The following is a 72,089-nucleotide window of genomic DNA, read 5'->3' as shown; positions in this document are numbered from 1 at the left end:
TTTGAAGAGGCTGCACAGACTCAAAAATCTACTAATAGTGTTGGTGAAAAGTTAGGTAGTGGGGCTTCTATTGGTGTTGGAGAGAAGGCTGGTGCTGCTTCTATAGTTGTTGAAGAGGAGGTGGGTGGGATTTCTGCTGGTGTTGGTAAAGAGTTGAGTGGTGGAGATTCTACTGATGTTGGAGAAGAGGTTGGTTCAGTATCTACAGGTGTTGGAGAAGAAGTGGGTGGGGCTTCTGCCGCAACTGCATCAGAATTTTTAATTATTGATTCTAATTGGGAAAGTTTAAGTGAAAATAGTGAAGATTTAGGTTATGGAGAGTTGTTTGATAAAATTGGTAATGAATATAGAAGTGATGTTCATGAGGAGGTTAGGCTTGGAGAAAAGGTGAGAGAGTTGCCAAACTAAAAAGAAAGAAAGGGGTCCTAGAGCTAAAAGGGTAAAATTAGGAAAAAATGAAGTTGATATTGGATAAATGAGTATTTATCCAAAAAAAAACTTTAAAGGATAAGATGGGTGGTGATGAGCCATATTTTGATTTAGATGAAGAGGCTAGCTTTGAAAAAGACACTGATGTAGATGCTGATATTGAAGATGAGGTGCAATAAGTTACAAAAAATAGGAAAAACAAGGAGAGCAAAAAGACCTAAAAAAGAACTGTGTTTGATCCTACATGTAGGTTAGTTATTTGGTAAACTAGTTTATGTTTTGAAAATGTTAAGATATTCAAAGAAACTATTACTAGGTATGCAGTTCAAGAACATGTAGAATTGGACAAATTTGTTATGAACCAACTAGGGTAAGGGTAAAATGCGTAGATGGTTGTCCTTGATTATTGTTTGGTAGTCATGATTTAAGGACAAGGTATTTTATTATGAAAAATTATTTTTTTAGTGCATATATGTACTGCCACAACCAAAAATAAATTGGTCATTTCAAAACATTTAGCAGAAAGGTACAAGGGCAGAATTATTTTTAAGCCAGGAATTAGAGTTTTTCAATTGCAAAATTTGGTGAAAAAAGATCTGGAGGTGTATGTTGGAAGAACTGATGCAAGAAAAACAAGAAATATTGTCTTGAGAGAAATTATGGGTGATCATATAAAGGAATTTAAAAGAATATTGAATTATAGGGATGAGATTTTAAAGACTAATCCAGGAAGCACATGTGTGGTGAGGCTTAGTGAAGAAACTTTTGAAGGTGGAAGAAAAATATTTCAGTTATTCTATATTTGTTTTGATGTTTTGAAGAAAGCATTCAAAGCTGGATGTAGAAGATGTATTGGGTTTGATGGTTGCTTTTTGAAAGGTATTTTCAAATGATAGTTGCTTGTAGCAGTTTGTAAAGATGGAAACAATCAGATGCTACCACTAGCCTGGACAGTGGTTAAAGTTGAAGATAACTTTGCTTAGAGATGGTTTATTAGGCTTGTAAAGGATGATGTTGAGATTGGAGATAGGACAGAATTAACAATCATTTTTGATATGCAGAAGGTTATTTTTTCTCTCTTATCTCTTCATTATCCGATTTACTTAATTTATTATTATGTCACCTAATTTTTTTATATTTTGTTGAAGGGTCTTGACACTGCTATTCATAAGTTGCTGCCAAATGCAAAACAAAGAATGTGTTCAAGACACATTCTTGCTAACTAGTCCAAAGACTGGAAAGGCATTAAAAAAAGGTATTATTTATGGAGATATGCCATGTCTACATATGATAAAGAGTTGAGAAAAAATCTAGATCATATGGAGTTGTTAGGTGACAATATAGTAGATGATCTACTGTGGCACAACATTAGAAGATGGCCTAAGGTCTACTTCAAAACTTTTAGTTTTTGTGATAGTGTTGACAGCAACATGACTGAAAGTTTTAATTCATGGATATTGGGTCCAAGTCACAAGACTATCATTATAATGCTTGAGGAAATAACGATCAAAATGATAAGAAAAATTGGATAATCAAGGGTGTTCTCTGATACTTGGATAACAGATATGTCACCAATGGCTTTAAAAGTATTGGAAGAGAATATATCAAAATTAATGAAGTGTACACTTGAATAGAATGGTGAATTTGATTTTGAGGTTAGGACAGTTGGGGTAATACCTTTATATTGAATTTGAGTAATAAAACTTGTACTTGTAGATCTTGGACATGCTATAGCTGCACTACATTTCAGAAGATTGGAGCCTATTCACTATGTTGCACATTGGTATAGCAAGCAAACTTACCTAAATACCTATAACTACTTCATTCAATTTGTCACTAGAATGAAAATATGGCCACAATCAACCAACTTTCCTGTTATACCACCTGAATCCAGTAAACTACAAGGCATACCTAATAAGAGTAGAAGGAAAGAGCAGTCTAAAAATAAGACAGGTAAACTATCTAAAAAGGATGTTGAGATGACTTGCAACACTTGTCATGCCAAGGGCCATAATAAGAGGGGTTGTATTTTTAGTGCAAGAGCTACTACTGGTAGAGAAAGAGGGACAAGTTCAACAATGTCAACTATTGGTTCTTCTACAGCAATAAGTGAATCTCAACCAAGATAAGTAGAGGAATAAGAAGACCTAAGGGTTCTACAAAATAGGTCATCGTTTGGCCTTTTTATTTACTATTAATTCTTATTAAAGAATTTATTATTTTTTTATAGGATGCTACTGCTCCTACTCTAAATGTGGTTGGTGTGATTGGAAAAGCAAGAGGGTCTGTTGGTGTTGCAGGAAGAGGTAGAGGGATTGTTGATATTGTTGGAAGGGGTGGAGGGACTATTGGTGTTGGTGTTGCTGGAAGGGGTAGAGGGATTGTTGGTGTTGCTGGAAGGGGTGGAGATACTGTTGGTGTTAGTATTTCTAGAAGGGGTAGAGGGACTGTTGGTGTTGCTGGAAGGGTTAGAGGGTCTGTTGGTATTGCTGGAATGGGTAGAGAAACTTTTGTTATTGCCATATCTAATGTTGGTGGTGTTTCTAGTAGGGGTAGAGGTATTTTTACTGCTGGTGCATCTAATACTGGTGGTGTTGCTGGTAGGCGTAGTGGGATAAATTTTAAAAGGACAAGATTGATTGTTATGGGAGTGCTACATACACAAAGTGGTTTTACAATTCATAATGTAAGTTGAATGATTTCACACTTTTCAATTTTCAAGCAAATGATCAAATGCCTTAGATAATTTATTCTTGTGTTATTACAACCTGAAATGCCTTTGAACTCCTCTATGGTAACTGAAAATCTTGGGTATCACAAACCAAGATCAGGTGTGAAATGGAAAGGAAAAAACATTGTGATCCAACAAGGAGTTCAAGAAATAAGAGCACAAAAATGAATGAAGCCAAGGTCCAAAGCTGTCGAAATGAATCATATGAGCCAAATAGGCTCATCATCAGCTGTCTAGCTGAAGATGTAGTAGTGACTAGTATGCAACTATGGCTGTATTAGTTTTTATGAATGTTTTGTTCAATTATGAATTGAAGTTTTTTTTTTGAAAAATAATTATACAGTTGTGACTGTAATGTAAAGATGTTCTCTATTAATTATGCAGTTGTGACTGCACTAGCTTAATCTGTTTTGTCAAACAATTATACATTTGTGACTGCAATGTATTCGGTATATATGCAATTGTGACTGAACTATTTTTATGTGTAATTTTGACTACTATTTTTATCATATTATTATGCAGTTGTGTTTGCACTTTGGTGAATATGACAATTTCATGCAACTAAATTTGCATTCTCTTAATGAGTCATGTTTGACAGTCCAATAAGAACAACAATATTCCATTGTATCCCAAAGAAAGCATTACGCTAAGATACCATCCCACAAGACCTAATAAAATTTACTCAATTTCAAATACAATGCAAAGCTAAAGAGCTACATTACACTAAAAATAAGTCAAGAATAATTATAAAAGACCAAATTCATTTTAATTAAAGGATGATACACACCATTATACCAACTAACAAAACCAAATTCTAAGGTAATTTTATTAAGTCTTTCTTTACGTAGGTTATTCTAAACCAATATGTAGTAGCTATAACAACACAAAACACAAAACAATGAAAAAAGTGCAATATCCTTAGTCCTTCCTTTAGTCATGTTACTTCTTCAATTCTTCTCTCTTTCTATCATTTTTAAAATCTCTTCTTCCAGCTTCTTCAAGTCATATTTACACATTTATCATCTTCTTTGGATACTCTAGGCTTATCAACTTCTTTAGAAGTTTTCGTAATTAATTTTTCAACTTCATTGAATGATGTGGACTTGTTATATTGAGATGATTCCACTAAATTCTCAAGCTCACCTAATTATTTAATTAATTTAGGAATTACAAATTTGAATCTTGAATCTGTATTTTTTTGTCCCTCCAACACCAAAAATCGCAAGATCTTGGACTCTTTCATGATTAAAAAGGAAGAAATCAGAATTCAATTGAATCAGTTGGGATAATAAAATAAGAAAATGAGAGCAAAAATATGATCTTTATCCCTATAGTAATTACACACTCAATATCTTCTCTTGGGATTCGTCAAAGTCCAAGATGTCTTCAAAGGCACCATAAATTCATAATTGCATCGAACCTCTTAGTTCAAAGCAAAATTGTTCTCCTCCATACAAACTTACTCAAGTTTATTGATCTCATGATGTGCTACAAAAATTACATAAAATAGAAAAAATTTGATAAGAAATCATAATTTTTTTTAAAGAAGAGATGAATTATATCTTATAATGAAGTAAAGGTCTTGATTTTTTAAGCAATTTCAAATCTTGGCTTGATTGAAGATGAGGGAGATAAGAAAAAAAAATTAGGGTTCTTAAAGGATTTGGAGCAAATGTTACCGTTGCCTCTGTTTTTATTCCTTTTCCTTTCATTTTGTGTTAAATTTCAACTTCAACGCGCTTTGATTTGATGGGGCAACACGCGCCCCGGTTGGATGCACAAGGGGGTGAAGTACACTTTGAACTTGTTAAGGGGGTATATAGATGTCAGGTTGGTTTAAGTGCTAAAGTAAGTTGGCATGACAAGTTTAGGGGGATTTTGATGCATTTTCTCATAAAAAATTTGATATTCGGTAAATACCGAATACCAAATGGTATTCATATCTTGTAGCAAACCCAATTCCGAATATCAAAATGTTGAAATTTTACCCCCAAATGCTATACCAAATACCGAATTACCAAATACCAATTACAAAAATTTTCAATTCGATTCGGTAATTCGATTTACAATATTTTATGCCCAGCCTTACTAATAAATATTCTTAATACAACCATCCTTAATTATATACCATATTGTTCCTAATTTTTAAACAACCAAATATAAATATTGGAAGAAAAGAAACATAAACTTTTTTCAAATCGTCATACATAAACTTTTTTCAAATCGTCTTTGTAATATACGCATTATTTTATAATTTATTTCTACACTTCATTTTACTCTTCCTCGATTAAACTTTTTTCACTTTTAATTTGTTGAAAATGTTTTTAATGTAGACTCATATTACCTGAATATTTTTAATAAATAAGTATAAAGAAGAAAATCAAAAGAGCAAAACAAAGCACGCACATACCAAAATCAAGAGAAAGTATAAGCCAAAAAAATTGAATGTTTATAAAGTCCATTTTTGAGTTGGAACCGAAAGGAAATCAACAGTCTTTTTTCTTATGTGATCTATCGTCGCATAAAAATAAGGTTAAGGCATCTTTCCGAAGTAACAAACTCATTGTTTTAAATTCATTTCATACAAACAATTAAATTATAAAACAATACATATATTAATTGCTTAATTATAGCTTGAATCTTATCAAAAAAATGCCAACAAACTATACATTAGCAAAAGTAAAACACCGATAATTTTGGGCTGAAAAATTTTCTCCTAATTATTAAACTGGTGTTCCCTCCTCCTCCTATTAATTAATAATTTTTGTTCTTATGTACATGTTAAAAATCATAAATGCATGTTATGAAATTATAAATAATAAGGTAATTTTATCAACAAAAAAATCAAAAATATCCCTGAACTATTCGAAATGGATTAAAAATATCCTCCGTTTGTTTTTTGGCTTAAAAATACCACTCTGTTTGTTTTTTTGTCTCAAAAATATTTCTCCGTTAATTTTTGACTTAAAAATACCTTTCTCTCTAATGAAATGCCACCAGGCACGCCACGTGGACAAAAAAGGCCGCTTGTTCATTCCACGTCAATATACTACGTGAAAAATCACTCCATTTAATTCATTTAGCCATCAACCCATTTTATTCTATTTAAAAGTTCAAATCGACCCATATTCAAAAAATCCGACTCAAGAGGAAAATTTCAATTCTTCAATTTTTTTCCTCAAATCATCCCTTTCACCGCCTTCTAGTCCATTATTAACATTTTCAAAGTTATAAGTCTCACTCGAGCAATTCTTGACCTAATCGACTTGTGGTTGTCCTACATTGACACTGAACTTCATTTTTCAAATTCAAATTTCGTCTCTGAATTACCATTGTACAGGTTTCTCATTAGACTAATTCAGATAGGACATTCAATAGTAATCTGAGCTCTTGAAAATCGAATCGACTATTTGAGGAATCAATTATTTATGGTCGACCCGATTAAAACCCAATTCTTTCAGATCAACAATTTGAGGACCTGCTTGCTTCCTCATCTTTCGCCTTGACTGATCCGAAATATCTGAACCCAACACATAAAAAAATAAGCAATCAAATTCTTTAAAAAATAAATTCTCTTGGATCGAATTTAATTTTCTTAATATGGGTGGAGTTGGATCTTTTAAATAGACAAAAATGGGTTGATGGTTGTTAGATGGATTAAATGGAGTAATTTTCACGTGTATGCTGATGTGGACTGGCCAAGTGACCTTTTTTATTCATGTGGCGTGCTATGTGGCATTCCATTAGAGAGGAGAATATTTTTGCGTCAAAAAATTAACGAGGGGTATTTTTGAGTTAAAAAACTAAGAAAGGGGTATTTTTTAGCAAAAAAATAAATGAAGTATATTTTTTTATCCATTTCAAATAGTTCAAGGATATTTTTGATCCTTTTTCATTTTATCAATTCACCTCTTTAAAAACTTCCTAGTAACTTTACAAACAAGTGTGAACACTTCAAAAAGAATTAATTTTAAGGGAGATATGAAAAAAATTAATTAATGTTTTATTGCTCTTGTAAGGTGGAAAACTAATATGGGATAATTATTTTTAATAAAATAACCAACTAATATGAGATGCAGGGAGTTGTATATATTTATACGTATGTTAATAAGGGATAAAATTGCCTAAAATTTATAGGATAGCATTATTTGTCCAACTTGCGTATTATTCGCTAGTGTATAAACTCGTACGTACTGGGTACATTATTCATTATATAATATATTATTGGAATTCAGAAACCAAAATAAGTCAAGATATGAACAAAGTGATCAAAATAGGTCACCTCTTTAATAAGCTATCAAAATAGACTAAATATAATAAATTATTACGTTTTATCCCCCCTTTTAAGGCAAAATGACCTTCTGGACCCCTGTACTATGTCGGTTTTGTAAGTTGGACACTTATACTTAGATGTTTGTCATCTGGACCCTTGAACCCATTAAAAAGAAACATTTTAAACACTTTTTTGGTGAGTGTAAAATACACTCTAGCCACGTCAGCTGCCATATCAGCTTCCATGTCATTTTTATTTATAAATATAAAAAATATTAAATATTAAAATAAATAAATAAATAAATAAATAATTAAATAAATAAATAAATAAACCCCTCCCCCTCCCCCTTTCTCTCTCTTCCCCATTTTTATGATTTGCTTTTCTTTTTCTTTTTTTCCTTATGGTTTTCCCTCCCCTTCTCCTTCTTTTTTTCCTTCATCATTTTAATCCTCTTATTCTTCTCACTTTGAAAAAATTGAAAAGAAACACTCAAAGCACTAAGAGGTAAAAAAAACACTATTTTTTATGTTTTGTTGCACAATTTCTAGAGGTTCTTTAGGCTTTTCGTTCACCTGTTTGTTTGTGTTTGAGCTTTGGTTGTTGTTGAAGATGATGATGATCTCAGAATTACTCAATTTGTAGTAGCTGGTGATTAGATTTTTGTTGTTCTTTTGGAAAAATTGAGAAGTGAGAATAGAAGAAGAAAGATTCTTGTTATTTGATTCTTGTTGTTTGTTTGGAAAAATGAGGAGAATCAAAGAAGAAAGAAAACCACATCATTTGTTTGTTTGTTTCTTGTTGATTCTTTATCTTCATCTTCTGATTCTTGTTGGTTGTATTGATTTGTTTGGAATTTTTTTTTTCAAATTTCTATTCGATTGTATTGATTTGTTTTTTTTATGTTGTGTGAATTATTGTGCTTTAGGCTTGACAAGTTGCACTTTGCAATTGCAATTGTGATTTTACAATGACCATGATAGTCGGTGGGGGTGGGGACTGTTGGACAGTGGTGGGGTGGGGTGGGGGGTTAGACGGGGCCGAGTGGGGGGCTGGGGTGGGGTAGGATAGTGGCTGGACGGGGGAGGGGGTTTTGGCGGGGGCTTTTTGTTAAAAAAAATTATTATTTTTTAATTTTTAAAATATTTTTAAATTTAAAAACTGAAAAAAAGTTTTAATCCTTCTTTTTATTTTTTAAAATTATTTTAATATAAAATTGGTCAAAATTGAGCCCCACTCGCACTCCAGGCGAGTAACTACACTCTCTAAGTCCCAGTCAGCACTTTAATACCACATAAGCAAAGTCAACGGTCAAAGGGTTTTAAATATTACTTTTTAGGTGGTTCATGGGTCCAGATGACAAACATATAAGTAGAAGTGTCCAACTTATAAAACCGACATAGTACAGTGGTTCAAAAGATCATTTTGACTTTTTTTAACGGTGAAGTAATGGAGATGCACAATAAAATTTTTTTTTGTAAAATCTAATTAATTATTACCTTTTACAAAAAGTTTTATAAAACATAATAAGTAATTATCTTTTACAAAAAAAATTGTAAAACGTAATAATTTATTATGTTTTACATGAAAATTCAAGAAAAAAAATAGTGTATTGTTTCATCACCAGCTTTATTTCAAATTTAATTGAATCATGTAAAACGTAATAAATTACATGTTGCTACCATAAAATAATTTAATGGAATTTCTTTTATAAGGTACAGTAATGTAACTTATTATAATATTTCTTGCATCTGATCGTCAACCAGTGTATATTGATATGAAAGTTTACCTTTAATAAGGAGCAATTTGATTGTCCTGCAATACAAAAAAGATAGAAAATAAAAGGACATACTAGTTTGAATCATTGGTAAGTTTGCTAGTAGACATTAAATTTATATGAAAAGTGTGAACATCATTTAAGATAATGTCTGAGCGAAATGAAATTATGTCAGTAGAATGAATTGATACTTATTATCCATTTTTCTAATTAATAATAGGTATCGATAAAGATTTTATTTGAATGAATAATGTGGAATTGAAAGTAATGTGATCAGGAGCTCAACTATCCAATATCCATGGCCTAGTATATGCAGAATTAATGGAAATATTATGAAAAAGAGATGAACTTGTTGCATTTGCATAGGTCTCACCATTACCAGTAGAATTATTATTTTGAGTCGACAAGCTTTCTGCATAAGAAATTTGTTGAAGTTGTTTTGCTTGAAATCCATGTGAATCATTGTCATCTTGTGAGAGAATCTTATTCTTAGATTGAGAATATTTTGCTATATTCGCAAGAAGAGAAATATTATCCTGAGATTCATGTTGTTCTCAATTATTTTGGCTTCTTGAGTTATTGATAATCCAAGTGTTATATTTAAACTTGTATCTATCCTCGGTATGACCTATTCTATTATAATGGTTGCAATGATATTTCATATTGCAATAGTTTTTAATTGTGTGGCCTTCCTGATTTGAATTCTTATAGTGTTGCTTATCCTCAAGTTAGTTGAAAAAATTATTAGTACAACTTTGAAATGCAACTACAAAAGAGAATCTTTATGTTAATTCTAGAATCATTTGTCTTTTCTTTCCTCTTGAATAATAAGAGATACACTTGTACATTAGATAGGGGAGAGATCATCAGAATATTTGATCAAACAATATTATAGACATTATTTAGACCCATAAGAAATTGTATTAGATAGTCTTCTTCAGTTTGATCGTTGTGTGCTTTGATTTGGTTGGATGTGGGAAGTACTTGAAATGCAACTAACTCATCCCAAAGATCTTTGATTCTTGTAAAATAGGATAAAGCATTTATATTACCTTTTAAGAGTGAAGTCAATGTGAATTTAATATATTGCAAGGGCATTCTTTTGTGAGAATTAATTTTTAAGATCTTACCACACTTAATGAGCAGTCTTGGCATGACTCCTTTAGCCAAATCAGATTCCACTGAATGAGCAAGACATGATACAATCATGCTATTGCATCAATTTCATAGTGCATACTCTATTGGCTTATATGTTTTTGACAATGGTTCAATTGATCCGTTAATAATGGATAGTTTATTTTTAACTATGAGAGCATAAATCATTGATATGCTCTAGGATGGACAACTGATCCCTTTCAACTTGATTGGAACAAACATGTGGCTAGGTGGAGCCTAAACTCCCTCTATAATTTTGGTAATCTGCTGGTCCAAGCTATCAAATTGGGTCTGCATACCCACATATCTCTCCTTATCTTCTTTTTCACCTATGCTTGTACCTTTTTCTCAATATTAGTTACTTGGAGATCTATGATAATCTCTCCATAACACTGGTCAAGAACTCATAGGACAACAATACATAGCCATCTGTAAGTGGACAAGAAGTAGGCAGTCTCAAAGTCCGAGGAGGAGGCGGGGCCTGTGAGGACCCTACTGCATCTCTGGAGGTTTGAGGCTCAGATTGAGCAGTATCTGGGGGGCATCACCAAGACTGATAAATCTCAGAGTATCAATATCCATTTGTCCACTGGATTGAAAGGCTGCCAGAACAAGTGAATCACCAACCTTGGCCTTGGAAATCGAGTTGCAATGGACTGAATCAACCCTAAGTTTGTAGTCCTATGGACTATCAAAAACTGATCAACCTCTAGGATCATCAATGCCCCCTCATCTAAAAAATCTGTATTAATAAGAAAAATAAGTCTATCTTGGTGTCTTTACTCACATCTCGATCGCAAATGTCCCTCGCAAGGATCTTGGCTACATCAATCTTATAGCCATCCATAATACCAGTGACTAATGCAACTCTGTTCCTATTTAATATCAAATGTCTCTTTCATGACATTCCCTACGGTTACATCCACCTCGTATCTATTTGATATAATGCATAAAACTTTCAAACTAGTGTCAGATTATATCTAACAGAGGCTCTAGTCATCCACTCAAAGTGGTACTTTTTTAATCTAGACTTAAATTTTGTCATCTCAGACATGCCCACTGTGAAATAATTGGGCTCAAAGTATAACCCCCTATTCATCTTCTGTGTACTGGGGATGATGGCAATGTCCTTATTATATAATTGCTATATCTCAAGGTACCCTCATTGGTAAACGATGAGAACTGGGCAGGCTCAATTTATAAAGTATGTTGAACTGTCGTGGTGAATGGACCTCCACTAGGGTACTCTCACTAGACTCTCCCTTCTCTCTACGATATCTATTCTCTGAACCAAACTCTGAACCTCTATTGTTGGATTCACTACTAGATGCAACATCTTCTTCCCCTTCCTCACCCTCGGGGCCTGATTTATACTCTTCTCTCTCTTTGGGATGGGGAGGTGAGTATGATGGCCGCTTAATTAAGTTCTTCATTTGAGACCTAGCCTATTGAGAAGACTGGACCTGATGCATAGTCTTTTTGCCTATGGAAAACTGCTCCTTGGTTCCACTAATTTTGTAATGGGATATTCCTCTACAAAACTATTGGACTCGTCATCAGTAGGCTCATACCTAAGTTGATGAGCAGTGGGACGATTCTTCTTCCTAGGTGTCTACTTGATAGAGCCATTCTTCAGCTTCATTGTACCTGAGGAAATGCATAAATTAGTTGATACTAGACAAAGGAAAGAAAAACAAACAGAACTGATAGTATTAACAGTGGATGGGCAATCTATCAGTCAGGCTATGACTCATTGCCGATCGCTATGAGTAGTCCTGAAAATAGTAGGGTAGATTGGTATGTAATGGCTTGACACTATACACCCTACGAGTCCACCCAATGAGTCGTTGTGTCACCCAATGACTCATCAGGGGAATCATAATCTGCCCAAAGCATGATTGCTTATCAATTATCTACATCCAGTCACTATGAGTCTACACTATGAATTGTAAGGTAAGACAACGACTCAAAATGGGAGTTGTATTATTACCAAAGAACTCTCACCCTTACCCACTCATGTTATCAATTGCTACGAGTCATTTAACAACTCGTTAAGTTACCCTATGAGTCGTTACGAGGCTCATAGTGACTGGAACATATGTGGTTAAGGAAGGTTCTTGGTCAAGCCAATTTCTGAGAGTACTCAGACTTCCCTTCATGTTTTTCATGCATAATTAACTTCGTAGATCATTCTCCACATTAATTTCTACTTTATTTACAAAAATATTTCTCAAGAACCCTAGCATGTAGTTTGTCCTTAGGCACTTAGTAAACTTAGAATCCCAAGCAAATTGTAGTAATAAATACATGTGAATATTGAATGCTCAACAAGATTTAGTACACTTACTTTGAATTGAGAAAAAAATGCTTGGATTCATTAGTTTCTCTTAAGCTTGTTCTTAAGAGGAGAATTTTTCCCCTTTTAGAGTGAGTAGAACTTGAATACAGAGTTTCAAGATGATTAAGAGTATTTCTAGGGAAGGGGAACCAGTTAAACAATGTGGAGAGAGTTTTGGTATTTAAAAAAAGTGAGAACATGGGAAATTAATTTCCCTCTTTTATTTAATGTGACTGCAGTTGGGAAACTTGCTTGTTTTGTAACACTGGCTCTAACAAAGACTACTGGCAACGACTCATAATGTGTGGTAACAAGTCTTTAGCTCCCTTCTTTTAAATTTAATTCTTACTTGGGTCTCCAGTCATGCTGACTCAACGTGATGAGTCATCGTCACTTACAACAACTCATTTTAAGAGTCGTCAAGACTGTAGAGACTACTTACCTAGAAAATTTCACTGGAGTTCCTCCTGATGAGTTTGGTGACAAGTCGTAGGGAGAGTCTATAACTTATAAGGTCCCTTGTGGGGACCTAGGCACCAGAATTTTTTTTGGTCTTTTCTAATATCTTTTAGACCTTCACACTCAACACACCAATTACACTACAATGTAGTAAGTATAAAAACATGGGTTGCCTCCCACGCAGTACTTGATTTAACATAACAACATGACATGGTTATGGTAGATACTTAGACTTCACTAATAAACCTATAGGTTGACTCCCTTGTAGTGCCTGATTTAATAGCAGGACATGACCCAGTTTTCTTGGCTACTCAGACTTCGCCAAGGCTTACATCAACACAAACCTAAACTTCCTCAATATTTTCTATTTAGTGCTTAAGACGTTGCCCGTTCACCTTGAGTGGAGTTTCCCTGCCTCACTTCAACTCAATTGCACTATGTGGGAATACTCTAACCACTGTGAATGGTCCAAACCACCTAGACTTTAACTTGTTAGGAAACAAGCGAGGTCTCAAATTGTAAGATCCCGTGAAATCCTAAGCTTAACCCAGTTTTTTAAGATTGCTAAGGGGTCCCATACTTAGAAAATTCTAGTAGTATTCAGACTTAGTATTATTTTGGCCTTCTTAAGTTAACAACTCTATTTTACGACTCTTAGGACCTTAAAGTATCAATCCTTAGGTTGAATCATGATTAGAAATGTCAGTAGGTGTTCCAATATAAGTTTTTAATTTTTCAAACCTCATTTAGACCATGTTTGAATGAATAAAATAGTGAGTCGATACGATCTCAATGTGTCATGTCGTCCCTCGTATCGATAGATAATTTTTCCTCAGCTCGGTGCAAATTTTAGTGAACTAATATGGACTCGATGAGGGACTTTGGCCATCGCATCAATGCCAATGACGCGATGCATCAGTCTGTGCATCGACAGTTTGGTTTTTAGTCATTAAAAGTCGCATCCTCAGGGGTATTAAGGTCTTTTTTCCACCCCTATTCAGCCTTAAAATATGAGATTCAACCCTTATTAAGCAAAAGACATTCACTATTCTCAAACTTCTTAAGAATAGAAACCCTAGCTGATCTAAATTCAAAAGCCAAGGCTCAAGATTTTGCCATTGTTCTTCAAGAATTTAGCAACCAAGGTATGTGAAGTGTTCATCCAAGGGTTCCTTCCACCCTTGGAGTCCAAGAAACTCTTTTAAACTTCAAGTAGCTTGATTTCATGTTTTCCATGATTTGAAATTAAAGTATATTCACAATTATTGTTATAATTAGGTTTCTATTTCATGGTTTATTACAAGATTATTGTAGAATTATTTGATATATGTGATTTATCATGTGAATTCATGTTGAAACCCATGGAATTATGAATTTGGAAATTGAATCACGATGCTCTCATGTTGTTTAGTATTATGTTCATGTAATATGCCATCCAGGTGTTTGATGAATTGCTTATGTGAATGTAATAATAAGATTATACCCTGCTAGTATGTATACTATTTCATACGATGCAAGTGTTTGATAAAATGCTTCAATGGATGCATTATGAACAAGTATGTGTTTTTATGCTATGCAAGATTATGTGAAGCTTTAATTTTAATTCTATCGAGTCCTGGGGTATTTATACCGAATAATTTAGCTATTTACCTAGAGCTAGTGTAAGTTATGGAATAATCTCAGTCATGTCACGATCAGTAGTACTCTCAGTCAGTTACAGAGCACAGGAAAACTCAGTAGACTCAGTATTAGTCCCGTCTAGTTCAATATTCAGTTCAGAGCTCAGTAAACTTAATCAGCTAATAGAATCCAGTAGTATTCCGTCAGTTAATAGAACTCAGTAAAATCAGTAACAGTTCAGTCAAGCCTAGTATCAACTAGGAAATCAGTTCAGTGTCTATTCAGATAGAAGTAGGATTCAGCACTGAGCGAGCCCCGGGATGGGGGTATTCCTGCCATCAGAGGGATTGGCTCTTAGCAGCTCTCTGCATTATAAAACTACGTAGCCAGCGTAGGTTGAGATATTTTCCCGCTAGATTAGGGTTGATACATCTCACATAAGTTTTTCTGCCAATGAGGGTTGATGAAAGAGCTTCCTATCAGAGAAAGTTCTCTTAGCTTGTCTTTTCCAGTGGCATGGTACAGATACTCTTAGAATTAGGGTTGTAGGTTAGACCCTAATCTATTTAGAAAGGGGCATGTAGATTAGATGATTACCTCTTACAGTTTCTATTTCATCCTCAGTCTCAGTATAGAACTAGTTCAGTTTTGCAGATTTAGTACTGTTAGATATTGTCACTCAGTTCAGTATGGGACTCAGTATAGTTCCACAGAATTAAGAATGTTAGATATAGTCACTCAGTTATTAACTACACAGTATTAGTAAACTCGGATATCAGTAAATTAGTAATTTAGAACTCAGTATCCAGTATTACCATAATCTAAGTTACAATATACGAATTTATGCATGTACTCTCATTCAGTTATATTCATGTCATTAAGTTAGTATTGTTCATGCATATTAACCCATGCATTTCAGCCTACCTCACTTAGCATACCAGTACATTCAAACTACTAATGTATACCTTTCTCTTGTGCTATGATGTCTTATGTCATAGGTTTAGATGCACGGGCTCCCGAGCACCCTTAGATGATCAAATATCCAGCAGTCAGAGTTAGTGGTGAGTCCTCATAGTTTGAGGACATGATTATTTTCTTTAGTATTTTGATTATCAGTACAGTTTTTAAAAGGTGGAGTTAGTTGGGGGCTTGTCCCATCAACTCATGATTCAGACAATAGAGGCTTTTCAGACTAGAGTATTTTTAGACAGATATTTTAGTTTTGTATTGTTATACTATATTCTATTTTATTTCAGTATTGAACCTTATGGCAAGTTTCTGCCTAATTTCCACATATTTGTAGTATTACTATTCAGATATTATAGTAGGTACCAGTCATGGGTTAGCTTGTGGTCCTTTAGGATTATGAGCACCGTGTAGCATCTGGGGTATAGAATCGGTGCACTACAAACTTAGTATCAGAGCCTAAGGTTTAACAGAGTCCTTGGAAGTATGAAAGCTGCATCTCATAGAGTCTTTAGGAAAATTTTCCCTTCTTTCAGAACTCATATCATGTAAGTGAACATGAGCTCCAGTTAAACTCTCTGTCTAATCTAAGTTTCTCTTCTGTTTACAAAATATGCCTCTAAAGAGGACTATAGTAAGAGAAACGGGAGACTATCCAGAACCCCTGCCCGTCTAGCCAGATCCTCTGGACGAACATGTCTCCCACGCTGGGTGTAGAGCAGCTTTCACAACCCTAGCTCATTCTATGGTAGCCTAGAATGAATGTCCAGCTGCAATTCCAGCCAACCCAGTGGCCAATACTTCTGCTACCAGGATTTAGGATTTCACCTAAATGAACCCTTAATCTCTTACTAGGTCTAAGTCAGATAAGGACCCTCAGGAATTTCTTGATCAGGTGCATAAAGTTATAGATATTATGGGAGTGACTACTATTGAGAGCGCTGATTTGAATACATATAGTTATAGGATGTGGCACATTTATGGTTTAAGCAGTGAAAAGCACAAAGGGTCGCAGATGCAAGGCCCATAGAATGGGAGGAGTTTGTTGTTGCTTTTTTGTATAGGTTCTTCCCACTAGAGTCAAAGGAAGCAAACGTTTTGGAGTTTATAAATCTCAAGCAGGGAAACCTGATAGTACAAGATATTTTCTCAAGTTTACTCAGTTAGCCATATATGCCCCACATGTAGTAGCAGATAGCAGATCTAAAATGAGTAAGTTTGTATCTGGGGTATCTAGGAGTATGGTCAATGAGTTTAGGAACACAGTGTTGATTAAGGAGATAGATATATCCAGGCTCATGGTCTATGCTTAGCAGATAGAGAAGGACAAGAATAGAAAAAGAGGGAAAATAAAAAAGTAAGAACAGGTAGTTTCAAATTTTCTTTGCCTATGTCAGAGGGTGGGAATCATTTTCAGTTCTACCCAAAATCCTCAGTTCCAGCTTCGTCCTCCGCTAGCGCTCCTGTGTTGAAATTCAAAAATAGCAACAGAGATAGGGCGTCAGGCCCTAAATCCCAGGGTAGTGTTAGCAATGCCCGAACCAATCCCCTTTGTAAAAATTATGGCAAAAACCACAAGGGTATCTATAGAGCTGGCAGTGATGTGTTTTTTTAGATGTGGCAATCAAGGCCACAGGGTCAGACAGTGTTTTGAGATGGGTTCGAAGAGTCAGCATAACCGTCCTCCAGCTCAGTTTAGTCGCCCGAATCAGCAGGGTGTTGTATCTTGTGCCACCAGTGGGCAATGCCTAAACAGACTCTACGCACTTCAGTCTAAAAAATATCATGAAATTTCTCCTGATGTAGTCACTAGTATGTTACAAGTTTATCATTTACATGTTTATGCTTTGCTACATTTAGGAGCTTTCTTTTCCTTTGTTACTCCTTAAATAGCTGTTGACTTCGAAGTCAGTCCTGAAATCCTAGCAGAGCCTTTCTCAGTCTCTACCCCAGTGGGTAAATCTATCATATCCCGGTGGGTATACAAGAATTGGACGGTTTGGGTATCCTAGAAAGTCACTTTAGTAGACTTAGTCGAATTAGAGATGATCGATTTTAATGTCATTATCAGCATAGATTGGCTTTATTCTTGCTATACCTCTGTCGACCGCATAAATAGAATTGTCCAATTTCAATTTTTGAATGAACCTATCCTAGAGTGGAGGGGTAGTACTTCAATACATAGGGGTCAACTTATTTCTTACCGAAGGGAAAGACAAATGATATCTAAGGGATGTGTCGACTATCTTATTTAAGTCCAAGAATCTAGTTCAGAAACCTCTAATCTTGAATTAGTATCAGTAGCATGTGAATTCCCTGATGTATTTCCTGAAGATCTCCCCAAAGTTTCTCCCAAAAGGGAAATTGATTTTAGAATCAATTTTCTACCAGATGCTCAGCCTATATCTATTCGCCCATGCAGAATGACACCTGCAGAACTCAGAGAAATAAAAGAACATTTGAAGGATCTCCTATATAAGGGATTCATCATACCCTATGTGTCCCCGTGGGGCACACCATTTTTATTTATGCATAAGAAAGATGGTTCTCTCAGAATGTGTATTGACTACCGTCAACTAAATAAAGTTATGGTCAACAACAAGTATCCACTACCCAAAATCAATGACTTGCATCTTGAAAACAACCTTCAGAACTCGGTATGGTCACTTTAAATTCTTAGTCATGTCCTTTGGTCTTACCAATGCCCCTACGACATTCATGGACTTGATGAACCGTGTGTTCAAGTAGTACCTGGACATATTCGTCATAGTCTTCATAGATGACATTCTTATCTACTCCTGCAGTAAGCATGATTATGTAGACCATCTCAGAATAGTACTACAAACTCTAAGATATCATGAGCTATTCGCCAAATTTAGTAATTGCAAATTTTGGCTAAGGTTGTAGCTTCTCTTGGCCATATCATTTTCGGTGATAGCATTAGAGTTGATCCCCAAAAGATCAAAGCAGTAAGAAATTGGCCTTAACCAATCTGTCCATCAGATACTAGGAGGTTCTTGGGCTTGGCTGGCTATTACCGATGGTTTGTTGAGGGATTTTCATCTATTGCATCCCCTATGTACATATTGACTTAGAATAAAGTCAAATTGTAGTGGTCATATTCTTGTGAAAAGAGTTTTCAGGAGTTGAAGAATTGACTCACTATAACTCCAGTTTTGACCCTACCAGATGGTTCAGATGGGTTTGTGGTATATTATGATGCCTCGAGAGTTGGTCTGGGGTGTGTTTTGATGCAGATAGGTGAGGTCATAGCCTACGCCTCTAGACAACTTAAGCCTCATAAAATGAACTATCCTACTCATGATCTTGAGTTAGAACCAGTAGTTTTTGCCTTAAATATTTGTAGGCACTATTTATATGGGGTGCATGTTGATGTCTTCATTGACCATTAGAGCCTACAGTGTATGTTCTCTCAAAAAGATCTAAACCTCCATCAGAGAAGGTGGTTGGAGTTGTTGAAAGACTATGACATGAGCGTCCTGTATTATCTGGGTAGAGCCAATATAGTGGTTGATGCTATCCGTAGGATGTCTATAGGTAGTGTCTCATCTGGAGGATGGTACGAAGATGCTAGTTTAGGAATTTTATCAGCTTGCCCGACTAGGTGTTCGCTTAGTCGATTCAGCAGAAGGTAGTGTATGGGTGCAGAGTAGTTCAGAATCATCCCTGGTTTTTGAGGTAAAGTAAAAGTAGGATAGGGATCCCAGTCTAGTCAAGTTGAAGGAATCAGTTAGATATTAGAAAGAAGAGGTCTTCTCCCAAGGGGGAGATGATGTTTTGCATTGTTAGGGTCGGTTATGTGTGCCAGGGGTAGACAACTTAAGACAACAAATTCTAGCAGAAGCGTATGGTGTGCGCTACTATATTTATTCAGGGGTTACTAAGATGTACCATGATTTGTGGGAGATTGATTGGTGGAGTGGGATGAAGAGAGACATTACAGAGATTACGGCTAAGTGCTCAATATGTTAGCAGGTTAAGATCGAGCATCAGAAGCCAAATGGGTCTATCCAGGAGTTTAGTATTCCCATCTGGAAATGGGAATAAGTGAACATAGACTTTGTGATGGGTTTGCCTCATACTCATCGCCAACATGATTCAATTTGGGTCATTTTTTAAAGAATAACCAAATTAGCTCATCTCCTACCATTCCATACCTCTTATTCAGCTAAGGATTATGCCAAACTCTATATCAGAGAGTTGATTAGATTGCACTGTGTTCCATTGTCCATTACCTCAGATAGAGGTTCCAGTTCACCTCTTATTTTTGGAAGGCATTCCAAAAGGGTCTTGGTACCCGAGTTCACCTCAGTACATCCTTTCATCCTCTGACATATGGTCAAGCAGAAAGGACCATTCAAACTTTAGAAGATATGCTGCAAGCGTGTGCGATGGACTTTAAAGGTAGTTGGGATGACCATTTGCCTTTGGTTGAATTTGTATATAACAACAACTATCAGTCCAGTATTCAGATGGCTCCATTTGAGGCGCTTTATGGGAGAAGGTGTAGATCTCTCATTGGTTGGTTTGAAGTGGGTAAGGCCATAGTGGTAGGGCCTGAATTGGTATTTGATACCTTAGATAAACTTCAGTTGATCAGGGAAAGGCTTAAAATAGCTCAGAGCTGACAAAAATCACCAGGTTTAATGTAACTCTATTTCACAAATCTTATGACCTTAAAGTATCAATATTTACGTTTAATCATGATCAAAAATATTAGTAGGTGTTCTCGGATAAGTTTTAGATTTTTCAAACCTCATTTAAACCATGTTTAAATGACCAAAATAGTGAGTCAACGCGATCTTGATGCATTGCGTCGTCCCTCACATCGACAAATAATTTTCCCTCAGCTCAGTGCAAATTCTAGTGAATCGAGGTGGACTTGATGCGGCGCATTGGCCATCGCATCAATGCCTATGATGTGGCGCATCGACAGCTCAATTTTTAGTTATTAAAAATCGCATCCTCAGGGGTATTAAGGTCTTTTTCTCACCCTTATTAAGCCCTAAAATACGAGAGTCAGCCCTTATTAAGCAAAATCCAATCACTATTCTCAAACTTCTCAAGAACAGAAACCCTAGGTAATCTAAATTCAAAATCCAAGGCTCAAGATTTCACCATTGTTCTTCAAGAATTTAGCAACCAAGGTATGTGAAGTGTTCATCCAAGGGTTCCTTCCACCCTTGGAGTCCAAGAAACTCTTTTAAACTTCAAGTAGCTTGATTTCATGTTTTCCATTATTTGAAATTAAAGTATATTCATGATTATTGTTATAATTGGGTTTCTATTTCATGATTTATTATAAGATTGTTGTAGAATTATTTGATATATGTGATTTATCATGTGAATTCATGTTGAAACCCATGGAATTATGAATTTGGAAATTGAATCACGATGCTCTCATGTTGTTTAGTATTATGTTCATGTACTATGCCATCCAGGTGTTTGACGAATTGCTCATGTGAATGTAATAATAAGATTATACCCTGCTAGTATGTATACTATTTCATGCGATGCAAGTGTTTGATAAAATGCCTCTATGGATGCATTATGAACACGTGTGTATTTTTATGCTATGAAAGATTCTGTGAAACTTTAATTTTCATGCTATCGAGTCCTGGGGTATTTATACCGAATAATTTAGCTATTTACCTAGAGCTAATGTAAGTTATAGAATAATCTCAGTCATGTCACGATCAGTAGTACTCTCAGTCAGTTACAGGGCTCAGGAAAACTCAGTAGACTCAGTATTAGTCCCGTCTAGTTCAGTATTCAGTTCAGACCTCAGTAAACTTAGTCAGCTAATAGAATTCAGTAGTATTCCGTTAGTCAACAAAACTCAGTAAAATTAATAACAGTTCAGTCAAGCCTAGTGTGGACTAAGAAATTAGTTTAGTGTCTATTCAATTGGGAGTAGGATTCAGCACCAATCGAACCCAGGGATGGAAGGATTCCTGCCAGCAGAGAGTTTGACCTTTAGTAGCAATCCCTGCATTACAGAACTACGTAGCCAGCGAAGGTTGAGATATCTTCTTGCTAGATTTGGGTTGATATAGCTAACATAAATTTTCCTGCCAGTGAGGGTTGATGAATGAGCTTCCTATCAGAGAGGATTAACTCACAACTTATCTTTACCCATGGAACGGTACTGGCACTCTTCCAACTGGGGTTATGGGTTAGACCCCAATCTATTCAGAAAGGGGCATGTCAGTTAGATGATTACCTCCCACAGTTTTAATTTCATCCTCAGTCTAAGTATAGAACTCAGTTCAGTTCTACAGATTCAATACTGCCAGACACAATCCCGCAGTTTAGTACAAGACTTAGTATAGTTCCATAAAATAAAGACTATCAGATACAGATACTCATTTATTAGCTACACAATAATAGTAAACTCAGATATCAGTAAATTAGTAATTCAAAACTCAGTATCTAGTTTTACCAAGATCTCAGTTATAGTATATGTATCTATGCATGAACTCTCATTCAGGTATATTCATGTCATTCAGTCAGTATTGTTCATGCATATTAACCCATGCATTTCAGCCTACCTTACTTAGCATACCAGTACATTCAAAGTACTGACGCATACCTTTCTCTTGTGCTATGATATCTTATATCATAGGTTCAAATGCTTGGGCTCTCGAGCACCCTTAGCAGATCAGATCTTCAGTAGTCAAATTTAGTGGTGAGTCCTCATAGTTTGAGGACATGATTATTTTCTTCAGTATTTTGATTATCAGTACAGTTTTTAGAAGTTGGAATTAGTTGGAGGCTTGTCCCATCAACTTCATGATTCAGACAGTAGAGGCTTTTCAGACTAGAGTATTTTTTGACAGATGTTTCAGTTTTGGTATTGTTATATCATATTTAGTTTTATTTCAGTATTGAACCTTATGGCAAGTTTCTGCCTAATTTCCATATATTTGTAGTATTACTATTCAGATATTGCAGCAGGTACCAGTCATGGGTTAGGTTGTGGTCCTTTAGTATTATGAGCACCATGTAGAGTCCGAGGTACAGACTAGGGGCATTACATGAATTATACAACAAGACCATATCACTAGGTCAGAATACACTTTTTCAATATTTTTGTCATGATATAGCTTCATCTTCTCCTTGTACAAAAATGAACTCTCATAAGCTCGAATCTAGACTTCATCCAATTCATTGACCTTACTCATTCTCAGATTTGCAGCATTTGTCCACTCAAAATTTAGCCTTTTCAACGTCCATAGTTCCTTGTTATCAAGTACAATCTATAAGTGACATGCCTTACCATACACACACTGATATGGAGAGGCATCTATGGGAGTTTTAAAAGTTGTATGGTAGGTTCAAAGTGAATCTTTTAGCTTTCTTGACCAATTAGTCCAGTTGGAATTCATAGTCTTTGCTGATATGGACTTGATCTCATGGTTGGAGACCTCAGCCTTTTCACCTATTTATAGATTGTAAGGTATTGCCATCTTATATTTCACACCATATTTTTCAAGTAGGCTCTTAAACAAATGATTACAAAAATAGGACCCACTATAGATAGCATGTAGAGTACCAAACCTCGAGCATATATTTTTCTTTTAAAATGTCAAGACACTGAGACCCTCATTATTGGGAAGAAAAACTGCATCCACCCATTAAGAAACATAGTCAACTGCCACCAATATATACTTCATACCATACAAACTCACAAACGGACCCATGAAATCAATTCCCCCCACATCAAACAACTCTAAATAAAGAACGGGTTTTATGGGGAGCTCATGCTTCTGTGAGATATTTCCTTGATCCTAGCATTGGTCACAGGCATGAGCATAGTCATATGAATCTTTGTAAATAGTCGGCCAGTAGTAACCACACTTAAAGATCTTATAGGTCATGCGAGTGCCACCATGGTGACCCCTAACTAGAGACGAGTGACATGCCTCAAGAATATGCATCATCTCAACTTTGGGAATACAGCTCTAAATCATTCCATTCGCACACACCCCAAATAAGAATAGCTCATTCTAGAAACTTACATACCTCATGCATAAATCATTTTCTCTGCTTAAATGATAAGTCTTCCTAGATGAGGTCACTTGCCAAATAATTGGCAAATATAGCAAACCAGGAATTTAAGTCTTATGATGCTGCCAAGACCTACTCATCGGGAAAAGTTTTATAAATTCCAAGATCATCCCAAAATTTGAGCTTTACCTTCACTTCTAGGCATGATAGATGGTCTACAACTTTGTTTTCAGTGCCCTTTTGGTCTCTCACCTCAAAGTCAAATTCTTGCAACAACATTACCCAATGAATCAACCTTGACTTAGCATCTTTATTTGACATAAGATACCCCAAAGCTGCATGATTTATATGCACAATGGCTTTGGTCCTTATCAAATAGGATCAAAATTTCTCAATAGCAAACACCACCATAAATAACTCCTACTCAGAAACTATATAATTTTTCTGTGCTAGATTGAGTATTTTGTTGGCATAATAGATTGGGTAAAGAATTTTCTCATGTCTTTGGCCTAGGAAAGCTCTTAAGGCCACACCACTAGTGTCACACATCACCTAAAATTGAAGAGACCAATCTGGAGACACAATGATGAAGCAAAAATCAACTTCTCTTTTAGGTATTCAAAGTCCTTGAGACAAGAATCACCTACAAACTTCATCTCTTTCTCCAATAACTTGCACAATGGGTTATTAATTTTGAAGAAGTCCTTGATGAACCGCTTATAAAACATTGTATGACCCAAGAAGCTTTGAATACTTTTGATCAAAATAGGTGGGGGAAATTTTTCAATCACCTCAATTTTAGATCTTTCAACCTCTATTCCCTTCTTTGAAATTTTTTGTCCCAAGACTATGCCCTCTTTCACCATAAAGTCACACTTCTCTTAATTTAAAACTAGGTTTCACTCCTCACACTTTAAAGTGCATAGCTAAGTGGGACAGACAATCACCAAAAGAATCTCCCACAATAAAAAAATTATCCATGAATACCTCTATAGTGTCCTTCACTATATTATAAAAGATCAATATTATACCATGATGAAAGGCGGTGTGAGCACTACAAAGTCTGAAAAGCATCCTCTTAAACACGAATATTCCATATGACCATGTAAAAGTGGAATTTTCTTGGTCTTTGGAGGCATAGAAATCTTATTATACCCCAAATAACCATCAAGAAAATCGTACCAAACTCTGCTTACAAGGTGGTCTAACATCTAGTCCATAAATGGCATAGTAAAGTGACCCTTTTGCATCCAAGCATTCAACTTTCAATAATCTATGCACACTCTCCATCTTGTAACTGGTCTCACGAGAACTAAATTATTCTTCTCATTAGGGACAATTGTGATCCCAACCTTCTTAGGTACGCATTGAACTGGGTTCACCCACTTGCTATCAGCAATAGGATAAACCTCACCTGTATCAAACAACTTTATGATCTCCTTCTTCACCACCTCTTGCATAGATATATTAAGATGACATTGATTCTTAATGCTATGTATACACTCCAATTCAAGCTAATCTTATGAGTAAGAATTTTGGGTGGAATCCCAACGATGTCTATAATAGTCCATCCTATGACCCACTTAAATCTCTGCAATATTAATATCTTCAAACCTTGTCTCCAATAATTCTACAACAATGATGAATTACAAAGTATTGTTGGCCCACAAATTACATAATGCAAGTGAAAAGGGAGGGCCTTCTCTTTTAAGACCGATTTCTCCTCAATAGAAGGTCGAGCTGGTGGAGTCGCTCTATTCTTCAAGTCCAAATCCAACTTCTTTGGTGCATAAGCGTAATATCCTCTACTAGTAAGCGTGCCCACCATCTTATCATATTCATCAATGCCATCACTGTCAAAGTTCATGATTACTGCTGCAAGTGCCTCAGCACCAAGTCTCTCCTCAATAGGCACACTCACTACATCATCCTTAATAATGTCATTCATAAAAACCACTCTCATATCTTTTGGCTTTCATATTGATTGATCCACAATAAAAGTAACCCATTTATCATTGAGCTTGATTTTATATGTACCTTCTCCATGTCAACCAATGCCCTGCCTGTTATAGAAAAGGCCTTCCTAAAGTAATTCAAACATCGAAATCCATCTCAAAGTCAAAAATCACAAAATCAATTGAGAATATAAAGGAAATTGCCTTCACTAAGACATCACACAAAATACCAACTGGTTTCTTTACATCTCGATAACCATCAATAATCTCATCGACATCAGCTTAGGTGACCCTAACTCCAACTAATTTTACACACCCAGTGACATCGGATTTATACTAGCCCCCAAGTCATAAAATATTTGTGAGAAATTCAGGGACCTAATAGTGCAAGGAATAGTGAAAGATCTGAGATCCTCTTTTTTCTCAACCAAAGATCGAGAAGCAATATCACTGTAATGGTGCATATTATTGATAGGCTAAAAAATCTCAGCTTCTTCATCATTAAGTATTTCATGAACTTTGCATAAACGCACATCTATTTAAATGGTTCCATAAGAGGGATATTCACAAACAACTCCTTCAACATAGACATAAATTTCTGATATTTCCTTTCTTCTTAATTTTTCTTTAATATTTGAAGAAAATGAGGGGGAGGTAATGGAATGGTCTTCAAAACTGGTTCGACCTCCCTACCCTTCCCTTTATTAATTTCAATATTTTTCTCATCACCCTTCAATTTTTGTGATGTTTTAGTACTAGTCACCAATATCTCAGTTTCATCTTTGGGTGCATCATCAAGACAAATAGTATCATTCCTTACTTTATCAACAACCAGCATAGGAGGATTAATAATAGACTTACCACTCTAAACGGTGATAGATAAAAAGAGATTGCCATTCTTTGGATTCTGAATGGTATTTCTTAGAAGAGTTCCTGATTGTCAATGATTCAAAGTTATCGGCATCTGACCAAACTGTTGCTTTAGTTGCTTAATCATAGAAGCAGATGATTCTTCCTTCTGGTTTAGTCCTAAAATAACTTCCTTAATTTGCTTAAGTCAACTCTCTTGATATTGTAAACCCTTAACTAACTTCACAAGCAATGCTTCCATCCTTGAGTTAGAATCATGGTACTATGGTAGAGCATACACACTATTATTCTCTTTATAATCATCCTTCTGCCTTTAGTCACCATCTTTCTCTGCTCTAATCCGTATACCTGTCCTTATAATAGTTTCAACCTGAATTTCCCCACATAGAGTTCCAATAGTCCTGATTGGACCCTTGGCCCTTGGCTCGAAAACCTACCATATCTCAATCTAGGTACTTAGCCTCTTCATTAGTGTCAGACTCATACTGCCTAGAAGATTTACTTTGCACGCCCACAACATTCACTTTTTCCACTCTAAATGTTACAAACTACTCAGTACCCCAATCACAGTCTTCAGTTGTGCTACCTTTTAAGCTACTGTCTCATCTAGGTCACTATATTCATAGGAAGCATGAATAAAATAAGTACCCACTCCTCTTTCCTCATTTTGAATATGCCATCCACAGTTGGTATTAGAGATCCAGTCTAAGATTTCCTCATCAAACTCCCAATGAAGGCCCATGAAAGACCCACCAGTAATAGTATCTACAATAACTTTGGTATTTTTATTCAGGGCTCTATAAAATATCTCCTACAAATTTATCCCTCAGATTCTGTGATTGGATAATGTAATCAACTTCTTATTGAACCTCAACCATGTCACATACAACAGTTCTGAATGTAATTGCCTAAAATTATAAATTTAATCCTTCAAATACAGCATTATAGATTACGAGAATAATTGGTCCAAGAACTATTTTTTCAACTCATTCCAATTAGTGATGGACCAACGAGGTAGTTTACTTATCCATAACGTAACTTTACCATTAAGAGAGAATAGGAACAACCTGAGTCTTGAAGCTTCTGACTCACCCAAGGTAAGTTATATGAAGCGCAAATCCCAAAAAAACTCATGATGTGTATGTTTGCAGCATCAACCGACAAACCAGCAAACACACCCTTCAGATTGAGTAGCTGAATCATATCACTTGTAATATCAAAACTTACCCCTTGGGGAAATTCAGGAGGAATTATAGTTGTTGTATCGATAGACTTAACATATGGTAAAGTCTTTCTTTGGATCATCATACACTAGCAAATACTGAAATGTTTGGGGTGCTTAAGCTCTATCTATTATAGATTTGTCGATTAGTGCTCGATGCTCTTCTTTTTATCTCACTCTTTGCTCTTAAGCTACATGACTAAAAGAAACTTCCTTCCTTGCATTCTCTTTATCTAGGAACTATAGAGTGGTTTACACGGCTATCTATTGAACACCTTATGGAGATGGAGGAATCCAATTAGGGTCATCATGAACCCCAGCTCCTATTCTTCCATCATAAGATTTTGTCATAAAGTATTCTCCATCTCAATATCAAGTGGGATCAATGAATTGACTTGACTCCAAGTACTGGGCATACACCAATGTACACCCTAAGAACAACAGAAAAATAAAAATCAACAACCTCAATTAAAGAATCCATAACTGTACTTCCGATAATGGTGCCAAAATTTGATGTGCCTAAGATTACACCTCCAAGAAAGTATAATGCAATCACTGTTAGATATATAACCCAACAAAGTTTGAGGTCAAACCCACAAGGAATAGGCCAAATCTTTATCAAGAACTTGCTGAAGTAGAAAGAAAAGTGTAGAAAAGTAAATGAGGCGATTTTGTAAGAACAGTAACAGTAGTAATAGATCTTGATCATTTTAGGTTGAAATCAATATGATATGAATACTAGGACTGTGTCTCCACTGACTTTCTAAATCTATAGGCTTATCATGCTCCTTCAAACTATCTTAATGTTTTGCACGTAGAATCTGACAATATATATACCACCAACTATTTTTTGAATGTCTTTGGTAAATTTGAATCATCACCTTTTGAGTCTCAGAGTGTCACCTTAGTTATACTTGTCATGGATCCCAAATTAACTATTACCTTTTGAGTCTCAAGTTAATTAGATGAAGGTTGGTAGCTTTAAATTACTATTGTAATCTTTTTTTCCTAATCTCTACCTTTATTTTGGAGTAAGTATCAAATATAGATAGGTTCTTAACATCTGCAGTCATTAAGAAAGTAATCAAATTGAAGAAAACCATAATACAGGCAAGAACATCAATCAAGAACAACTTTACACCTGAACAACTTTACACCTCCTCTACTTGTTATTCCTTCGGGGTTCCCACAATCTTAGTTAGGTGGTTTAGCTAATTGAAGAATAAAAATTAGAATCTTAAATTAATATCTAACCACAAAAACCAAGAGCAATTTTGTGTAAAACAAACACAAACCATATCACATCTAAAAAAGGGCCTAAGTACTTGCATAATTTCATTATGCCATGAAACCATGGAACATCAACACCCTCAACTTAGAATATTTGCAAGTACTCGGGTAGCAAAACATAATGCATAAACGCGATTCTTAAATAAAAGAAACATAAGGTACCTATGGCTGTTAACTCACTTCAGCTCAAACATCTTTTACCCCCTCTTATGTATAATATTTGAAAACCAATATATGGATCAGAGTAGCATAATATTATGACATAATAGAATCATGTGATGGCATTACATTCGTAATTAACAACCCAACGTACAAGCAATCTACACTACTTGAATAGGTAAGTAGTCAGCAAGATAGCCCATGTACCCTTACAAAAAGAAATTACCATTTCTCTCAGTATCATGTAACTATAAGGGATCATATCAAAATACTCACGCTCATAAAAAAAGTTCCAATCACTATGCAAAGAATATCATAATATTTCTCTTATTTTTTATGCCTTCGTTTTTTGGACAGTGGACTTGGATCACTATAGGACTTTATTCGATTTGTAATGTAGGCTTGAAGGCTGGTAGTATAAAACATCCTGGGTTTTAACCCTTAGAAAATTTCCTAGAATTTCATTCTCTGGACCTAATACGACTCATGGGTACGAGTTGTATGTTGGAGTACAAGTGGTATAGTCTTGTCGTATGTTGACCAGTGTTAGTGGGTGAGATAGTTTTGGTCACTGGAATGAGTATGACTTAGGGGTATGAGTTGTATGGATTGGTATGAGTCATATCAAAGACTCATATAGTGGGTAATGTTTGATTTTGTTGGTATTTCATTTGGCTAGGGATACAGGTTATGGGTAGGGATCATATAATGTGGTTATAACTTGGTTGGATAAGTTGTATATTGGATAGTATTTGATCCAAGGGTTGAGGTTTGGATACGAGTGGTGGATACCGATCGTATAGAAAGGTACGACTCATATGGGTCAGTTGTATCCCTATAAGGGGTTTTTAAAGGGATTTAAGTGGGGGTATTTTGGATATTTCCCTACTTATCCTAAATAGGACCCGCGACTTCTAATACACTTAGAAGATTATTTACCCTATTATTATATTCATTAATACTTAGAAACTATTTCAAAACATCTCATAATTCTCTTAAGTGCTTTTGGGGCAAGAAGTCTAGGGTTTCATCTTAGGGATTGCTTTGGGGCTTGTCTTGGTGATTTTCTTCCATTAATTCTTTGGTATAAGGCATAATTCTCTTTCCTCATTTTAATTTCAACTAAAGGCATAGTTTATATGATGGATTTCTTAGTTTTACTATTTCATAATTATAGTTTCCAACTATTATTTAGGGTTTTGATATTGAATGCTTAGTTATGGGTTCCAATGGTTTTACTTATAATTTTATATGCATCAATGATGGATTTGGACAACTGGATTACATGGAAATGGTTTAATGGTATTTGGAATTGATTTTGGTTATACTATGCCCCCAAGGTGTTTGATAAAATGCTTATAAAGATATGTTCATTGCATTGACTTCTTTTAATGGAACTCTTGTATGCTTTAAATTGGATAAAATATTTATGCATGGTTTAAATAGTTTGAAAAGGATAAAGTGTAAATGGTTATTCTTATGGAGAACATGAAAGTCTCCCAAGTAGATTTAATATGGTAATTAGAAGGGAACATAAGGTCCCCTTAACCTAAATAGTTTGGCTATGGATATTACTTGCAAGTAAGGGGTGGTATGTTGATACCACTAATATTGACCTTGGTAAATAAATGGATAATGGTTTGGTTATTTGGAAACTAGTTGTAATTGGGCTAATCTATCGATGGTGGTAGTCCCGAGGGGACTAAAATCGAAAACTTATAGTTTTCGACATGAGGGGTCTTGATGACTATGTGCATGTCTCACAGTTTATATTAGGGGATGTACTAGTCATTCCATGGGATATTTTTTGTTCGTGCGGATACACGCACTAGGGCCTTTTCAGCAGGGGGAGATGAGCCCATATGGCCCGTGGATGGTTAGGACGACAAAGCTACACAGCCCAGGTATAAAGGTTTTAAATACATATTAAACCCAGTTTCCTTTCATGGAAATTATATATGTATGATTGCTTGCATTATGGATGGTTTTACTTGGCTTTATAACTGGCATTATTTTATCCTTATCTTGAGATTTATACTAGCGATCATTCGCTAACCCCATCTACTGGCAGCTGTATACCCACACTATGCAGAAACCTGCCAGTCTACTCTTCCAGTTTAGCTCATGGATTTGGTATCAGCAATTGCACTAAAGTGGTGAGCTTCCATCCTTTTGAAAGGAATTATCTTATGTTATGGATTTCTTTAGACACTTTTCTTTTAATTTGGATCGTTGTTTTGGCCATGGTTGGGGGCATGTCCCAATCCAATTTGTTTACTCTTTTGGATAGAGGCTTTGTGGTACTTCTGAGGGTTGGTATAGGTGAGATCGGTATTGGTGTCAGCCTTGGCATTGGAATAAGCTAGGTGGTTGGCATCATCATACACGATTTCTCACTATTCTATCATATTTTATTTCAGGATTGATTTTCATGTTATGTTTTGGTATTCTCTTTGTTTATAGCTTATTTTTTGGTTTGGTATGGTTGGGCAGTTGGTGTGGTACGATTGGACTCGATTGGGTAGGTCATGTTGTGACCCTATCCTAGATTTTTTATGAGAACAATAATGCTATCTTGGTATATGTTCAAAATTCAACCCATCTAAGGGTAGATATAAGTGCATGGGTTAGGTAATAGGGGGAGGTCCCTAACCTTGTTGGACTTGAGATTCCTATTGTGTTAAGGCTCAGGGTCGGGCTATGTCAAGTTGGTATTAGAGCCTAGGTTCATAGTCAACTGGGAAGTCTACAAAGTCGTGTCGAGTAGAGTAACTTTTAGGGGTCTGAAGCATGCCACACTCATAAGAGAGAGGCTGCAAGACATTTAGGAATGTTTTACTTTCTTGGTATTCTATCTTCAAGCTTGAGTTCTCAATCCTAGAATCTCCTCTAATCCTTGTTTTTTCATCTTTCAGATCATTCCTCCCAGATCTAGAACACATGGAAATTCTTTCATCCCATCTGGGGATACTGCTGAAGGGGTATGTCTCATGTCTTAAGTACATCTTCGATCTCATGGTCATATTCTTGATGGTGCTAGAGTTTCTTTTATTCTAGCTATTTCTCCTCAGGTCCCTCAAGGAAGTAAGGTGCGGCTTGTGCTTTGTTTGCTGCGGCCACAAGAGTTGGTCAATTTATGAAGATTGGTCCTCCAACTTTTACTGAAGTAGAGGTGGAGGAGGATCCATAGGGCTTCTTGGATGTGATAGAAAATATCTTTCGAGTGATGCAGGCTACTAATGTAGAGGGGGTAAACTTTGTAGCTTATCAGCTCAAGGATGTTGCTTATCAGTGGTATAAAGAGTAGGACAGGGATAGAGGTACTATGGAATAGGAAGCACTGTGGGAGGCTTTTTCTAATTTCTTCTTGGATTAGTTCTTTCCTCAAGAGCTGAGAGAAACTACGATAGAGGATTTTGTAAACCTCGGGCAGGGTAGGATGTCAGCAAAGTAATATGCTTTGAAGTTCCATCAACAATTAATATATGCTCCTGATTTGGTAGCTTATATGAGGTCGAGAATAAGGAAGTTCACTTTTGTCGTTGAATAGTGATTTAATTTTGGAGAGAAAAATTGCCTTGCTAATTAAAGATATGGACATTTCGAGGCTGACAGTTCATATACACTGGGTTGAGGATGAGAAGAGAAAGTAGGCAGAGTTTGGAGATAGGGAGGGAAAGAGGAGTAGGTTTTCTAATCAGGGAGATGCTCAGTCTCCGGGTGGTAGGGATAGTGGCAGAAAAAAAGTGGGGGAGTTCTGGCTCCTTTTTTGCTAGTGCTCCTTAAAGAGAAATAGGTTTTCAACTTTAGCCTTTTCAGGCTCATCAACGTTCATTATGTCAGGCTTAGGAGGTAGAAGCTTAGGCGTCTCAATCAGGTAGTCCAAAGAGGTCTTTGGTGGACTAAACACCCCACACTTGTCCCTTTCAATAACATTGATCATACATAAATCTTTATAATAGAATGTTATTTTAGGATCCTTGTAAACATCAAATACCACCTTTTCATCCTCTACCCTCATTCTAAGTATGTCTTCTCTAACATCAATCAACTTTCTCCCGTGCTAAGAATGGATGCCCCAAGATGATTCTTACCTGTTCGCCTATCTTAAAATCAGGAACAACAAAGTCAGCAGGAATAACAAATTTACTAACCTTTATGAGAACATTCTTAATAATTCCTTTCAGATAGGAAATGGATCTGTCTTCTAGCTGCAAAACCACCATGGTTGATCTAGTCTTTCCCAAGCCCAATGTGTTAAACAAAGATAGGGGTATTAGATTTATGCTCTCCCCTACGTCACTCAGTCCGTGGACCACTCTACGCCCAATTTAAATCAGGAGAGTAAACTTTCCTGAATCTCTCAATTTCTTGGGGATTTTCTGTGTCATTACAGTGCTACACTTTTTAGTGAGTGTTATAGCCCCCATATCCTACAATTTTACCTTATTAGAAACCACATCCTACAAGTAATTTGCATACTTGGGCATTTTCTGTAAAACATCTAACAAAGGTAAGGTAATATGAAGTTCTCTGAATATATCAAAGAACTTCTTAAATATTCCATCCTCCTTCACTTTAATCTGCCTCTGAGGAAGGGTAGTGGCGGTGTCTTCCTGAATTCTGGTTTAGTAACTTTGTTTTTCAAGTACTCAAACTTCCTTAATTCTTCATCAACTTTTTTGGAAACCTATGGAGTTACCCCCTCACCATCTACCTCCTTAGTTGCCTTTGGAGGTTTTATTTGAAGATTTTTACCACTCCTCAAGGTGATTGCCATTACTTGTTTTGTATTCTCTTTACCTGCTGGTAGACAACCTTGTGGCCTAGTAGTCAATGCTTGCTGCAACTTCCCAATCTACAACTCTAAACTTCTCTATGCAGCTTGTGAATTTTTCATGTCTGCAACCAACTATGTTTGATTAGATAGAAGTTGTTTCAATATCTCTTCCATGTTGCTACTTTATTGATTCCCGTGTTCTTGTGGTTGCTAAATTTGTTGTTGTGCATTCCACGATTGAGTCAGCTACTTTATGTTGTAGGCATTACCATAATTTGGCCTTTGAGTATTGCCCACATACATTACTAATTCTAAATTTAAAGCACACCTGGCCGCTGAATAGCCACTATTTCTATTGATCTCATACCAACTAATAGATCGCTGGACTGTGTTAGCTGCTATTGTAGGCTGTGGAGCTCCCAATTTTAGGCTGCTGAACTAAGTATTTGTCATATTTTGTAATGCTGCAACCTGAGCTGATAAGGCAGTGAACTGGTCTACATCTAATATACTTGCAATTCTTTTTGTGGCACTTCTAGCATCTGAATACCACTCGAGATTTCCTTGTGCTGTGTGGTTCAACAATGTGTATAACTCATCATAAGTCAATTCCAGTGCTTGACCTCTAAATCTAGCAAAATCATTGTATTGTGATCAAGTACTTCTACAAAAGTATGAGCAAGTACCTCACTGGATTATTGATGGTGTGGGCAGTCCCTAAGAAAAGCCTTGAACCACTCCCAATCATGATAGAGATTCTCGTCTGACTTCTGTTTGAAGCATACTATCTCACTGTGAAGTTTTGTAGTCTTACTAGATGGGAAGAACCGAATAAGAAATTTTCTAGATAAATCATCCTATGAAGTGATTGAATTTTCTGATTCTTCAGCCAACCACTTTTTGGCTTCCCCAACAAAGAAAAAGGGAAAAACATTATCCTTACATAATCTTGATCTATGTCCGTCTGCATGAATGTATCACTAATTAACTAAAAACACCATAAGTAGACCTGTGGATCTTTATATGAAAGCCCAGTGAACTGTCCACTGCTTATCATAAGCTAAACCATATTCTTTTTGAGTTCAAAATTGACTCCAGCTATCGGCTTCTAAAATGGCAAGGTCAAATTGGTTGGAAGTGGGATTGCCACTTCTCTAACTGTCCTACGGGCTACTAGTTCATCAGCCATGTTGGCAAGATTCACTTGGTTTTCTTGGATTTGTGAAATTTGAGAGATAAGGTTTTCTTTTATACTTTGTTAATGAAAAAGTTGCTTAGGTTCGGTGCTTGGTTCAACTAAGTCCTGATCCCTTTCCATCTTTTATAAACATTTTTTTTTGCAAAAATATAACCATGACCAAGCATAAAAATACCAAATAAATCTAAAAGTAAAACTAAAATAAACAGTTGCCAAATTTCAAGTCCCCAGCAATGATGCTAAAAACTTGATAGTTTCCAAGTGCACACTCAAGTGTATGTAGTCTTATCAAGTAGAAAAATGGCCTTCAAAAAGCCTAGTATCGATCCTACAGAGACTTGATTCAGCAACTATTCAATTTTAGTTCACAGTTTAGATAAATTCAATGTAACAGTAGCCAAAAAGAGTTTGGAATTTATAAATTGTAGAAAAGTAAACAATACGGAAAGTAAAGATCTTAAAACAATCAATAAAGTAAAAGCCCAGGTTTAAAGTACTTTAAAGAATCATACTATGTATTGAACTTTGTTGGTTAACTGTCTTATCTTGGTTGTTGATTCGTAGGGTTAATTGCATGATCACGGTCTCCCAACCTCTAACCCTTTACCTTGGTTGAACCTTACAACTACATCATTGAGCGGGGATGTAATAGTCCACTTAAGTTCTTTTAGTTATCATCCTATGTGTTAATCAAGTAAGACATCTAAGTACATCCCTATCCTAGATGCTAATTTGAATTCCTTATTTCATAAAGAAAAATAAACCATACTTTATTTATTCCCATGTTCTATCTCTCCATTCCCTCTCCCAAGTTCACAAAGTTAACAATAGGTGTATTCTAAGGGTTGCAAATTCTTAAAATAGTTATAACAAGAATAAACAAACAACCAATAATAATAAACAAATCAAAAGAACTTAATTCAATACAATGATACTCATGTTCTTAGCTCTAATACTAGAAAGAGGGCATTTAGCCACTCATAGTCATAATCTTAATCACAAGGTTGTAATTAATGACTAAAAACATGTATGAAATAAATTAAAATAATAAAAACCTAAAGAAGAAGTTGTAGAAGCCCCATGATCTCCAAAATATGTCCAAAGATTCTCCCCAGTGCCTTGTGCCTAATAAAATATGTATATATAATATCTTAATCACAATCCTTTTGGGATTATGAGAAAATAAAGATTCTCATCAACTGCCTCAAAACTTATGCAAAGAAATTTATTCACATAATATAAAGCCTAAAATCATCTATAATTAGAATAGCATTTTGGCCGTGCATGATCTATCCAACACGACACGATGCTTAGTCAACCCATGTAGCCAATGTGAAGAAATTCTAATTCCAGTCAACTAAGTGATGCATCGTGTCTCCAATGCATTGATTCACTGCAATTTGCATCCTCAATTTTAGGTAAGTGTTGAACGTCCCTTTTTTTCCATGCCTTTTGTAGTATATTTTCAATGAATTTCAAGCCTTTTTATCATCAATATATCAACATATTAAGCTCACAAATCTTCCTACAATATTACACACCACATATTAGAGATCAAAATAACACAATATCCTCAATGATGAATCAAAACAAGAGCTTAAATAAGGCTAATTTGCAATGACCTTTACTTTTATATTCCGACTCTTAGCTTAATCAAATTGCACTTTGAATATTACAAAAAATTTATTCCACTCATAATTACACATTTAAAACATTTGAAACAAATTAAACATATTAGAATCCAACAAAACCAACTAGACACACACCTAGCTCAAGCTAGTAACACTAGTTTTTTAGGTTGAACTCTAAATGAGTCAATTTAGTAAAAAATTGTTTGGAAAGCATGTTGAACATTGTAATTAGATACTTTGACACTTATATACTTGTTTATATCATATTAACACATAAAGCACATGAATTATCCTAAAAAAGGGCTAAATAAGCTAGAATAGTAACACTAGGATGCATAAATACACCCAACATCTATGGGGATGGATAATATTCCTGTGGATTCATCTTCTACTCTTACACCTGGTGGGGTGACATCTTCTTTTGTTACTGCTCTTGGTTCTAGTGTTGGTCAGAAGAGGTTGTATGCTTTGGTGTCCCGATAGGAACCTTAGGCATCACCTGATGTCGTTACTAGTATGTTATAGCTTTTATCTTATGAAGTATATTGTTTTATTAATCTGGGGTCCACTCTTTATTTTGAAACTCCATATGTGTCTGTGGCTTTTAGTTTAGATCTGGAAGTTATCTCAGATTCTTTTTTCATTTCTACCCTAATAGGGGATGCAGTTATTGCTAATAGATTCTATAGGGGTGTGTGGTATTTTTTGATAGAAAGCTAACCTTGGTGAATCTTTTTGAGTTAGATATTGTAGATTTTAATGTAATTCTAGCTATGGATTGGTTGTATTCTTGTTATACGTTTGTGGATTATCGAACCCGTAGGGTTATATTTAAGTTCCCTGGTGAGCCGATTATAGAATGGGAAGGTAGTTCCCTAACTCCTAGGGGGAGGTTTATTTCTTATCTTAGATCTTGAAGGTTAATCTCAAAGGGTTGTATTTAGCACTTGTTCTGAGTTAAAGATTCTAACTTACAAGGTCCTTATTTGCCTTGGGTCCTTGTGGTTAATAAGTTTCCAAAAGTCTTTTTGGATGATCTTCCTAGTGTTCTCTGGATAGAAAAATAGAGTTTGGTAGTAATTTACTTTCAAACACTCATCCAATATCTATTCCTCCATAGAGAATAACTCTAGATAAGTTGGGGGAACTCAAGGAACAATAAAAGGATCTTCTAGATAAAGGGTTTATTCATTCTAATGTTTCTCCATTGGTGCACCGGTGTTGTTTGTGTGGAAGAAGGATGGTTCCTTTTGAATATGCATTGAATATAGGCAGTTAAACAAGGTGATAGTCAAGAACAAGTATCCGCTTCCTTGGATAGATGATTTGTTTGAACAGTTGCAAGTTGTCAAGTTCTTCTCTAAGATAGATCTTTGGTCTGGGTACCGTCAACTAAAGATTAGGGAGGTGGATATCCCTAAGATGGATTTTCGTACTTGGTATGGAATTTTAAGTTCTTGGTGATGTCATTTGGGCTGACTAATGATCTAGCAGCATTTATAGACTTGATTAATAGAGTGTTCAGGCAGTATTTAGATATTTTCATCATTATGGTTATTAATGAAATTCTTGTTTATTAGATGAGTGAGGTGGATCATTCTCATCACCTTTGTGTGGTTTTGCATACCTTGAAAAAATAATAGTTGTATGCCAATCTCTCTAAGTGTGAGTTCTGGTTGAACATTATGACTTTCTTGGGCCATATTATTTCTAGTGAAGGGATCATGGTGGATCTGCAGAAGGTTGTTATGGTGAAGAAGTTCCTAGGCCCACGACTCCATTTGATATTTGGAGCTTCTTGGGTTTAGTCAGGTATTATAGGCGGTTTGTAGAAAACTTTTCTTTGATAGCTGCTTCTTTGACTAAGTTGACTCAGAAGAAGGATAAGTTTTATTGGTTAGATACTTGTGAAGGAGTTTTGAGAATTTGGAGGATAAGTTGACTTCGGCTTCAATCCCGACTTTGCCGAAAGACAATGATGGGTTTGTGGTTTATTGTGATGCATCTTGGGTAGGGCTTGGTTATGCTTTGAAGAAAAATGGGAAGATGATTTCCTATGCTTCCAGGCAGTTGAAGGTACATGAGAAGAATTATCCTACTCATGATTTATAGTTATTAGCATTTGTGTTTGCTTTGAAAATATGGTGACATTATTTGTATGGTGTTATGTGTATATCTTTTCTGATTACAAGAGTCTTCAGTACGTGTTCACTGAGAAAGAGCTTAATCTCAGGTAAAGAAGGTGGCTAGAGCTTCTTAAGGATTATGATATGAGTCTTCACTACCACCTAGGTAAGGCTAATATGGTTGCTGATGCTCTTAGCAGGTTATCCATTGGGTGTTTGGCTCATATAAAGGAAGGGAAAAGAAAATTGGTGAAGGATTTTCACCGCTTAGATAATTTTAGAGTTCGTCTTTTAGACTCTAAGGATGGTGGTATAATGGTACAAGAAGTGGTTCAATCATCTCTTGGTGTTGATATTAAACAGAAGCAAGTGCTAGATACTATCTTGATGAAAATCAAGGGTGATGCTGGTGGGCCAATAGTAGTAGTGTTTGAGATCAATGGTGATGGTAATTTATGCTACCAAGGGAGGTTGTGTGTTCCTAATATTGATGGGTTATGGCAAAGGGTTTTAGCTGAGGCGTATGAGTCGCACTATGTTGTTCATGATGCATCATGATTTGAAGGAGACCTACCGGTGGAATGGAATGAAGAGAGATATAATTGATTTTGTGGCCAAGTGTATAGTGAGTCAACAGGTTATGGTTGAGCATATAAGGCAAGGAGGGTTGTATCAAGAAATTGATTTACCTAAATGAAAGTGGAAAGTGATCATTATTCACTTCATTACCAGACTTCTTCAGTCTCAAAATCTATATGATTCAGTTTGAGTCATCGTTGATAGGATGACCAAGTCTCCGCATTTCTTGCCAGTGTGGACTACCTTTTTGGTGGAGGATTATACGAGGTTGTATCTTCAGGAGATTGTAAAGCAGTATGTGGTACGTATTTTGATTATTTCTGATTGTGGTATGCAGTTTAGATCTCATTTTTGGCAGTGTTTCTAGAAAGGGTTGGGGACTAAGGTCAATCTAAGTAGTGCTTTTCATCCACAATCGGATGGGCAAGCAGATAAATATGCTTCGGGTCTGTGTGATTGACTATGGTGGCAGTTGGTTTGAGCATCTACCTTTGGTGGAGCTTGCTTACAATAATACCTATCATTCGAGTATTGGTATGATTTCTTTGAGGCATTATATGGTAGGAGGTTTAGATCTCATATTGGGTAGTTTGAGTTTGGAGATGCAGACATGTTTGGTCCGAACGTGGTTAATTAGGCGATGGAGAAGGTCAAGGTAATTTGGAATAGGGTTAAGGCTGCCCATAGTCATCAAAAGTCCTAAGTGGATATTAGGCGTAGAGACTTGGAGTTTGAGGTCGGCGATAAGGTGTTCCTCAAGGTGTCTCCCATGAAGGAAGTGGTGCGGTTTGGGAAAATGGGGAAACTTAGTCCTCAGTTCATTAGTCCTTATGTGATTTTTCAGAGAGTTGGAAATATTTTATATGAGTTGGAGTTGCCATCTAGCTTAAGTTTGGTTTATCTGGTCTTTCATATTTCTATGTTGAGGAAGTGTCTTGATGATCCTTCTTTGGTTCATACTTTGGAGGGATTGGATATTTTGGACTCTCTATCTTATGAAGAGGTCCCAATTTAGATATTATATAGGCAATTTTATCGGTGGCAGACCAAGGATGTGGCTTCGATTAAGGTTCGCTGGAGCAACCATTAGGTGGAAGAAGCTACTTGAGAAATGGAAGAGGACATGAAGTCCAAGTATCTACATTTGTTTTTTGCTCCTGGGATTCGTGCAGAAGGTATGTCTCTTGAACACATCTTTATTTTCTGAGTTTGGTAAACAAATGGATAATGGTTTGGTTATTTGGAAATTAGTTTTAATTAGGCATTAATGGCAAGGTATGTAGCTAATCTGTGGAAGGTGGTGGTCCCAAGGGGACCAAAATTGGAAACTCATAGTTGTTGATATAAGGGGACTTGATGACCAAGTGAGTGTGTCACATTTTATATTGGGGGATGTACTAGTCATCCTATGAGATATTCCCTGGTCTTGAGGCTACACGCACTGGGGCCATTTCAACAGAGGGAGCTGAACCCATATGACCTGTGGGTGGTTAGGACGGCAAAGCTACACAACCCAGGTATAAAGGTTTTAAACGCATGTTAAATCTGATTCCCGTTCCCGAAACTTATATATGTATGGTTGTATGCATTATGGATGGTTTTACTTGGTTTTATAACTGGCATTATTTTATCCTTATCCTGAGATTCAGGCTAACGGTCATTTGCTAACCCCATTTACTGGCGGTTGTATACCGACGCTATATAGGAACTGACCATTTTACTCCACTTATTTTGCTTGCGAATTTGGTATCAGCAATTGGACTGAAGTGGTGAGCTTCCATCCTTTTGGAAGGCATCATTTCCTGTTATGGATTTCTTTAGACACTTTTCTTTTAATTTGGATATTGGTTTTTGCCATGGTTGGGGGCATGTCCTAACCGGATTTGTTTACTCTTTTGGATAGAGGCTTTATGGTACTTCTTGGGGTTGGTACGGTTGTGATTGGTATTGGTGTCGGCCTTGGCATTGGAATAAGATGGAAGGTTGGTATCATCGGATACGATTTCTCACTATTCCATTATATTACAATTTGGGATTGATTTTCATATTATGTTTTGGTATTCTCTTTGGTTATGGCCTAGTTTATAACCTATGGTTTAGTTTTGTATGGTTGGGGGGTTGATGTGGTATGGTTGGACTCGGTTGGGTCGGTCACGGTTGTGACCCTATCCTAGAGTCTTAATGAGAACAATAATACTATCTTATTATATGTTTGAAATTTAGCCCATCTAAGGCTGGATATAAGTGGTAGGGTTGGGTAACAGAGTGCGATCCATGGTCCTGGTTGGACTTGGAATTCCCATTATGATAAGGCCCAGGGCCGGTTCGGGTCATAGTTACATTTAGGAACTAGTGACTCACCCTCCTTGACACTATACTTACATTTTGGCTCCACTACTCAACAATTGCTCTTTTATTCCACCCTTTACTCCTTTATTGATTTTTCTAATTGGGTGTGGTTTTCATTTTTTTTTTACTATTCATTTCTTTCTTTTTTCTTTTTCTTTTCCTTTTCAAGTTTTTCATTATTTTTCTTTTTTCCTACCACACCCAACCTTACTTGCTTTTTTCTTTGACATCACACCCTTCTACACACCCAACTTTACTATACACCCCTATGATACCCACCCTCAACTTAATCGATTTTCCTGAGTTAAGGTACACAATGTCTAAGAAGGGACCAAGGACAAAATAGGTTCATTGTAATCAATTTGGGAAGGCAAAAAGGTGAAATCAAGAAAACAAGTCAATACATGCTCAAATTAGGGATCAAGGAATATTTATTTATTTTTGGGAAATTATTTTTCGCTAAGAGTGGGAAAAATAAAAACGACCTATGATCATGTCCTAACCAATTATTCTACAACCTTGGAAAGACTAACTGGATAAGTGCTAAATTAAATGCACAAAGGAAACTAGGTAAGTATCTGACATGCATATGGTACATGGTTATATCACCAAATACTACCTATCCAGTCCATGCAATACTAAGATACAATTATTTAGTCCTTAATCCTAATGCCATGATATGATTCACAATGGTCACACAGATATTCACATCACACGTCACACAATTTACAAAAATTTTAGGACGGGTATCATTTATTTTGAATTTTCTAAAAATAATTCAAAAACACAAAACAATTGTTAACTGCTCTTAGGTTCCTTACTTTTCTCTTACTTAAACAGAAACAACACTCACAGAATCTAAAAACATAATACGACCTAAACAAGTCAGTTTTACTAGGATAACAAATACGTCTAAATTACAACTCTCTTATAGAAGTGTAAGTGGTCATTGTCAAATATATAATACAACTAGGTTGGGGTCAAATCCCACAGGGAATATGGTGCTAATTAAGTTGTATGTAGATTAGTTGACTTTAAATCATTTGTTTTCGTAAAACAATAGGGGGATTTGATTCAGTTCACAAAATAATGGTTTTAGTTTAATAAGATGAGATATATGTAGTAGTATTCGAATTTAAGAGAAATAGCAAGCTAGGGTTATGTCCACCTTGTAGTTTTCAATACTTTCCACTATTGGGTCTTATGAATTCATACATGCATCATGTTTATAGAGAAACGTATTCTATAACTTAATCCTAGTGTTTCACTACCATCAAGGACTAATTCACTTTATTTCTCTCGAATCAAAAGTGTTTACAATAACAATACAAAATCTCCATGTTGTTAATCCTATTAAGGCATTAACGTATGAAATTGGGGTTAAAAATCATATTTTCTTGTCACTTCTCTCTTTTGCTAACGTCAACCTTCCTATCGAACAAGTTGTGTTTTAAGGCACATCCTTTATGTTTGAAACCAAAAGAATCCAAGATAAACAAAGAAAGTATGATATAAGTAAATCAAAACATAATGAATTCAAAAACCCAAAGTAATAGATTGTATGTTACAAGGTTTCCATAACCCTAACTATTAAACTTAGCTACTCATGAATAAAGAGGGAATCAAAATAATAATGTTCATCATAGCAAAATGTCAAAACAAATTGTCTTGATGGAATAGTACATAAACAAGATAAAGTTGTTTCTCTCCTCTGTGCTAAGCCGCCACTCTCAATTCAAAAGATACAGAATAATCCTTAAATTGGCAACTTGGGGTAATTTAAGTAACTTTGCTCCCTAATTGTCCTCTAAGTCCCTAGACTTAATTTAATGACTAAATAGTCTTGGGACCTAGTTTTTGGTGCCACATTGCATCCAACCTGCTACTTTTATTTGTGTCCAATGCCATTAGCAATCCATGGTCCCTTTATGTATTCATCTACTTTATTTACACCTGAAATCCTACTAATTACATAGGTTATCTTAATTATATAAGAAGTAGAATAAAAACATAAGAAACTAAGCACTTTGTTCTCAAAACTTAGCTAAAGTATGGGTAAGTTATGGTGCTTAGGTGTATAAATTCACCCAAGATCAATAATGTAGCCGACGGAAAAAGAAACATGGAAAGAAAAACCCTCAGTTGTGGAAAATCCCTCCCCAGCTTAAAGACTATACACTGTCCCCAGTGCACAGCTACAAAGTAAAAGCAAGGGATGAAGACATACCTGGGCATACTAGGCATTGGCTCAAGATATCTCAACATGAAGGGCCTCATACTAGGCCCCCGATCTCATCAATCATGGTCCCAGTGGTGGTTGGGACACTTTCATTAATAGTGGCACCAACGATGGTCGGTGTACTCAAAGGTGTCTCGCTCTCGGGAGGTAGAATGGTTCTCCCACTCACATCTGTTGCAGCTATATCTATCATCTCATTCATATGGGAGCTACCCGATCCCTCTCTAATCTCGTGGTCCTGAGTTAAATGGTCCTGAGAAGTTTGTAGGATAAATACCCGCACAAATAGTATATCATCCAAAATATTGATAGCTATCCTTATCCCTGACAACGACGCCAAAATTTGATGTCGCCCAAAATTACACCTCTAAAAAAGTATAATGCAGTCATTGTAAAATACATAACTAAACAAAGATTGCTTTCAAATCCATAAGGAATAGGACAAATCTTTATCAAGACCTTCCTGAAGTAGCAAAAAAAGTGAAGAAAAGTAAATGGGACATCTTTCAAGAATATTAACATTAGAGACAAATCTTGATTGCTTTAGGTTGAAATTAATATGAGATGGATACTAGGATTGTGTTCCCTCTTACTTCCTAACACCATAGACTTATCATGCTCCCTCAAACTATATCAATTCATTACATGCAAAATCTTACAAGATATTTATCACCTACAATATTGTGAATATCTTTGGTGAATTTTACTCATCACTATTTAAGTCTTAGAGTGTCTCCTTACTAACCATTGTCCTGGATCCCAAATTAACTATTACCTTTTGAGTCTCAAGTTAATAAGATAAAGGTTGATAGCTTCAAATTACTGTTGTGATCTTCTTTTCCTAATCTCTACCTCTCTTGTGGAATAAGTATCGAATACAAGCAGGTTCTTAACGTCTACAGTCATTAAGAAAGCAATCAAGCCAAAGAAAATCATAATACATACAATAACATCAGTTAAGAACAACTTTGCACTTCTTCTACTTTGTTGTTCCATCAGGGTTTCCACAAGCCTAGTTAGGTCGTTTAGCTACTCATATTTTTTAATAACATCCATTGAATTTAAAAAATAAAGCATATAAATAATCTTAAACTAATTGAAGAAAAAAAACTAGAATCTCAAATTAATATCCAACCGTAAAAACCAAGAACAGTATAGTGTATCTCAGAATCAATATAGTGTTGTAAGTATAAAAAGTTCATAAAACTAATACAAAAACATCCAAGGGATATTTATAGTTACCAAATAAAACCTAAACATACTATCCAAAACAAAATAGAAAAATAAGGTCGGCAATGGTAGACAACGAGACGTCAGGACTAAGACGACTCATTGTCAGCTCTATATTTTGTATTCTTTGTTCTTTGGTAACACATCATCATTTATCCCATCGAGTCAATGAAAAACTCATTTCCTCTTTAGTAGAATTTCATCTTTCAGATCTTTTCTCTAAATTCTCAGAACGGTCTCCACGGTGAGTCATAATCAAATCCTATGAATCATCACCCGCATCGTCGTCACTAGGCTTAAAATTGTAATCTTTTAGGACTTTTTTTCGTATTTATGCTCAGTACAAACTTTCCTATGACTCTTAGTCAGATACTACAAGTCGTAGCCTATTTCCACTTTATTATTCTGCTCAGATTCCTCCTTTGGTCACCTTACGGCTTGGACAATGAGTCCTAGCATCACCCAACAAGTCATTGTTCAAGCAGAGAATTCACTTTTTGAAGTTTTTTCTTTCATTATTTCTTCTACTCACTTTCAAATCTACTTTCCTATAGAACAAACACAAAATACATCACATCTAACAAAAAAGACCTAAGTACTTGCATAATTTCATTATTTTAAGTATCTTAAGTGCATGAAACCATGGAATATTACTGGATGATATGAATGTCAAAGAAAATATAGGTTTGATGAATCCGTATCATGACTCTTATTGCTAGTATTTGGACTTTTGTAATGATCTATCTCTAATGTCATCTTAGAGTGAGAAAATAATATCTTTAGGTGATCTTTCTTATTCACAGACTTGTATATAAAAGATTAATATAAATCAATCTAGCTTGACTTTTGGGGAAGAAATCGTGATCCCTAATTAATGAGATTTGATCTATGCATATAAAAAATAAACGTACAAGAATAAAAGTATAGGATATGTATTTCTTCGCATTAAGGTTAATGTATATAAATAAAAGATTTATATATATATAGTAAGTGATTAACTTATTACATATTGTAATGCCCCGGGTTTTTTGGTCCTTGAGAATTTATGATATTTTATCCTTACTGTCCTAACTACGACTCTCCTGATGAGTCATAGGGAGTCATGGTAGGTCAAAGAGACTCGATCGTAACTTAATCAAAACAAGTGGCTTAGTATTATGCTCAGAGTATGAGTGGATCTCAACTAGTCGTTAAGACTTCTTATGGGTCGCAAGGACCAAGTCTTAAGGTATCCAAAAAGTTTGGCCAATGACACTGTCTTCATTATAACTTAGGTCCACGAGTCATAAAGGCTCACAATGAGTCGTTATATCCTAATCGTAGGGCGTCTAGTGTGTCATCCCAAATTATTATTGTCTTCAGTACGAGAAATGGTTACAAACCATTAAGTGTGGTTACGAGTTGGTGGTATGAATTGTAGCCAGACCAGTAGGCGGTCTTGGTGGTTTTGTTTTAACTATGAATGCTTGTGATAAGTCTAAATGTGTTTATACGAGTCTTCTAGTGACCCATAATCATTTGCAACAATTTTCAGTCCTTTTATTAAAGGAACTTTAGATATTTTCCCACTACCCTAATTGCAACCAATGAGCAAATATTCTATTAGGGACCTCATTAGCATTGTTAACTCACTAAAACACTTTCTAAAGCTCTCTTAAATTCTCTCAAATAGCCATACTTAGTGTTTCCAAGAAGTAAGTCATCCAAGGGCATAAGGGTTGAATTCCTTTCGTAAAACTTGTTATTTCAAGCATGTTACTCTTCCCTCATTGCTAATTTATTAAAAGCATATATTTTAAAGTATTTTTTATGAGATATTAATGATTAGTTTGAAATAAGGGTTAAAGGTTTTAAATGTTTATGGATTGAATAATATTTCTCATGGTTTCCATGTGATTAGTCATGCTTTAATTATAGTTTTGAACTTGTGGGTGCATAGGTATGGTGAATAAACTAGGAAATTGTGATTTTCCTAACTTTTGACTTTCAGAGTGGTTATGACCCCAACCCCATATTGTGAAATTTGTTTTTTTAATTATGAGAAATATGGGAATTAGTAAAATTGAACCAAAGAGGTTGTGAATTTCCCCAAGTAAAGATAATTGGTATGACATATTGATGTTATCTTATAAGTATAGTTGGTATGATGATACTAACAATGTATGCCTAAATGTTTATTGTGGTTCAATGAATGGGATTGTGTGATAAATGTCATTAATTGAGCTTTAATAAGGGTTATGTAGCTAAGTCGTGAAAGTGGTGGTCCCAAGAGACCAACAATGGGAATTGCAGTTGTCAATGCGTGGTTCTATATGACCGAGTAGTTTGAGTCCTCCTTAATACTATTATTTATTGGAAGGTTTGAGTCCCCCACATCTTATAACATAATTTGGTGCCCGTGTTACCTTTATTTGTAGGAAGATTTGAGTCCCTATAGTGCATATGTATATACCCTCTGGTTCGTACGACCATATGTATTGTGCCCTACCAGTTGAGAAAGAGATGGTCCCATATAGCTCGTGGGTTCCTTGTATGTTATGACAGTTGTGCTACATAACCCAGGCTAAAGTTTTAAAGTGCATGTTAAGCCTTGTTTTGTATCCCAGTATATGATAAATATATGTATATGCATTTGATTATGTGCATTTGTTTTGATTGATTTTTAACTATTGATTATGGAATTATGTTATCCTTATCCATGAATTACATGATAGTGCTCACCCCAATAACCATCTTCAAATGTTATATCCCCACGCAATGCAGGCACTGAAGCTATTTATATTTTTCTTATGCAAAGTTAGGTTGGTCGGCTTGGTTTGTTATCTCATTTTGTTAAGGTTAAATGGTGATCTTTCATCCCCCAAAAGGCTTAGGTATTTCACCAATTTTTATTCTTTTTTTTTTTAGTTGGTAATACTTTCTTTATCATTAACATTATTATTTTTATTCTTATTGTCATCTGTCAGAGTCGGGGACATGTCCCGACCAAGACTGCTTTTGCCTTTTTTTAGAAGGCTTTGCTTGGATAACTTTGGATATTAGGTGATGTTGCTAGGTTGTTTGGCCAATCATCGGTCATCGGTTATAGACAGTTTATATTTTCTTTAAGCTTGTTGCATGCTATCTTGTTATATGTTTGAAATTTATCCGACTTTAGGGTATGTTATGTTTGGTTTGGTTAGGTTCAGGGGGTGATCTCCGATCCATGTGGGACTTAAGATACCCATCATGGCCAAGCCCTAGTTCGGGTCATGAGAAAAATGGTATTAGAGCCTAGGTTTAGTGTCATTGGGTGTCCAATAAAGCGGTGTTAAGTAGAGTCTCATTTATAGGTGTGTAGTGCGCCACACTTATAAAGGAAAGGCTACGAGACATTTAGGAATATTTCCCTTTCTTATTATTCTATTTCAAGCTATAGATTCTAAGGTCTTGAATAACCTTTAATTTTTGTATGTTTTCTTTTCAGATCATACCTCCCAGAAGATCTAATATTCGTGAAAACTCTGTAGTCTTATCTGAGGACAACGTGGATGGAGCTTTTCCTACTCCAAAAGTTCAGACCCGATCCAGGGTCGCCATTTATGATTTCCCTGAGGGAGATCCATTGGTTCCTCCTATCCCTTCTTAGGCACCCTAGGATGGAATGTCTAATGCTTAGTTTTACCAATCCATTCATTTGTTTACCCAGTTGGTGGTCTCCTAGTCTATTTCTCCATTATCTGAGGGCACTAGGTTTGTCCAATTTATGAGTTGAGTCCTCATGTTTTCACAAGTTCTAAAGTTGAGGAAGATCCTTTAAACTTTATTAATGAGATAGAATAGATCTTTTATATGATGCATGCTACTAATGTAGAGAGTTTTGAGTTTGCATCTTATCAGCTGAAGGATGTAGCATACCAATAGTATGAGAAATAAGACTAGTCTAGGCATGATGATGCTGATATCACCTTATAGGATAATTTCTCTAGTGCTTTCCTTGATGGCTTCATTCCTTTGGAGTTAAGGGAGGCGAAGACCGAGAAGTTAGTAAATCTGAAGCAAGGTAGGATGTCAATAAAGTAATATGCCTTAATATTTCATTAGTTGTTGTGATATGCTTTAGAATTAGTGTCTAGTATGAGGGATAGGATGAGGAAGTTTACCTCCAAGTTGTCCTATGAATTAATCTTTAAGACCAAGGCTGCCTTATTGAACAAGCATATGGACATCTCTAGACTTGTGGTGTATATGTAACAAGTAGAAGAAAAAAAGAAGAAGCAAATGGAGATGAGTAAAAGGTAGAGTAAAAAGTTTCACTATTCGGATCAGAGTGGAGGTCAGTAACAAAGAGGTAGAGATGGTGGAAAGTGGTCTAAGAAAAAATGTGGAAATTTTGGTTTCTACTATACCATCGGTACGCTCTTACATCTCGCCAGGATTTTGAGGCGTACCCTGATGTTGTTACTGGTATGCTTAAACTCCTCTCGTGATTTATATTGTCTACTTGATCACAGGTCTACTCTATCTTATGTGACCCCTTTTGTGGCTATTCATTATGGTTTTGATTTTGAGTATGTTTTGAATTCTTTTTTTGTATCTACCCTAGTGGGTGTCTTTATTGTGGCTAGAAGGGTCTATAAGGGTTGTGTGATATCGGTCCACCGTAGAGATACCTTGGTCACTACTAAAAATTACCCCTATGGCAACAATCCAAAAATTGTTCCGATAGATATAGAAACCATTGCCATAGAGGTACCACAACTATTTGACATATGTTGCACATGTGAGCGTTACGATAGATGTATCGTAATGACTTTTGCAAAGATTATAAAAAAATACCCTGGGTTTTTGGCCCTTAGAAAATTTCCTAGATTTTGGGTCTCTAGACATGATACGACAAGGGAAAATGACTTGTAAGATGGGATACAAGTGGTATAGGTTACTCGTATGCTGACCAGTATTAGTTGGTGGGTTGGATTTGGTTTCATGAATTGGTATGAATTAGGTGTTACGAGTCATCTCAGTGGATATGGATTGTTTGTTTACTTTAGTTAATCTTAGTCTTGGTAACTTAAGTTGGATCTGAGTACGAGTGTCTCACCAAGAGTCCTAAGCCAGGGTATGAGTCGTATCATGGACTCGTATGGTGGTCAATGTTCAATTCTCTGGGGATTCTATTTTTTTAGGGGTACTGATCAAGGGTACTAGTCATATACTTGATATGACATGGTTTAGGTGAATCATACCTTGGACAGTTATGGATCTAAGGAAGATGGCCTTGGGTACGAGTGGTGGTTATCACTCGTATTGAAGGGTACGACTAGTATGGATAGTCATACCCCCAGATAAGATTTTTGGGAGTTTAAGTGAGGGTAATCTGGACATTTCCACACTTAACCTAATAAGGCCCCATGACTTATATTCCTAATGGGAGGTTATTTGCCCTATTATTCTATTCATTAACACTTCGAAACTTCTCTTAAACACTCTACAATTCTCTCTAAGGCATTTAGGTAAAGGAATGCTAGGGTTTCATCTTTAGGATTAATTTGGGGCTTGTATTGGTGATTACTCTCCCATCATCTTCTTAGTTTAAAGCATGCTTTATTCCCTCATTGTTAGTTCCAACTAAAGGCATGGTTTTATACATTATTTTCATGGTTTGTTTATTGTATGGTTTTGGATTTTAAAATATAATATGGGGTTTTTGGTTATTAATGCTTGGTTATGATTTTCCCATGTTTTGATTATGCTTTTATATGCTTTAATGGTGGTTTAGGATAATTGGTTGCATGGGAATGGTTACTTGGTAATTGGCTTTGGTTTTGGAATACTATACCCCTAATATGTTTGATAAAATGCCAATGAGAATGTTTTCACCATATTGTTGGATTTTAATGGAACTATTGCATTGTTTATACTTAGTAATGGCACCTTAATGGTTAAATGGTTTGGAATGGTCAAAATAGGATGCTTTTAGTTTAAAAATCATTCTTGTGGGTTACAATGGAATCCCCTAAGTAATCATAATAATGGAACACTTGTGGGATACATGGGACTCCCCCAGGTTAATTGGTAATGTGATCTATGGGTACATAGGACTCTCTTGATCTTAAAAAGGTTTGTCTAAGGACAATACTTGCAAGTTATAGTCGTTATGACTATACCACTATGTATAGCCTTAGTTAATAACAATGGTTTGGTTGGTGGGAAATGGTTTTAATTGAGCAATAGTGGCGGGGTGTGTTAGCTAACCGTGAAAGTGGGAGCTCAATAAACAAACACTAGAAACTTATTTTTGTTGTGAAATGAGGGGTAGGGCATGGCGACCCTTTTATGATACTATGAGGTACGTAGGAATCCTCTAAGTATATTGTACATATGTATCATAGAGGGTGAGGGTACTTGGGAATCCCTTACTCTTATGGTATCTCTGATTTGTAAAGCTACACGTATTGGGGCTCGTTCAGGGGGTTACATTGAACCAATATAACCCCTGGGTGGTCAATGATGGTTAAGATACACATACCCAAGTTAATGATTTTAAATGCATGCTAAACTCGATTCCCTTTCCCGACATGGTTATATATATGTATGGTTTGTATGTATATGGTTGGTTTACTTGGTTTTACTAGTTTACATTATATTATCCTCATCTTAAGTTCATGCTAGTTTTCACCTGCTAACCCATCCCCACGCGATACAGGAACCAACCATTCTACTCGTCCTACTTAGCTATCGAACATTCGGGATCAGCTACTAGATTGAAGTGGTGAGCTTCTATCTTTTCAGAAAGCTCTATTTTATAGATGTTATTCATACTTTGGTTCATTTATGGATATTGGTTTTGGCTATGGTCGAGGGCATGTCCCAACTAAATTTTGGTATTCTTTTGGTTAGAGGCTTTTGTGGAACTACTATGGGCTGTTATGGAAAGGATCGACATTGGTGTCAGCCTTAGTATTGTTATTGGTATTGGGGCTAACAAGGGCTGACTGTATTGTTAGTTGTTCCATCCTTTTATATTTTGGGATTATATTTAATTATTACAGAGCTCATATAGTTATGGTTTGGCGATTGGTTGGGTTTATACGGTTGCACTCGATTGGGTCGGTCTTGGTAATTGACCAATCCCAGAGTCTGTAATTTGGAAAGTTACACTATTTTGTTATGTGCTCAAAATTCAGCCAACTCGACGCAGACGATTGGAGGTTGGGTTAGGTAACGAGGGTGGTCTCCGGTCCCAGTCAAACTTGGGATGCCCATTACGACAAGGCCTCAGGTCGGGTTATGTCAAGTTGGTATCGGAGCTTTAGCTTCATGGTTAATTGGGAATCCACAACGCCGTGTCTAGTAAAGTCTCTTTTGGAGTGTGTAGCATGCCACACTTATAAGAGAGAGGCTACAGGACATTTAGGAATGCCTTACTTTCTTGCTTTTTTATTTTCAAGCTTGGAGTCTTAGTCTTAGTATTTCCTCTAATTCTTGTTTGTTTACTTTTTAGATCATTCCTCAAAGATATGGAATACAATAAAATCTTTCTATCCCATCTGGGGATGATATTGATTCAGTATTCCCTACACCTAGAGTTCACACTTGATCTCAGGGTCCTATCCCTGATTATTCTGGATTTCCCCTAGTTGTTACTAGTTCTCCTTAAGGTAAGGTGACTAATGCATAATTTCGTCAGTCGATTCATACTATTGCTCAGTTGGTTGCTGCTCAGGCTGAACGAGATACATCTGGTGTTCTCTCTGCAGAGGCCACAAGGTTTGGCCTGTTCATGAAGATGAATCCTCCTACTTTTACTGGTGTGAAGGTAGAGGAGGATCCTTAGGGTTTCCTGAATAAAATGGAAAAGATCTTTAGAGTGATGCAGGCCACTAACATAGAAGGGGTGAATTTTGAAGCTTATCAACTCAAAAATATTGCATACCAATTGTACGAGGAGTAACATAGGGATAGGGGTAATAACAAGGAGCTGTCTTTATGGGAGGCCTTTTCTAATGCCTTCTTGGATCGCTTCTTTCCTCAGAAGCTGAGGGAAGCGAAGATGGAGGAGTTTGTGAATCTTAAGTAGGGAAAAATGCCTATAAAGCAATACGCCTTAAAATTTCATCACTTGTCAAGGTATGCTCCAGATTTGGTGGCTGATATGAGGGCGAGGATGAGGAAGTTCACTTCTGGGCTACCTCAGAATTTGATCCTTGAAAGCAAGACTACTTTACTGATTAAGGATATAGATATTTTGAGGTTGGTTGTCTATATGTAGTAGGTAGAGGATGAAAAGAGAAAATAGGTAGAGTTTTTAAAAAGGTAGGGTAAGAGGGGCAGGTTCTCTGAGAAGGGTAGTGCTCAATAACAAGATGGTCGGGATGGCTGCAAATTGCCGAAGAAGAAGTGGGGGATTTTTGTTCCTTCTATAATGCTAGCGCTCCTTACCCAAAGCATTGGGGTAACAGGCATCAGCAGGGTGGTGATAATTTTCGAGTACAAGGTGCCCAATCTTAGGTGAGTGAGGGACAGTCATCTTCTTCATGTCCTCTTTGTCAGTTTTATGGTCGTCATCATCGGGGCTTTTGTGATGAAGGGAGGGACAGATATTTAAATATGGTTAGCCAGTCCATATGCTTAGAAATTATCTAGTTGGTAAGGGTGCTTCGACAACGGTCAAGGCTCTGATTGCTTTATCTTCTGCTCCTGTACCTAGTGGTGTTGCTTCTGTGTCTGCTCCTATTTTTGTGCACTTACTGGAATAGGTTGTATGCTCTTACATCTCAGCAGGAATCTGAGGCATCACCTGATGTCGTTATTGGTTTGTTACAACTCTTTTCTCATGACGTGTATTATCTACTTGATTCATGGTCCACTCGTTCCTATGTGACCCCATATGTGGTTGTGTATTTTGGTTTTGATCCTGAGATTATTTTGGATCCTTTTTCTATTTCTACCCCAATAGGTGACACGTTATTACTAAAAGAGTCTATAGAAGTGTGTGGTATTTATTGGTAGCAAGCAGACCTTGGTAGATCTGTATGAGCTGGATATGGTGGATTTTGATGTTATTCCAGGTATGGATTAGTTACACTCTTATTATGTGTCTTTAGATTGTGGGACTCATAAGGTTATCTTTAGGTTCCCCAGTGAACTGGTTATAGAGTGGAAGGGTGGTTCCCTAGCTACTAGGGGGAGGTTTATTTCTTCTCTTAGAGGTCGGAGATTAATCTCCAAAGGGTGCCTTTATCACTTGGTCTGGGATAAGCATTCTAACTCGGAGGATTATTCTTTTCACTCGGTTCTAGTGGTAAATGAGTTTCCTGAGGATTTTTTAGATGATCTTCTTGTGTTTCTCCGGATATAGAAATCACATTTGGTATTGATTTAGCTTTGGACACTCGTCCAATATCTATTCCTCTTTATAGAATAGCTCCGGCTGAGTTGAGGGAACTCAAAGAGTAACTTAAGGATCTTTTAGATAAAGGTTTTATTCATCCTAGTATATCTCTATGGGGTGCACCGATGTTGTTTGTGCATAAGAAAAATGGTTCCCTCCCGATGTACGTTGACTATCGGCAGTTGAATAAGGTAACAGTCAAGAACAAGTATCCTCTTCCAAGGATAAATGACTTGTTTTATCAGTTGCAAGGTACCAAGTTCTTTTCTAAGATAGACCTTCGGTCTGGGTATCATCAGCTTAAGATTAGAGAGGAGGATATTCCTAAGACGTCTTTTAGTACTCGGTATGGGTACTTTTAATTCTTGGTTATATCATATGGCTTGACTAACACTCCGACAACATTTATTGATTTACTGAATAGGGTTTTTAGGAATTTCTTGGATCTTTTTGTCATTGTATTCATTCGTGACATCTTGGTGTATTCTAAAATCAAGGTGGATCATGCCAATCATCTCCATCTGGTGTTGCAGACCTTGAAGGAACAACAGTTGTATGCCAAGTTCTCCAAGTGTGATTTTTGGTTGAATGCTGTAACTTTCTTGGGTCATATTATTTTTGTTGAGGAGATCAAGTTGGATTCTCAAAACGGTGGTTGTGGTTAAAAGGTGGACTAAAAATATAACTCCAACTGACATTCGAAGCTTCTTGGGTTTGGCTAGGTATTATAGGTGGTTTGTAGAAAGTTTTTCTTTGACAGTGGCACCTTTGACTAAGTTAACTTAGATGAAGGTAAAATTTTCTTAGCCAGGAGTGTGTGTATGGAGTTTTGAGACTCCAATTTTGACATTACCTGAAGGTAATGAGGGATTTATGGTTTATTGTGATGCAGCTAAGGTGGTAATTGGTTGTGTTTTGATGCACCATGGGAAGGTGATTTCTTATGCTTCTAGGCATTTGAAGGTGCATGAGATAAATTATCCTACTCATGATTTGGATCTGTTGGCGGTAATTTTTGCTTTGAAAATATGGCAGCATTATTTATATGGAGTGCACGTAGACATTTTTTCTGATCATAAGAGTCTACAGTATGTATTCACACAAAAAGAGATAAATCTCAGGCAGGGGAGATGGTTGGAACTTCTTAAGGACTATGATATGATTCTTCACTATCATCCAAGTAAGGCTACTATTCCTGCTGATACTCTTAGAAGGTTATCCATGGTGAGTTTAGCTCATGTAGATAAGGAAAAGCGGGAATTGGTGAAGGATATTTACCATTTGGCTAATCTTGGAGTTTGTCTCTTGGACTCCGAGGATGGTGGTGCGTTGGTACAGGAAGCGGTTAGATCATCTCTCAGTGCAGAGTATAAGGAGAAAAAAGTGCTAGATCCTATCTTGATGAAAATCGAGAGTGGTATAGGTGGAAAAAAGGTAATGTTATTTTAGATCAGTGGTGACAGTACTTTACGGTACCCAGGGAAGTTCTATGTTTATGAAGTTGATGGATTGCGACAAAGGATCTTGGCTAAGGCACATGAATGGTATAAAAAGAGATATGGATGATTTTGTGGCCAAGTGCATGGTGTTTCAACAAGTTAAAGTTGAGCACATGAGTCCTGGAGGATTGTATCAAGAAATTGATTTTCTCGAGTGAAAATGGATGGTAATCAATATGGATTTCATTACTGGTGTTCCTCGATTTTGAAACCAATTCAATTTGATTTGGGTCATCGTGGAAAGGATACGAAGTCTACACGCATCTTTCCAGTGAGGACTACCTTTTCGTCGGAGGATTATGCGAAGTTGTATCTTCAAGAGGTTGAAAAGCTGTAAGGGGTACCTATTTCAACTATCTCTGGTCGTGGTAAGCAATTTTCATCTTATTTCTGACAGTCTTTTCAGAAGGGATTGGGTACTAAGATGAGTCTGAGTATTGCTTTTCATCCTTAAATAGATGGGAAAGTGGAAAGGACTATTCAAACATTGGAGGCTATGCTTCGGGCATGTGTAATTGATTATGGTGGTAATTAAGTTGAGCATCTACCTTTGGTAGAGTTTGCTGACAATAATAGTTATCATTCTAGTATTGGTATGGCCCCTTTTGAGGCATTGTATGGTAAGAGGTGTAGATCTCCTATTAGATGGTTTGAGTTTTGTGAGTCAGACATGTTTGGTCTAGATTTGGTTTATCAAGCTATGGAAAAGGTGAAGGTGATTCAAGATAGGCTTAGGGCTTCCCAAAGTCACCGAAAGTCATATTTAGATATAAGGCATAGAGACTTGGAGTTTGAGGTTGGGGATAAGGTGTTCCTAAAGTTATCTCCCATGAAGGGAGTAATGCGGTTTGGTAAGAAAAAAAGCTCAGTCCACGGTTTGTTGGTCCTTATGCAATTTTGCAAAGGGTTGGAAATGTTGCTTATAAATTGGAGTTGCCTTCTAGTTTGAGCTCCATTCATCCAGTATTTCATGTCTCCATGTTGAGAAAATATCTTGGTGATCCTTCTTCGGTGGTTCCCTTGAAGGGCTTAGGTATCTCAGATACTCTGTCTTATGAAGAGTTTCGGGTTGAGATACTAAATTGGCAAGTTTGTTTGTTGTGGACCAAGGATGTGGCCTCATTTATAGTTCTATGGTGGAACCATAAGGTAGAAGAGGCTACATAGGAAGCGTAGGATGATATGAAGTCCAAGTATCCTCATCTATTTCTTCTCCTGGGATTCGTGTGGAAGGTATGTGTTCTACAACACATATTTATTTTCTAAGTTTATTAAAGAAAAGATTAATATCTTTGCATATTTTTTTCCAAACTTGGTTAAAGGTTGGATTGATATTTGATAATGCAAATAAATCGTGCTTATGGTTACCCTACCTTGTCCATCATTTGAGGACGAATGTTCATAGTGGGGGAGACTGAAACACCATAGGTTTTTGGCCCTTAGAAAATTTCCTAGATTTCTGGTCTCTGGACAAGACATGACGAGGGGAAATGACTCGTACACTGGGATACGAGTGGTATGGGCTAGTCGTATGATAACTTATGTTTATTGGTGGGTTGGATTTGGTTTCTGGAATGGGTACGACTTGGGTGGATCAAGTCGTATCGGTGATGCGGGTTGTTTTGTTACTTCAGTTAATCTTAGGATTGGTAATTTAAGTTGGATCTGAGTACGAGTGGCTCACCAAGAGCCGTAAGCTAGGGTATGAGTCATACCATGGACTTGTATGGCGGTCAGTGTTTAAGCCTCTTGGGATTCTATTCTGCCAGGAGTACAGATCATGGGTACTAGTCTTATATTTAGATACGATATAGTTTGGGGTAAGTCATACCTTGGACAGTGTTGGGTCCAAGGGAGATGGCCTTGGGTACGAGTGGTGGGCACCACTCGTATAGGAGGGGTACGGCTGGTATGGATAGTCATACCCACTTGATGAGATTTTTGGGAGCATACATTGATGAATAACATGCCATTTCTCAAAGATGAGACTTTTATTCCCATATTGGATGGCATTTCTTACTTGAAGCATTTACAAGCACTGGCAAAGAAGCATGGAATTAGATTCAACCATTCCCTTTGAAATTTATAAGAGCACAATGTACACTAGTGCCATAACAAATTAACAACTCCCATGATAGGGGTTTCATATTTGAGCTTGGCTTCATCTTCTTAGAATGAGCATGAGCTTATTTCGACTAGTAACATGCTCAAAACTATCGTGTTGTCCAGCGAGACAAATAATACAATCAACGTGTATGAAAAAGAAAAAGTCAAATCAAATGCAAGAACAAAGGTATCCACTTGGTTGTCCTAAATCATTCTATCAATATAAGAGAATCATATTCGAAGAGCCACTATAGGAGAAACAAATGACCAAACAAGATTTAAAAAAAACTTGGATAGCTAGTTATACTATCAATATGTATTCATGTTTTAAACAATTGATTCTTTATCATTTGAACAAGAAACAACCTGTTACAAAAACTATTTAAGATCATCAACATTTCAGTAATTCTTGGCAAAAAAACTATAATAGATTCATCTATGGGGAAATTATGCAACTTATATCAACTTGTATGAGCCAAATTGATTAAGGAGAGGACTGGTTTGGTAGTTTACATGTCCAGTATCGTCGTTGTATTTGGAACTTGACTTCTTTATTTATGCTATGTGAAACTAGTAGCTGACTTATTTTTTTACATGCTTTAAATAAGAAAAGAAGAAAAAAGAACATAGCAAAGATCTTTGCTCCATTGTGATCTGCATTTTAGTCACGATCAACTTCATATATAAGGTCCTGGTTCTTTGTTTTGCCATATTATTAATTTCATAACCTTCCTGAAATTTGTTATTTGTAGGAACCTTTTGAAATTTGAGTTGCTTTTTCGGAGCCAAATGCAACCATAGTAGCAATTTAAAGAACAACAACAACATACCCATTATACTTTCACAAAGTGAGGTAGCAATTTAAAGAAGTATTTTATAATGATTGTTATCTGTCCTGAGTTGGGGGTCTATCGGAAACAACCTCTCTACATCACCTGAGTAGTGGTATGGACTGCGTACACTTATCCTCCCCAGACCCTAATTTTTGGGAATACACCGGGTATGTTGTTACTGTTGTTGCTGCTTTTATAATGATTGTCTAGAGTCGGAGAATAGTAACTCTACAAGTAAATAGGTGAACCATTTGGGAATGTTTGCATGAAAGACTACCACATGAAAAACTAGTTGTTTATGAGCTGCCTGCCTGGGTCCTAATACCAAAAAATAGTGAGGTTCGAGTTCAATTTGCTCAGTTAATTGGTTGAATTCCTCTTCGTGTGCATAAGAGAATGACTAGCAACAAACAATAACGCCACATGAAATATGCATACGCAAGTAATGAACAAGTTCAATTTTACATAAGAGGGGGAAAATAAAAGACCTCAGCTCATCCAGAGAAACAAAAAATAGTACCAAGGTTACTGCAAGCAACACAAAACAGTAAGAGTAGAAGCATGACAACATTAATTAGACAATAGAACAAGCAAGAGAATTCAAAATTTATCGAATAATACATAAAAGAATATAAACCAAGATTTTCATTTCTACTGCATCATAAATTTTAGTACAGATGTAGAATATTATAGAGAAAAATACCAAAACTCGTACCTGCTTAAGTCTTTCCTTATTCTTCTCCTCCTGCATTAGGCCAAAAAATTTGGTTCTTTTAGACATTTCTTGGAAAATAATATCCTACATGAAACTTAATTATACACACTCCAAGTAAAGAGATCAGAACAAGTAACAAGCAACATTACAGTTCTTAAGAATACAGTGAACAGAAAGAAACATGCTTTATTACCAAGAAAATGGAAATTTCACAAGTAACTTAAAGATAAGAATCCATCCAAAGCCATAAGCCAAAATGAATGTATTAGGAATGCTGAGAAAAGTCAAGCTTCAGCACAGTGAAACTGGAATTCATAAAGCAAAACACCTTTTGTAAAAGAATGACGAGGCTGGAAAGATGACATAATGAGTAGTTTTCAAAAGCAAAAAGCAAAAAAATCTCTAAGTTCTGTTGGGGCTTTAAGCACAAATAAACGTAGGCTTTCACAAGACAGAGGCACAGGAAAAAAAACACAATTATATATGTTAAGTCCAAGACTAACAATTATAAACATGAATAACAAATATAGACAAAAAAAATTTAAAAAATTGGGATAAAATGAAACATCAATTGTTTAGTGTCGCCTCTTCAAAACAGACTCATTTGTCATTGGCAAGCAATAGTCTGACTTAGAACCTTGATGACGACATTGAAGCCCATATAAACCAAAGTGAAGCACTCAACACATTTTGACAACACTATACAAGACCACCCAACTTCACTTCAAAATACAAGTTCAAATGAAAAAGAATTAAACTTTCAATCAGCTTGAATGTTAAACAAGATCAATCAAGCTTTGGAAGAGATTAAACAAACCTCTTCCCTCAACAACCTTGCATTTTCTTCCTCCAATTGTGTAACCAAAGACTTCAATTCCACAGTATAAGCCTAAAATTTTAGTAAAAACATACATGCCCCTCTCAAATTTTACCTCCCTAAAAATAAATAAACTAACATGATTAGAAAATCATCGAAATAAAAGAAAAAAAGGCACCTATTTTCGCTCTCTAGAACTGGCAGAAGACTCTCTGTTCTTGATCATACGTCGTTGTTTCTGCTGTGTAGCATTATTAGCCGGCAATTTCTCCACAGTTGACCTTCTCTTATCTCTTACACTGCCACTTCCACTCTCTGTAATAGTCGCCACTACAACCCTATTTTGATATCCTATGTGGGGTGGTGATGGTTGTGGTGTTTCCATACCACACCCATCTGGTCCATTCTACTGCATGGCCACTGAAAACTGACAATTCCCTATACGTATCATGTTATCCACCACAAACCCTCCTCCAGTAGCCGGAGCCACCATCTCCATCGATGAAAGTGGCAGTGGAGTAATAGAAATCACTGGTACTCTAATATCATCCTCTGTAACTACACCAGCTTTCGTCAAGAAATCCTCCAAAGTCATCTCTAGCTCCATACTCCCACCCCCATCCCTACCCCTGCTATAATATCTTTCTACACCTTATCAACAATCTTACTAGGCCCCACATCATCACCACCACCACTGGCGGCCATAACAATAGGATTAGAAACGACAGTAGTAGTGATTGGAAGCTTCAAAATCATTTTTAGTGGTATGGTGGTCGGAGTAGTGGTATGGTTGATTTGAGAGTGAATCACTCGGAGCTCAATGAACTGTGGTCAAAGCATAATGAAATTAGGTCATCAGAGCTTAATGAAACATCAGTGAAATTAGGGACATAATGTTTATATTTCTTTAATTTTTAGTAATATTGGGGAAGGAAATAAAAAAGCAATGTAATAGTATTTTTTCCAATAAACTATTGCCATAGATGACTCTATGGCAATGGTTTATGCAACTGTTGCTATAAGACACGTTATTGCAATGGTTCTTCAACAATAACAATGATTATACCATAAAAGAGTTCTTACTAAAACAATGTATTTTGCAACGATTGTAACCATTACAATAGAGGATCTATTGCAATGCTTTTGAAATTATTGCCAAAAATTTTATTGTAATAGGGATAACTTTTAGTAGTGGGTGGATCTAATAGAGTTGGACATATAAGACTTTGATATGATTTTTGGGATGAATTGGTTGCATTTATGCTATGTGTTTCTTGATTGTCGGACCCAAAGGGTCAGTTTTTATTTTCCAAATAAGTCAGTGATCGAGTGGGAAGGTAGTTCAAAGTACCTAATGGGAGGTTTATTTCGTGTCTTAGAGCCCAGAAATTGGTTCTAAAGGGTGTTTGTATCACTTAGTGTAAGGATTCTAGATTCGAAGGTCCTTCCTTATAGATTGTCCCTGTGGTCTGTGAATTTTCTGAGGTGTTCCCTGATGATCTTCCTTGTGTACCTCCCGATAGGGAAATTGATTTTGGGATTAATCTTCTTCTGGACACTAATCTTATTTCTATCCCTCCTTACAGAATGGCTTCAACTGAGTTGAAAGAACTCAAGAAGCAATTGAAAGATCTTCTAAATAAGTGTTTAATCTGCCCTAGTATGTCTCCATAGGGTGATCTAGTTCTTTTTGTGTGTAAGAAGGATGGTTCCCTTCAGATGTGTATTGATTACAGCTAATTGAATAAGGTGACCATGACGAATAAATATCCTCTTCTAAGGATCAATGATCTATTCGATCAGTTTCAGGATGCTAAGCTCTTTTCTAAGATCGATCTTAGTTCAGGTTATTATCGGTTGAATATTAGGGAAGTGGATATCCTTAAGACTACTTTCTGAATGTGGTATGGTCACTTTGAGTTTTTGGTGATGTTCTTTTGTTTGACCAATGCCCCGACAACATTTATGGACCTTATGAATCAAGTTTTCCTCCAATTCTTGGATTTGTTCATGATCGTCTTCATTGATGATATTTTGGTGTATTCTAAGAGCGAGATGAATCATGCCGACTACCTCTGCCTTGTATTTTAGACCCTAAAGGATCAACGTTTGTATCCAAAATTTTCTAAGTATGAGTTTTGTTTAAATGTTATGAATTATTTGGGTCATGTTATTTCTAGTGAAGGGATCATGGTGGATCCACAAAAGGTTGCGGTGGTTAAGAAGTGGCCTAGACCCACGACTCTATCTGACATTCAGAGATTCTTGGATCTGGCCAGCTACTATAGGAGGTTTGTGGAAAGTTTCTCTTTTACTACTGCCCCATTAACTAAGTTGGCTTAGAAAAAGGTGAACTTCTTATGATTTGATGCTTGTGAGGGAAATTTCAAGAAGTTAAAACATAAGTTGACTTTGACTTCGATCTTGACTTTACCTAAAGGCACTGATGATTTTATTGTCTATTGTGATGCATCCCGAGTGGGACTGGGTTGTGTTTTGATGCAACTTAGAAAGATGGTTGCTTATGCTTCTAGACAGTTGAAAGTTCATGAGAAAAATTATCTGACCCATGATTTGGGATTGTTAGTTATGGTATTTACATTAAAGATTTGGCAGATTTATTTTTATGAGGTGCATATTAATATTTATTCTGATCATAAGAGCCTACAATATGTGTTCAACCAAAAAAAATTGAATCTCAGGCAAAGGAGATGGCTTGAGCTGCTCAAGTACTATGACATGAGTCTTCACTATCATCCAGGTAAATCTAACGTGGTTGCTGATGCTTTTAGCTAGTTTTCCATGGGAAGTTTGTCTTATGTGGATAAGGGGAAGAGAGATTTGGTGAAGGATACTCACCATTTTGCTAATCACGGAGCTCATCTCCTAAATTCTATGAATGGTGGTAAGATTGTTCAAGATATGGCAAGGTCATCTCTTGGTGCTGAAGTAAAGGAGAAACAAGTATTGGACCTTATTCTGATGAAAATCAAGAATGTACGTAGGAAGAAATTAATGGTTTTCGAGATTGGTGGTGGTGGTATCTTGAGGTACCAAGGTAGATTCTGTGTTCTCGATATTGATGAGTTGCAAGTAAGAATTTTGGTCGAAGCTCATGAGTCGCGTTATACTATTTATCTTGGTTCGAAAAAAATGTATCATGATCTTAAGAAAATTCATTGGTGGAATATATGAAGCGGGATGTGGCCAATTTTATGGCTAAGTGCATAGTGCGTCAACAAGTAAAGGTAAAGCACTTGAGGTCCGGTGGGTTTACTTAGGAGATTGAACTACCGATGTAGAAATGGGAGATAATTAATATGATTTTGTTATGAGTCTTCCAAGGTCTCGCCAGCAGTTTCATTTGATTTGGTCATCGTGGATAAGATGACTAAGTCTGCTCGCTTCTTTCTAATAAGGACTAATTTCTCTTCTGACTATTATGCCAAGTTGTTCATTGAGGAGATCTAAAGTTGCATGGTACTCAAGTCTCTATCATATATGATCAGGCTACCCAGTTCTTGTCTCACTTTTTAAAATTGTTCTAGCGAGGTTTGGGGACTAAGGCAGCCCTTAGTATCGCTTTTCAATCGCAGACAAATAGGCAAGCAGAAAGGATAATTTAGGCCTTTAAAGATATTCTTCGGGATTGTGTTTTTTATTTTGGTGGTAGTTGGGTTGATGACTTGCCTCTTATAGAATTTTCCTACAACAACAATTATCACTCTAGCAATTATATGGCTCCATTTGAGGCCTTTCATGGTAGGAGGTGTAGATCTCCTATTAGGTGGTTTGAAGTTGGTGAAAATAAGTTATTTGATCCGAATTTGGTTCACCAAACTATGGAGAAGGTGAAGGTGATTCAGGATAGACTTATGGCTGCCCAAAGTAGCCAAAAGTCCTACGGGATTTAAGGCGAAGGGAGTTGGAGTTTAGTGTTGGTGATTTGGCATTTCTAAAGGTGTCTTCCATGAAGGGAATGACGAACGAGATGTTCAGTCCCCATTTTGTTGGTCCATACTTGGTTTTAAAGTGGGTTGGTAATGTCGTTTATGAATTTGAGTTTCCTTCTAGTTTGAGCTTCATTCATCTGATGTTTCATGTTTTGATGTTAAGGAAGTGCATGGATGATCCTTCTATGGTTGTTCCTTTGGAGAAGTGATGGGATTCTCATCACAAAGACTCAAATATAAATCTATAAAAGTAAATATAGAGGGACAAAATGTCAAAGATAGAAAGATAGACACAAATATGATAACAAAAGGGCAATAAAAGGGTGTATCAAACCCAAAAACCCCCCTTAAATATTACCAAATAGTACATAAATCATACATGATTGCAAAGGGGATTGAATCTCCCTTACAACCAACGTTTCTAATTAAAGATCAACATAAACTTTTTCAATCTAGCAAAACACTCCCAATAGAGGTTCATGAATTCATCATTATCAATCAACAAAAACTAACTAAAATAAGCCTAGCTATCAAGTATTTATAGTTTGGCTAAGTATTACATAATTAGGTCCCAAAAGTGACCCAAATGTAAAAAAAAGTCCTACTAGGGCTATTTTGACCCGCTCTTGAATTGCTAGAGCAGATCAAAAGCGGATCCAAAGCGCCTTAGGCGAATAACCCTTCCAAGAGACTTTCGAGTCCCATTTTGCACTCCTTCAACCTCATCAAAGTCCTTTGACCCTCGTCAATGATAATCTTCATCCATATGGCATCTTTTAAAAGGACAAAGGAGTCATCAAGAAGCTCGAGCATCATATATATCTAATCCAAAGGTCTGGGGCAATTTTTCTTGTATCAAGGAGGTGGATATTTCAGATTCCTTGTCCTATAAGGAGGTCTCAATTAAGATTCTAGATTGGCAAGTCTGTCGGTTACAGACTAAGGATGTAACTTTAGTAAAGGTTCTTTGGAGGAACTAAGGGGTTAAGGAAGCTACTTAGGAATCTGAAGAGGACATGACGTCCAATTATCCGTTCTTATTTCCTATTTTGGATAATCGTGTTTGCGGTATTTATATTCCTTAATATCTTTGTTTTCTCACTTTCTTAAAGGAAATGGTGATTTCCTTAGCATCTTTGTTTTTTTTCTTTGTTAAAGGTAAGGTGGTGGTATGTGTTGTGAAATCATGCTAATATAGGCCTTGTCCTGTCATTCGAGGATGAATGATCCTTAGGGAGAAGTATGTAATGCCCCAAGTTTTTTGGTCCTTAAGAATATTTGAAATGTTATCCTCACTATCCAAACTACGACTCTCTTGATGAGTAAAAGAGAGTCATGACGGGTTGTAGGGTCAGTCGAAACTTAATCAGAACAAGTGGCTTAGCATTCATCTCTGAGTACGAGTGGCTCTCAACTAGTTGTCAAAACTTCTTACGGGTCATAAGGACCAAATCGTAAGGTGTCTAGAAAGTTTGGACAAAGAAACTATCTGAATTACGACTTGAGGCCACGAGTCATAAGGTCTCATGACGAGTCATTATGTCCCAATCATATGGTGTCCAATGTGTCATCCCAAGTTGTTGTTGTCTTGAGTACGAGAAGTCGTTACGAGTCATTAAGTGTAGTTACGAGTTGGTGGTATGAATCATAGCCAAACCAATATGGGGTCTTGGTGATTCTGTTTTAACTATTACTCCTTGTGATGAGTCGTAATATGTCTATATGTGTCGTATAGTAATCGTAGTCACTTGCAATAATTTTCAGTCTTTTTATTAAGGGCACTTTGGACATTTTCCCTCAACCACGATTGTAACCCATGACCAAACACCCTATTAAGAACCCTATTAGAATTTTTAACTCACTAAAACACATTCAAAATCTCTCTTAAATTCTCTCAAACAGCCATACTTAGGGTTTCTAAGAAGTAGGTTATCCAAAGGCTTAAGGGTTGAATTTCTTCCATGAAACTTGTTATTTCAGGCATGTTAGGCTTCTCTCATTGTTAATTTGTTAAAATCATATATTTTAAAGTATTTTCATGAGATATTGATGATTGGTTTGAAACAAAGGTTGAGGATTTTGAATATTTATAGATTGAACAATGGTTCTCATGGTTTATATGTGATTAACCATGCTTTAAGTATGGTTTTGAACTTGTGGGTACATGGATATGGTGAATGAACTAGGGAATTGTGATTTTCCAAACTTGTGACTTTCGAAGTGGTTATGACCCCAACCTCATATTTTGAAATTATTTTTTTAATTATGAGAAATGTGGAAATTTGTAAAATTGAACCAAGGGGGTTATGAATTCCCTCAAGTGAAGATAATTGGTGTGGCATGTTGATGTTACCTTGCAAGTGAAATTGGTATGACGATACCAACAATGTATGCCTAAATGTATATTGTGGTTCAATGAATGAGATTGTGTGATAAATGTTTTTAGTTGAGCTTTAACAAGGGTTGTAGCTGAGTCGTGAAAGTGATGGTCCCGTGACACCCATACTGGCAATCATGGTTGCCGACATGGGAGTCTATATGATCGGGTGGTTCGAGTCCCCCTTATTACTATTATTAGTTGGGAGGTTCGAGTCCCCCATATCTTATTACATAATTTGGTGCTTGTGTGACCTTGATATGCAGGGACGTTTGAGTCCCTTATAGTGCATATGTCTATACCCTCTGGTTCGTGCGGCCATACACACTAGGGCCCTACTAGCTAGGCCTATATAGCTCGTGGGTACCTTGTATGTTATGACGGTTGAGCTACAAAATCCAGGATAAAGTTTTTTAAATGCATGTTAAACCCTGTTCCCTATCCCGATATATATATATATATATATATATATATATATATGCATTTGATTATGTGCATTGGTTTTGAATGAATTTGAATTGTTGATCATGGCATTATATTATCCTTATCCCTGAGTTACAGGATAGTGTTCACCCCACTAACCATATCCGGACGTTGTATCCCCATGCGATGCAGGCACCAGAGCTACTTCTACTTTTCCTGCACAGAGTTAGGTTGGTGAAGTGGTGAGCTTTCATCCCCTAGAAGGCTTAGGCATTTCACCAGCTTTCATTCTAAGCTTTGAGTTGACAGTACTTTCTTTATCATTAACATTATCATTTTCATTCTCATTGTCATCTGTCAGAGTCGGGGACATGTCTAGACCAAGACTGTTTTTGGTTCTTTGTTTAGAAGGCTTTATTTGGATTACTATGGATATTGGGTGATGTTAGTAGGTTGTTTGGACGGTCATCGGTCGTTGGTTATAGACATGGTTTGATTTTCTTTAAGCTTATTGCGTGCCATTTTGTTATATGTTCAGAATTCATTCGACTTTGGGGATGTTATGTTTGATTTGCTTAGGTGCAAGGGGTGATCTTCGGTCCAGTGGGACTTGAGATACTTGTCACGACCAGGCCCTGGTTCGGATCATAACAGTAACAAGCATAAAGAACACACACAAAAACCTTTTCATACTTTTGAGTCGAAAGTATCTAATAGGAATATTTTATCATGTATTTAGATGTTCAACTGGAACATATTATAATATAAGTATCTTAATGAAGTTTATCGACAAGTTTGAGAAACTATGTATTTATAGTGACTTTTTGTATCAGTTTCATTAGCATTTTCATGTGCATTTCATTGGGACTTCCATGTGTGCCAGTACTGCTATTTCCATTATTTCATTTTATTCTGAAAGGGTGCTTCAATACTGAAAAAACACTTCTTATTGCCATACTCATGGTGATGGAATCATGATGAGAAATTCATAGTAACTCAAAATAATTATTTCAGTTGTTAAGACTTCTCTAGTCGATGTTGAGGATCATTAGACCCCTTCAATGGAGCGAAAATAGAAGCTTGGTTCGCCATCCCTATCATATCCTTCATGGTTTGAAAATGTCAAACTTGTATAGGTTCCTAGAGATGCTCAACAATAGTCCCTATTCAAAAATCATAAAGCAGAGCATGCCCCTTCTTATCTTTTTGACATATCCTCATGATATGTTACATCATGATCAAGGGAAGATCAATAGGAATCTCAATATCGAGCAAATTTATGAGTGTAAGATAAAAAAAATTAACCTTAGTCCTCCTCTACTTTCAAGGGATTAGTATCTTATAGTCAACATCAACTTATGCAATTTCAATATTTCCTTTTCTTCCACTCTTCAATGCTCTTAAAAATAGGGCTTATTGAAGAACTTTCGAGAGATATCCAGGGAAGAGGGTATTCCATCCAATGGTGGCCATTCATTTCGTACATAAAAATATGTCACCTAGCATTAGTAACAATAAGAACTTGAGTGATTAATGATGGAACAATCTCAATTACAACCCCTTAATAATTTTAGTAATAAATGTGGAAGTCTCTTTGGCGTTGATGTAGAATTCAGTGAGCTTTGCCTTGCATAACTTGCTTAGATGTTCCTCTTAAAGAAACAGGTTGCTCCAACTTTGAGCAACCAATTTAGCGAGCAGCTGACACATCCCAAGACCACCATATCTAATAATCATGTGACCCCTCAACACAAATTACTTCTTAAACACAAATTATCAAAATCTCTCTCGCATATATCTCATTTTACATTAAGAGTATGTTTGGTACAGGGAAAAAATTTTCCACAAAATATTTTCTAATTTTCTCATGTTTGGTTGACTTAAATGTTTTTCAAATTAACTTATTTACCTCAAATCTACGGAAAATGACCTCCCCCAAAAAGTAAGAAAATATTTTTCAAAACTCTCTTTCAACCTCACTCTCAAGTTGAAATATTCATAAAACTCTCAAAATCACTCACCTACCACCCTCACCCCCACAACCCCCATCTAAAAATATTTTTTAAGAAATATTTCAATTTTTTTTCTTAATTACCTCATCCCCTACCCTGATCCTCCACCCCCTACTGGCGCCTCTCCTCCAAAAAAAAAATATTTAATTTTTTTAAAAATAATTCAAATATTTTTTCTTACCCACCCCCTACTCAACCCCCACCCCTACCAGCCTCTCCTACCTCTAAAAAAAATAATTTTTTTTAAATAATTTTTTTCCTATCCCATCCTCACCCCCCACCCCCACAGATACCCCAAAAAAATTAATTTTTTAATTTATTTTTAAGAAGTTTTAGAATTTTTTTCTATTCCGCCCTTCTTACCCTATTCGTTCTCATTATTTTTTGTTAAATATATATAAATACTTTTAGAAACTATTTTCCTACTTGCATAACAAATACAAAAATATAAGTAAGAAACAACTTATTTTTCTAGAAAATATTTTCTTTCTCCATATTGAACACGCCTTAAAAAATATTTTTTGGGATCAAAAGTTATTTTTATAAAAAGTATTTTATACTTTTTAGCTAAACACTAAAATATACTTTCTGAAAAATATTGTTCATTCACCAACTAAACACTAATATTTCTTAAAAAATATTTTTCAGTCATCAATCAAACATAAAAAAAATAAGTAAAAAGTCAATTTCTTATTCATAAAAAAAAAAATTTTAAAAACATTTTCATTCCTACGAAACACACCCTTAGTCCAGCAGATGAACTAGGTTTAAATATGGGATCAGCTAGAACTTTCCCTTCACTAGATGCACGAACTTTGCTGATCCCAATAGATAAACCAGGTTCAATTGTGGGTCACCAAGAATTGTCGTCTCGCTAAATTCATCAATCATAACACCTTTTTTTTAATCATATTTTCCCTGTCTAACAGCAACAATGACTTCACCCTCACAGTCTCAATATTATCAACCCCAATATTTTTCTCTATTTTGTAGCCCTCAAGATCACTCACTATATAAGAGACACCAGACTCTCCACCACTAGCAACTTTGGAATCCTGATCGGACCGTTCCAAAGGACTAGTAAAAGAGGACCTAAAGACAACAAGAGTATTGGCAGGTGCCAATGTTACTATTAACTGAAGAACGAGAAGTTTAGTTCACCTATATCTTAAGAGGAACAAAGCAAGTTGGAGTCATCTTAGTAGCAGACTCATCAACCTAAATTCCTCATGCTTTATGCACCATAGATAGGTAGGTGTGATGGTAGTGGATGGTTTAGAAGGAGGTTAAGGTGGGTTGGCGGGGAAGGCCGATCACAGGTTTTGGTGTTCACGGGATGAAGCTTTGCATCCATGGCTTCGTTGAGTTTTTTTTGGAGATACAGCTTTAAAAGCAAGTTTTTGTGTCTGTGGAGAAGGAGAGAGGAGTACCAACATGGATTGTGGTGCAGACGGCTCCATCCTTAATCAGAGGTTGAGGGTTGATCTGAGTACGGAGAAAACTCTGTTGGGAGTGCTGTCACGTTAATGACTCTGCAACTTTCAATCCAAATTAGTCGAGCTTCAATACGAACATCAAACACTGAATAGAAAACCAAAAAGAAGGAAAGGGGAGTGTTAATAAGTAAGAATTTTGGAGCTTTGTATGGTTCATGAGTTTGGTTTCAATTGAGAGAGTAATTCTTGGAAAGGAATAGGATTTGATAGACTTTTCCTTTCTAGAAAAGTTTTATCGTTATCCTTACAAAAAAAATACGGTTGCACAATCCTTTTATGTGTTGGCTTCTTAATTGCAAATTAGAAGAGGAATAGGTGAAATGGGTACCGAAGGAACGAGTACAAGTAATCGAAATTAAAATGTGTTTTGTAATCCTTTTCGGAAATATGCTCACGCTTATTTTGCTTGAGTTTTGTCTTTTCTCTGAGTACGTGTGAGTCTGTCTATTTGCAGAGGGATTTGCATACATATAATATATTAAAGTTTAAAGAATCTTAGAAAATAATTTAAGTTTTTTGCTATTTATTAACAAAATCTATAAGAGATAAAAATATCATTTAATATTTTATTATTTGTTAATTAATTATTTTATAATATTTTAAGTGTTTCGCTAAAATTTAGTTATTAAATTTTTCCTTACTAACCAAGTTCTACTTTAATAATTATTCTTGATTGAATTTGTGAATTCTTTTTTAATAATAATTTAATAAAAATAGGTAGATTTGTTTGGTAATAATTCAACTTAAATTAGAAACAAATTAAATAACCACTCCTTTTTAATGTCAACATCTAAGTAAGTTTATGTGTCTCTGAACCTATTTGAATAGAATTAAAATATGATCAAACTAGCTCTTAATATTTTTTTTTTAGTTATTTTAAGTGTTTAGTAAAATTAAAAAATGCTTAAAAAAGTTAACAATTGATTGAAAAAAGAACAAAAAAGTGAGAAGTTGGGTACCCTCAACTTTTACTTTTTAGATTAAAATTCATTTAGGTTTGACGAAAATATTTACCTTTTTATTCCTTATTATTTCTATCAATTCCAACAATACCTTGAACTTGTAGCTCTTAAACATATGA

General features: G+C 36.0%; 1 non-coding gene and 1 pseudogene across 1 annotated transcript; one reads left to right on the top strand and one right to left on the bottom strand.

The window, feature by feature from the left end:
• The first annotated feature begins 34,748 nt into the window (after positions 1 to 34,748).
• LOC124889949 lies at positions 34,749 to 34,854 on the top strand. Its single transcript, XR_007048861.1, has one exon. It is a non-coding gene; the product is annotated as a small nucleolar RNA R71 (small nucleolar RNA).
• Positions 34,855 to 40,874: 6,020 nt separating this feature from the next.
• On the bottom strand, positions 40,875 to 61,843 carry LOC107849179 (annotated as a pseudogene).
• Positions 61,844 to 72,089: the final 10,246 nt, after the last annotated feature.

This window comes from Capsicum annuum, chromosome 12 (assembly GCF_002878395.1).
Source record: "Capsicum annuum cultivar UCD-10X-F1 chromosome 12, UCD10Xv1.1, whole genome shotgun sequence".
Lineage (NCBI taxonomy): Eukaryota > Viridiplantae > Streptophyta > Magnoliopsida > Solanales > Solanaceae > Capsicum > Capsicum annuum.
This window is presented reverse-complemented; position numbering and strand designations above follow the sequence as displayed.